Here is a 71014-nt window from a genome sequence, read left to right on the forward strand (position 1 = left end):
ATCCTAAGTCATGTTGAATCACGAACTTGAAGTGATTCAAGCAAGGGTGACCATGGCAGGATCTGAAGGTGCAGGTTACAGATACAGCCTGCTCTGCTGCCAAAAATACCAGCAGTCTTAGATTCTACCTGTATTTGTCTGTAAGAGCTTCACTAGTTTCTCAGGCCTTGATTTCTTTGTGGTAACAGTTGAGAATACATATGCCAATAAAGTGCAAAGCTAAAGCCCACAGTATGCCCATGGAAGGAAGGCTTTCTGGAACCAACCAATTGCCTCAGTGCCAGCATTAGAAACACTCATTATCCACTTACATGTTCCTAAAACACCTGGCTGAGCAGACAAATGTACATGTCTATCCAGCCTCTGGGCTTGGGAACACTGAGATGTGTCATCACATAAACTATGTCCCCTCTAGTCTTGTATTCATGTTAAACAAGAGAAGGGAAAAGTTAAAGCTCTGTGTAATCTTGGAGATCCCTGTGTTCAAGAAGGAAGAACAATTGCTCAACAGCACCTGCTGAAACCGCTGAATAAACCAGAGCCTAACTGGGTCTCTCCCCTCCATCACCCTTTCACACACAGAGCCAGCACTCCCTGCTCGGTGATGGCTTCATTACACCTTCGCCTGTCTCAGAGGAACTGAATTTTCCTGGAATGGCATAAGAATGAACTGAGGCCTTTAACGTGACAATACCAAACATATCAATAGGGCTTACCAATAAATTAACCACCAGTTTTTTTGAAAACTAAAAAAAACCATTGAGATCATGGATCTGCAGGCCCAACACATGTATCACTCGCACCATCTATCACTGTTCCTTCCCCCAAACCCCTTCGCTGACGCAGTCTGAAGGTCTCCCGGACAGACCGTGGTCCTTCCACGAGCGCACTCTGACCTGGCCAAAGAGCTCTGCGCTCCCTGGACCGCTCCACGCCCCCGGGCAGGCGTCGCCGGTGCTGGCCGCGGAGATGTTCCCAGCGCGGCACCCCCGCCCTGCCCAGGCCCGCGGCGATAACGCCGCGCTCCCCGCCCGGCCCCGAGGGCGGCGGTGGCGGGGTGGGGGTGAGGGTGAGGCAGGGCCGCTCTCGCCCTTCCCGGGGCAGGGCCGGGGGTCCCGCCGGGGTCGGGCTGTGACGGCCCGTGCTGCCCGTGCCGGGGTCCCGCGGGCCGGGAGCGCTCTGCCCCGTCCCTGTCCCCCTCCTCGCCCTGCCCGGGGCCCGCGGGGTCCCGCCCGCGCGGCCTCTCCCGGAGCGCAGGGAGGGCGGGGAACTCAATCCCCTTCTCGCTCTGCAGAGGGCTCAGAGCGGGTCCGCAGAGCCGCGGGGGGCACTCACTTGATCCTGGATCCCATGGTCTCCGGGGGGCCGCATAGACCCGCGCGGAGCGAGGCAGGGGCGGGGGCCGCGGGCCGCGCTCTGTCCGCCGCTCGCCCCTCACTCCATCCCGGCCCGCGCCGCGGCGCCCCGGCCGAGTCACGGCGCGGGGGCTGCCGGGAGCTGTAGTGCTGAGGGAGCGCCCGCGCGGGCTCCGCTCGCCGTGCCGGGCGGCAGGAAAACCGCAGCGGGCAGAAATTCGGGGCACGGCCAGTCCCGCCCGAAGGGGGGGAAGAACCTCTTCCCTGCGCGAGTGACCGCGCTGGAACAGATTGCACAGAGCGGGTGCGGAGTCTGCCTCGCTGGGGATGTTCCAGAACCGCCTGGACACAGCCCCGTGCCACGTGCGCCGATGTGGCCCTGCTGGGGCAGGGAGTGGGACCAGAGAGCCGCTGTGTGCCCTTCCAGCCTGACCATCCAGGGGCTCTGTGGGCGGGAGCGCCGGGGATGGCAGCGCTGGGCGCTCCCGCCCTGCCCGGGGCCGCGCTCCCCTCAGGGACGTTTAGGCGGGAGCCCCGATCACCTCAGGGAGGTTTAGGCGGGAGCCCCGATCACCTCAGGGAGGTTTAGGCGGGACGGGCCCCGCTCCCCTCAGGGCTCCTCAGGGCGGCCCGGGGTGACCGGGACCGAGTCGTGAGAGACCCGCGGACAGGCCCTGCCAGCGTATCCCGGGCCCGGGAGATCCCCTGACATCCCGGCAGATGGGCAGCGGGGCTGCCGTCTGGAAAGCCCCGTGCTGAGGGAGCCGTCCCCACGGGCACAGCACGGCCCCGGGCGGGAGCAGGGCTGCGGGGCCGAGGGATGCAGGAGCCAGAGGAGAAAGGCAGAGGCAGGAGCGGTGAGCGCTGCCCTCGCAGGGCTGCGACAGAACATTGTGCACTGCTGGGCACAGAGACCAGGACAGACCTAGAGAGGATCACCAGCCCAAGAAAGGTCATAAGGGGGACTGGAGACTGCTCAAAAAGTGCAGGAGAGATGGAATGCAGTCTGCTGGAAACACGGCTTGTGCTGACTCAAAAACTGCAGACAGACAGCTTTCGAGATGTGTCGTGTTGGAGTTGGCCAGCAAGAGCAAACAGGTACCCAATGATTTTATTAAATAGGTTTTACAGGAAGTTTTCAGTTTTACGGGAAGGTTTGGAGAATTTCTAACACAATTTAGAAATTTCTGACTTTTTAGAGCTGGGGATGAGCTGCAGTGAGGAATGAAAGACTTGAACATTTGGCTTAAGAAGGCCCCTAAACTGCAAATCACTGTGGGAGCCAAGTGCTTGGCTAGGAGTCTGGTCAGCTAGAAAGATGGGAGGGAGAGAGGATATCCCATTTGAGATACTTTAATATCCCACTTGCTCCCCAGAGAGGCTGGGTAGGAGAAATCATACCACCCTCATTCCAGTAATAAATATAAAACATGTGAAACATTTATGCACAAAGTCCTGGAGGATTTGTTCACAGTTGCAGTAAGTCGAAGAGATGTTTGGGCAGATGAGGAGGAGTGTTTCTAGCACTCATCTGAGTGCTTGGGATGAGGTGCTTCCACCCACAGACTCTGCCACAGGAGCTGTGTGTGAGTTCAGCCCTCAGCGCTCAGTCCTGCCGGGAGCTGCGGGGTGGCTGTCCCTGTGCCCAGCCCTGAATCACTGTTTGATCTGTGCTGGTGCTCCCCGTCTCACACAGAAACACCCATTTCCATGTCAAGTAGCTTTGTAGCTGAAATGACCGTGTTCAGACATGAGTATTCTAACTCTGAACCAATCAGTGCACTAGGGGTTATACCTGTCATGGTCAAATGAAGGTAAGTTTATAAAAATATTGTTAAAATTCTTTACAAAAACCAACAAAAAAACCCCATGGTCAGTAATGAGGAAAAAAATCAGGAAGCTGGTATATACAATGCTGATGCAGTGTAAAATGACAATGTGGAAAAAACCCAACATTGTGGGAGTGGCTAAGAGAGTTTCTTAAATTTCATCACCCTTTTTGGGAAAGGGATTGACATTATATTTAAGACTCACAGTTTTAGTTTTGCTCTGTTCTGTTTAGTGTGTGTTTTAAGGATTTGGTAGATTTATTAATGTGAACAGATCTAGTGAATATTTGATGTGGATGATGTAATGTGCAAGAGTAGTAGACTGGTTTATATTTGATGGTTTTTAGACTGGACATGCTAAGGAGTAAAGTGCTGGGTGATTCAAATGAGCAATTTAAATCCTCTCACAGAGTAAATGAGTGCTCAACAAGTATGCATTTGCCACAGCATGGGGGAAAATAGGGTATAAAAACTGGATTTTGAGAACTGGACTGGATAGCGGAGGTGGTGGATGAACTGATAGTGGCTGATAACTAACAAATGCCAGGAAAAATGGCTGCAAAATTAGTGTTTGGTAACTTCACTGAAATATGTCTCGGTGAAATATCTCTTTTGTGGATCTTGTGCAGGTGTATGCCTTTTTGTAACTTCTGAGCAGGAAATGTTGCAGGCACGTAGGTTATGTGATAAGCATAAGATTATCAGTCTGAAAACAAAATGATTGTGTGTTTCAAGAAGAGGATGACCTACCTCAAGCTCACAGTTAATAAAGAGGAGTTTGATTACTAAAAATAAATGGGAATGTGTATGGAAATCAGAAGGTTCTGTCCTTGCTGCGGAAGGCACACTAATGAGTCTGGCAACATGAGCATTGCAAATTCATTCTGTGGAAACTCCAGTTTAAAAGAGTGCCTCATAAAACAGGTGTGAGCTTGTAAATCTGGTAATGCAAAGTCAGAGGAAAGCAGAAAGGTGACGAGAGGATGTGTCCAGAATTTCTTCTAGTTATAGGATAAAGCAGACTCTCAATATGGACTTTGTATGGTGCACTCCACTTTATTTTGTGTCTATGAAACAAGCAGTCAGGTATGTTCCAGAGTTCAGAACACAGAACATGGCTTGTACTCTCCGAATGTCAGTGATAAAATAGGATTCATTCAAAATTTCAACTAAATAGATGCTGAATATTTAAATATTTATTCAAATTTTGAAAACTGTATCTTCTGTGCAAAAGACAGTGGGAAAACAAAAATGTTAAACACGATGTAGATGTTCCTGTTCAAGGGAGTTTTTCCCTCTCTCTGCCTAATTTGTGTTCCAAGCTGTGGGATGGGTTTTTCCCCTGCTTTACCTGGTGTACTTATGTAAACAAGCAGCTCCTGAGGTCCCCCAGGCCCCGTTTTCTACCAGTGTGCTGCTGGTGCCCCTGTGTGCAGGTGGCCCCGTGTCAGGGTAATTGTGTCCCTGTGACAGGGCAGCGGGGACAGCGAAGCCCCCGAGGACAGCCGAGGGTTCCAGCAGTGCCTGCTGGCCTGGCCTGGGCTGCACTGGCTCAGAATAGATGAGCTGATTAACTCTGAGTCACCCTCCCAGAAGAGATGAAGCATTAATAGCAAACAAAAGGGAAGCAGAAGGGAAACTTCAGCCAGAAGAAAATAATCCAGGAATTAAAAGCTTGGTGAAAGCCTTAGGATGCTTCCAGATTGACCTGAAAGTCTTAGTTCAATACCACAGAAATAGAGGTCTGGCACTGTGCACTCCAGGAAGGATTTGGTGAGTGTGGCTGAGCCTGTATTTTAATATGCAGCACACCCACAGCAGCAAATCTACATGAGAACACAGTTACTGTTTCCTCTCCTGGTGACAACCCTTCTGGAGCGTCCTGTAACCTGAGTGTACTGGGGAAGTTCTCTCTGCTACATCCCAGCCAATGGGGATGGCAAGGGGAAAATGCTGACTTCAGAGATCAATAGTAAAGCTTCATCTGAAAGGTTATGCCTTGAAAGAGAATATCCTGCTACCTGACTAATATTGATTATAATGTTCGTGTGCGTTTTTCCTAGTTTCTCACTGGGTGAATATTAGGAAAATCTCTACCAATGTTTATAAACTGGTGGAAAGCTTATTAAAGAGATTTCTTAGATGTGAAGCAGAATTTATTCCATCAGCCTCAAGTTTGTAATTCTTGTAGTTATCAAACAATAAGCCTCATGAGTTATGGATCAGGTCATTTTCCCCACTCTTCCTTTCGGTGATGTACCTATAGAAGCTTTTCTTGTTGCCCTCAATGTCTCTGGCCAGATTTAATTCTCTCAGGGCTTTAGGTTTCCTAACCTCATCCCTGGCTTTTCAGACAATTTCTCTGCATTCCTCTCAGGCTACCTGTCCTTGCTTCCAGCCTCTGTAGGCTTCCTTTAAAAAGCTAAGTAAGCAGTAAAATACCTTCCCTTTCAAGTGTTTGAAGTACCATACACTGAATGACCTTTTCATTTTCCATTCACAAAGAAATAAGAAATAACTATTCTTATTTCTGATACCTGTGATTATACCAATAGCTATAACTCAGGTCCATGAAATCCTTTAATATAATGAGCCATGCTGGAGAGTCATTCCCCTAAAGAAAAGAGCCCTGGATGATTGACCTGAAATGACCTCTTCATTTTTTAGTGAAAGGAGATCTAAATATGGCAAACATTTCCCTTTGCTACTGTCTCTCCACAGATGACATCCTCCCCATCAGAATATCTTATGATTAATAAGAATTGGTTATTTAATTTCATGGGGAAACCAGCAAGGTGGCCATGACAACTACTTGTTCTTTGTCTTTAACTGTGCAGTGATTCTTCTGTCAGGTTTTGTTCCTCTTTACTTATTTCCATTGTTTGCATAGGAGAGAGGTAGCCAGTTCAGCATCAAGGAGTCGGTGCTTCTGGAGTGTTACAGTAAAAGACTGGGCACCCTTTGTTGGTTGTCACATGTTTGGTGCCTGCAGGCACAATTTTCATACTGTCTCCTGCCAGCATCTTCCCCATAATCCCTTTTATTCTCACCTGCTCTATCTTGTTTGCCTGTATCATGTAATCTTTTATCATTTCAGAAATTCTTCCTGGTATAAATGTCTTCAGCTTTTAGCTTTGCCTCAGAGCACTCTCCAGCCCAGAACGGCAGTTTCTGTCTTGAAAGCCAATATTTCAGTATTGCCTTCAGCATAGCAACTTCAAATTTTCTTCATAAAGGGACAATTACTTACCAAAGTAAAATTAAATTAGAACTGTATATGGTAATGCTTTTTGTAAGTGTATTTTTAAATGGAATATGTTTTCTTTAACCATATTTTATCTGACATTTTCAAAATTTACACTCGAAGTTTTGAAGATTTCTATAGGTTGTCAAGTTCTTTTCTTACAGACAATTACTATAATATATCTGAAAATGTTTCTTACACTCTGTTTTAGCAGAAATGCATCCCTATTTCTAGCAATGCACATTTGTCTTATATAGTTTGCATGTCTCCAAGGATCAATGTCCATCACTATTCAGCTGAGGCTGCTGGAAAAAAACAGGTTTTTATGAAGTGATTCTTATCAATACACAAAAACATAAATATGAATATTGGTAGCAACTAGTGAGGGCTACTGCGTGTCCTTGGACACAGTCCATGACTGGCTGCAAAGAAACCCTGTTTTGGTAGCACATTTTCTCTGTACATCATGTGTCATGTTCAGGTCAGACCTTCCATGCCCCATATTCTTCACAGGTCTCCTCCAATTTGCTGAAGGTGATGCAGATCTAGGTTTAAAGTCAGAAGCACTCTGTAGAGCTTTCTGTATGAACTGCAGAACTGAGGGACTAAACCCCAGAGCACCTGGACCATGAACACACCCGTGTGTCCCTGAAGGTACCAGGAGGGGGACCAAAGAAAGGACACAGAGGAGGAGGTGAGGAGAGCTGTAGGGGAGCACTCCAGTCTTCTGGAAAGCAAGAAATGCCCATCTTTCCAAGGCACAGCCAAGGTTCTGCAGCACTGGTCCAGACTGGTTTTAATACAGTTCTAAATGGAATTGTCTTTGCAGGTTTATCCTCCTCTTCCTGCAGTCTGCCAGAGTTAACAGAACTCCCGCATTTTTGCTACCTGATAATGTCCCACACATATTTCATTCTCCAGATTTTCACCCAAGCAGCTTTCAGTTAGCTTTAGGTGGGTAATACCAGTGGGTTACCCTCTCAGTGGTTTGCTCTGCTCTGTGGTTTATGTGTCCCTCCTTGAATCCAGCAAAAATCCTCTGGCTGTGGCTTCTCTGAATGGCACAGCCTTCCTAGCACAAACACACTGCCTGGCTGGTTCTTGCTCTGAAGCTGTTGAAGACGCTATTTCATCTGCCAATAATAAAGAAGCAACTGACCTAAGTTCCTCTTCTCTGTTCACCTTGCTGTGATGGCAGAGTGCTGACTGTACCGTTATTGCTCTATAAAGCAGAGTCAGATTTGTGAGGCAAAATCTATGATGGTGTGATTCCAGCCAGACAAAAAAAAAGCCCAGTATGAAAATAGTTATTCATATCTGCGATAGCCTTTGTCACAGAAAAGATAACCCTCCTGAGCTGAAAGGAATAAGATCACTGATGTAAATCAGACTGCTACATTCAAGTCCCTCTAAGTTACTAATGAGCCTGGAAGAACAAGGATACTTAGGAGAAATCCAGAACAGCAAGACGTAAGTTGTTGGAGCAGAGGGAAGTACTTACTTCAGATGAGACTAAACTCTTGTACAGCAGTGCCTGGCTTAAGCTGGGGAACTCAGAGAGCATGAAAGGAAGGGAAGGAAAAAGAAAGAGATAACAAAAGAAGTAAGAAAGGAAGGCGTGAACAAATGAACAAGGAATGTGTAAAACACAGCATTTCTGACTTGCTAATGTTCATTATTTGAAACATGATTTTATATTGTTACACTCTTTCTAAAACTAAAAATACTAAAATCTTGTATCAAATGTTGGTGTAAGCTGTTATTTTCCCTGGGTTTTCTGTGTCTCACAGAGTTGATGGGATCCCAATTGAGGTTCGTCCTTCTTGAGTTTTCAGTAGCAATTACAACAACTTTTTTATATAAAATTAGAGCATGTTTTGAGCCAGGCTTCAAATATAATCACTACAATCACCAGAAATCAAAAGACCACTAGCAGTGTCAGCTTCACTGCCCTTCTAAGGGGGAATCTGCTTATCCTTTCTGCCATAGGATGGGGGAACATGATAAGTATTGATGGCCCACTACTTATTAAGTTGTCATCAGACAACATGTTGTCATAAGCTATTATTTTTAAATTGTTATTAGGAAAACATCAAATAGCACTTCTATGATGTAAGGTGGTTGTTTTAACAATGAGAAACTATGTGTTGATATCAAAATTGAACTACGTAATGTTAAAATCAAGATTTAATTCATATGGCTATGTGACAAACTGATCAAATATGCAAATTATTACAGTCTTCAAGGGCATAACCGTGATTAAATAGTAGGGACCTGAGTCTTATGTAGTTTATACTCATTTTATGTGAGTGTAATTCCATACGATTGCTGAAGCCTGACATTCCAACTTACCTTTGTGGCCAGAGCTGGTTGTGGGCAGCCAGTAGCTGTTCTGAGCTTCCATACAGCAAATGGAGCTGATGACCCACCATTCCTGTCACTGATTTCCCTGCACTGATGTTCAGAAGGCATCAGCAATGTTGCCCTGATTGATACAAGGGGGAGTAAGTTCCAGATCTGTCCACTGCTGTTTGTGCTCCCCTTTTGTCCAAGAAGTTCAGATAAGATGTGCCTCCTGTCCAGGACCTGGGGAGGGAGAGCCCTGCTCATTTTACTGAGAATTCAGGGGTTCCTCACCAACTCGGGGATTGTCTGTTTATTGGCATTTATTAGTGTCTGTTGTTTACTTAATTTTGTAAAGCATGTAGCAATATTCCTGACAGACTGCAGGTTCACAGTACAGGAGAGCTTTCTTCTGGAACCATAGCTATTGTTTCAGAAAAATAAGATTGGTACTTTATTTTTAGATGTTACTTTAATTAGATCTTTGATGCTAATGACTCCATTCCATATTGGGGGGGAAAAAAACCCCAAACACAAACCAAAGTGCACTTCCTTAAACACTGTCAGTCATTTTATACTTCACAAAAAGCCAATTTTATTTATGTAATTACTGCAACTATATGAGATCAAGATATAATGAGGTGATATCATGAACTAGGAAATGCCAACTATTCTGAATTCAGTGGAGACACTTTTAATAGTAAACTGCAGCAGGCAGGATTGCAAGCCAACAAATACATTTCCTTTCTCTAAAATGGGGGGAAGGTCCTGCTGGAAATGCTCTTTTGAATCTGGTTCTGACACTTTTGTGGTATAATTTAAAATTATAAGGTGGGGATACCAGAGCGCTCCTGTCCTGCTGCCTGTAAATGGAGCCGTCGTTAAAGGGTTTGATTTGTTCTAGTCCCACAGTTAATGAAGAGTGGGTGGCATTTCACCAGGGTTAATGCTCTTGGTCCTTGCTGTTAATTCCCCTGCAAGCACTTGCCTTTCCTCGACTTCCCAGTTAGTTCTGCTGGGATGTTAAACATGTTTTGATACATATGTTAGTTGTTTTAATCGCAGAGCTATAAAGAACTAAGTCAAGAAAAGCCTCTCAAGTAATACACAGGAGTTAGTTTATAAAGTAAGTAAAGTTGAACCACTAAGTAATAGTGACCACAATATAATTAACTTCAACATCCTCAGGGGAGAGATTGTACAAAAAATGAGGAAGCTAGTTAAAAAGACCCTAAAGTCAGAAGTGAGGAAATTAAAATCCTTAGACTCAGCATGGAGGCTACTTGAGCAACCATAACAGTGTAACAGAAGGCAGCATAATCCCAAACAAAAGAGGAAGCTGACAAGCAAAAATGAGCCACAGGGCTACGGGAAGGTTCAACAAGTTTGTGGAGTCAAAAATGGATTTTTTGAAGGTAGAATTTTAACTTGTGAAGTCAAGGAGGATAAAATCCAGTGGCTAAGATACCCAGTGGAGATTAGAAGGATGACAGAGGATTTGAGGAGCAGATAGCCTGACATGAAAACAAGATTTTCTCAAGTATTAAGAAGCAGCAAGTCTGCAAGAGATTTTATAAGTCCAGTGGGCTATTTGGCAGAAAAGTAAGAAAGCTAATGAGAATACAGAGGCACTGAAATGAAGGTAAATGACTTGTTGGCATTAGCATTTCCACATAGAGTTTAGGGCAAAATAGATACACCAAATTTCCTCCTGTTATGTAATATGGAGGAGGTTTTGTCAAACGCAGGAATTAAAAGGTGTGCTGGAACAAATTCATAAATTAAATAAAAACAGGCTCCTAGGACTGGAAAGTAAATAAATAAATTCTAAAGGGATTTCAGAAGAAACTTCTGAACTACCACCAAGAATAGACAATCTGATTAAAACCACTACCTGTAGTAAAGTAGAGAGCATTTATTCTCTAAAAGGTGTGAAGGGTAGTTCTGGAAATGTCAGCACTGAGGTCCATATAGATAAACAATAAAAACAGTTCATACCGTTGCCCATCCCCTAGGTTAGGATGATGTGATCAGAATTAGGAGACCTATCCTGAAAGAACCTGCTCTCCAGCCCCCCAGGATAATGACTTCCAACATATCTGCAAAGATATTTAAATGTTTTAAAATGTACTTGTTTCCAGCTAAAAATGGCCTCAGAGTGAGCAAGTAGGAGAACAAAAAATAACTTAAAGGCCTGTGTATAATGTGTGTGGGGGTTGGTCTGGCCTGAGCTGAGGGGTGCACTGGGACAGACCCAGAGCAGTCTGGGCTCACCAACCTGCCTTTGTGTTAGTAGTGAGAGCACACCACCCCCAGGGCCTGGGTTCTCCCCCCACAGCTGGGGCAGTCAGCCTGCTCTGAATGCCTTTTCCTCTCCTGGGACTGGGAGCTTACATGGCTTGGGTATATGTAGTTATAGGATACTGCCACTGACTGCTGCCCATGTGAGGAGGAGTGGGCCACCTCACTCCTGGAGCTCGGAAGGGTTCCCCTGGAGAGTGCCCTGGGGGTTCAGCTGGGACTCATCCTTGCTGGGACCAGGCTGCAGGGGTAGATGTGCTCCTGATACAGTGTGCCAGTTAATGTTCTGGGTTGCTGCAGGAGACACTGCTTTCCACAGTTACACTGCACTTTGGACGTTAGACAGTGCTGTCCTAGAGTGAAATGTTTACAGAACCAGCAAAGGAGGTGGCAAAGTTCTGGGGTTTGTAAAGTGAACCTTAGGGACTGATGTTTTTGCATCAGTGGTGATCTATAAGATAATCAAGAACTGTTGGAAAGAAACCTAAGGATGGTAGAAGGTGACGAGCAAAAGACATGAATTTTCCCACCTTTGTGTTCTCTATTGCACTCTTGGTCATAGGCCACAAAGCTCCTGAAGGACTTTACCACCTTTGGGTTTTGTCTGAGGGGAGGACTGTCTGTTTTGCAGTGTCAAAACTTGACATTGCTAGCTTAAATTTTAATTCTTTGAGCAAAGTGAAATCTGTTACAGGAAATTTTAGTAACTGTTAGAAAGTGGTAATGGAAAAAGCAGTAATAAATCCAGCAGTTTATTGAAATAAAGCATAGCGAATTCTGAAAAACATTTGGGGAGAGGGAACGTGCAGCATTTCTTGGGAAAGCACATGTTGGTCCACTTTGTGTAATTAACGTTCCATAACTGAGAGGTCCCGGCACTCCAATGAATTCTGTGCCTTTGTCAAGACTCTGAGCTGTCACACTGTTACACTCAACGTTACATTCTGGCACAGCTGACTTTGTTTCTGTTTCCGAAGAATCTCCCTGCTTTGCTGCCCTCACTGCCTGCTGTCAGCGGTGGGGAGGGGTTACAAACCCAGCACTGACTTTCATACCCACACAGAGACCATCGCTCCAGTGGTGAGCACCTGCGTTAGTCTGATCGTGCACAGCCCACACCTCTCTGGCACAGCTGACAACTACCATTCCAGTCTCATCTGCCTTTACATTTCCTTATTCACAATTGTTGACTCAGTTCTAGGTTTTGACATCTTGTCCTCTTGATTTCCCTGACCCTGTCTTTTCATGGTTCTGCTGCATCTCTAATAATTTCTTCGTTTATCCTTCATCCTGACATCACATTTCCAGCTCTCTGAAGGTATTTAGCGCAGTTATATTTTTGCTGCCTTCTCCCCCTTCCAATCCAGTCTTATTTTGGTGTAATCTCATAGTCAAACACAGATTCACTATCATCCCTATGTTGCCAACTGTCAGATCCACTTATTTATTCCAAACCTGTCTTCTATTTGAACTGAAATCTAACTTTGTCTTCTTGAAATGTCTTCGTAGATACCTCACCATCATCTGCTGCTCAGAATGGGACTAAAGACAATTCCTTCCGTCTTTCCTGCTCTGCAGGCTTTCCCTATTCATCCCTTAATCACTGTGTACACACTGCATGTCATTCAGGTTCCTCACTGTGGATGGTCAGTGCTTCTGGTTTGAAAACGCATTTTACTTGAAGAATGTTCAACACACTTTACATAAAAACAAAACTAAACAAAACAAAGCCACCAACAAAAGATAGTACCAACAAAGGTAGTACCCTGAGAAGCCCGAATGCTGCAGCACCCTGGCTACAGAAAAGATGAAGGCTGGGTGAAGGAAAAGAGACCTTCTCCTGCACTGGCACCCCCAGGCAGCACAGGGACTTCACTTGGCAGGGTTCAGTCCTGAGCTCCTCTGCAAAGGCTCCCGACATGGGCTCCAATTAGTGCCACTTGTACTGGGGGAGATGCTTTAGAGACCTGCTGAAAGCCACTGCAATAAGATTCCCAGATTAACTCTGCACAGGCCACTCCACAGCTCCAGAGCCCTCCATGGTTTCCATTCAGGGCAGATTTTCACTGCAGTCAGTAGGAGTTTCTGACTAATGAAGGATCAGCTCCATCCTTTGGGTAATTTTTTATCATTACCTGGTTCCTATTCTGCCAACCACTTTTCAGTCTGTATTTTTATTGCCTTTTCTAGAAATTAGTAATAGTAATATTTACTACTTCTGTTAAGTGCTTATAGTTATATCAGTAAAAAATAGGTAATATTTAATTTCTGGAATTACCCACCTGCTACTGAACTAACAAAGCCCATATAAATCATTCCAAATGAGCGCCTTGAGAGACGTCAGGTCCCAAGTTAAGCATTATAAATGCTGGAAAGATGCAGAATAGAAACTAAATGTAAGGTCCACCAGCTAGACTTTTTATTTAAAAGGTTATTATTCACAGATATCAAATCTCACTAGCATGAAAAAGGCAGAGGGGAAAAGATTTGTTCAGTAGTCATCCAGCCCTGAATTTGGGCTGTGAAACCTTGTTGTCCCCTGATCATTGTCTTTTGGTATGGCCCAAATATGAACTATACCCAGAGAAAGAAAGAAGAAAACTGAGCTGAAATTAGCCTTCTACTGTTTCTTACCCAAAGATAATAAAAAATAAACTTAAAATTATGTGTAAGTCCCTGAGGTACTCAAGCTTGAGCATATTAATTGTTAAACTATCCCTATATGATTTCTAGTGACCACTGTTCAAAAAGCAGTAGAAAGCATTAGCATTGTGAAATGTTAATTGGTTGTGCTGTGATTCCAGGAGCAGGGCAGGCATCCTTCGTGCTGATCAGCATGTTAAGCTGAATTATATCACTTAAGTAAATGCTTTAGACAAAGGACAGTAAGATTTGTAAATAAGCGAAATTACTGATAAAATACAGGGAGGGAAAACATAAAAATACAAACCGGTATCTTCCATTTAGGAACTGATAACTGCTCAGGAAAATAACGATCTGGTTCGGAGTGACTGAAGCCAAGGCCACTGCCTGTGTGTTCTGCCTGCGCTCGGTGCTGGCTCAGGTCACACAAAAGCGCAGCACACAAAACTATTTTAAGAGAAATTGCTCCTTGCCATGTAAATTCCTGCTCACCAATGATTTCTCCCAAATACTCCACTGGGGAAACTGAAATCATTAAGTAAACGATTTAAAAGCTGAAGTAGGACGTGTTGATTGCTCTAGCTCAGCTCACCAGCCTGCTCAGACACAGGACTCCTTGCCAGGGTACCAACATATTTGGAAATAGCTGGAGTGCCCATTTCGGGCCCTGTAATGAGGTGGGAAGGCCAGAAGTGGTAACTGGTGAAGGACAATGAGTCCATGAACAGCTTCTGTTGCTAATCCAGGCATTGTCCCTGCCCCGTGGGGATGGCACAGGGCTGTAATCAGCATCTTGGACTGGTGCAAAGCATATCATTTAGCATATACTATTTAACACAGTGCCAGCTTCATTGATCTGCTGTGAAACTAGTAGTTCTAGTAAGTTTTAAACCCAAGTGCTTCCTCTCTCTGAGTTCCTGGGTTTCCTTGCCCTTTCCCCCCCGTTTCCACTCTCTGAGCTGCCGGTGCTGAACGAAACAAAGGGTGTTTGGTGTCCCTGGCGCGGTGCTCCCCACAGTTCCTGCAGACCTGTCCTGGCATCCTGGCCCCACCACGGGGCCCTGTGTGGGCGCCCTGAGCCTGTCCCAGGTCCCCTGGTGTCCCTGCTGTCCCCTCGGAGCCAGGAGTGCGGGGCTGCCCGCGGGACCCGAGCGGGCCGGGCTGGATTTAATGAGCGCGTCTTCACTGACAGATTCATTATTTGTGTTCGGTCGCTTCAAGTCAAAACTGATTAGTTACACTTACTGCAGCAAAGATTTAATGATTTTATTGTTTATCTTCAATTTATTTTGATTAACATCTCCGTTCTTTTCATTGCAAGTGCAATTAGGTGTAATATAACAGCGACTACTTTAATTTTGCTGAAATTAAGATGAATAAGTGACGGATTATGGCACTTTGTTTAACAAATAAATCATAGTTAAGAGGACTGTATTAGTAATAAATGAAAAAACAGACAATCTAATTAAAATGCATGGAGCTGATTGTTCGAGTTTCCAGAAATGTAATGAATTTTCATTTTAGAAATCAACTAGATTTAGGTGTAGTACTTATTTATTGACAGTAAGATGACAGAAAGCCACATTATTTTGTAAATCATCTCAATTTCTTTTATTGTGTTGGTAGAACGAAGTACAAGCAATGAAATGAAGACACACATTTAAAATTTTAGGAGCTAAGATCATTTTGTCAGAAAACACTGCAATTAAGGTATGGCTAAAAAAGAGACTGAGGGACTGGAATGAGGGGAAAACTCATTAGTTCAATTCTCACATGTTCAGACTTCAGCATTTTCTGCAACAGATGAATATTCTCCAGGTCCCAGCCACAATTTTCTTTTAAGTTCATAAGATTCGATTCACTGCCACACAGCAAAAACCTCAAGACATATGAGATGTAAGAAAGAACTAACATGAAGAAAACTGAACTCAACAAACAGTGAGCAAATCGAGATTGCTCCATACAAGCACCCCCAAATCAAGAGGCAAGGAGCAGGGCAGTAATCCCAGAGCCAGCTTACTGTGGGGGTCGGGTGGGCTTAACTTCTGACAGAGGAAAACCGAGAGGAAAACGAACCCTTCAGAGTCAGAAACTTTCTCCCTCTGATGTTTAAAAGACCTTGTATTTGACAGGACAGCTTTGAAGATAAAGCCTGAGCACTCTCCAGCTCCTGGCTGTGGAGCACCCCACACTGCTGCCTGCACTCCACTTCCCTGGGGCTCAGCTCCCTCCGGCAGGCAGGAGACAAGGACACGTTGCTGAGCACACTGTGCTGCGTTTCTGACGCTGCTGTGTCTCGCCCAAGCTCTCCTTGCAGAGCCTGGGAGAGCCAGCTCCGTCCTGCCCGTGTCCATCGCCCTCCCTGCCACCCCAGGCACGCTGGCCACTTGCTGCAAGGTGGCCAACACCTACAGCTGGCATCCAAACGTGCTCTGCCCTCTCTGCTGCAGGACAGGAGAGCTCTGAGCCAAGAGCTTGGCACTGGAGCTGGGCGAGGATGAGGAGGGACCGCTCCCTTCTCCTTGATGTGCAACATTCTGGGTTTTTCTTTGGCTGCAGGAGGATTTTATTCCAGGGATTAAGGTTAGAAAGGACTAAGACAGAGCAAGGCATGCTCTGTTAAGACCTCATTTTGATTTTTTACCCTTTGTATTAGGGATTGGTGGGGGGGGTGGCAGAGAGGAGGAAACAGAGAATGCAATTCCTAAGATCACAAAACCTGTAAGAGTACTTTGTTCTTCCTAAACTTTAAACACTCTTCTTATATTACTATTTCTCTCTTTAACTGCTTAAAAACATTTTTCAGATATTTGGCATAAAACCAGTATTGAAAGAAGTACTTACTAGGATCTAGTAGCAATTCTGTGTTGAAAAGTCAAGAATTTCAGTAGCAATGTAAATTAGTTCCAGCTAAGGATCTGCCTCATAGCTTCAAAATGGACCTAAAACTGTATTTTAACCAATGTCTGCAGGAAAAGATAATTGAAAAACAATTCCCCTCTTATGGGTGTAGTGGGAGAAAAATCACTGAAGGCAGTTTTATTAGTGTAAAATAAAGGGAAGGAGGAGGTGCAGTGAGCATCTTGTAGGGCCTCCTTTCTTTGTCCCTGATTATATTGATCACATCGCCTCATTACAGGAGAACAGGTAGCTCTTCCTAATGTATAAAACCAACCAAATGAATAAATCTGGGCCCTTTTAGGAAGGCAGATACCGACGTATTTACAAGTGTTGCTGCCTGTCACAGTCCCCCTTCTACTATTAGTTTTCAGTATTTAATAAATAGATGGTAGGTAAAGGCAGAGCAAGAGGGAGACGGAGAAGGAACGCTGCTAATGACCAAGGGAAGCTGTGAAAAGCAGCCCTGCCCTGAGAGGAGCCCCCGTGATCAGCTGAGTGTCATGCAGCAGAGCCGGGGAGGCTGGGCAGGCCTGGGGAGCTGCAGACTGGCAGCACCATTGGTTTGAAGGGGCCGTGATTGATTTGTCACCAGAGGCCCATTTGACTGGGCGAAAAGCCCTTCTGATCTCAGTCTCTCCCTGCCTCCCTCCCTGGGCTGTCCCTGTCCCCGCTCCCCGTGTGGAGCTGGCACAGCAGCTGGGCAAGGGGCTCAAGGTGGGGCTCACACACAGCAAAGGGGTTGAAGGTCACGGCTGCCGAAACTCTGTAAGGACTGGCAGGGGAGATCCAGCTCATCCTACTGCTCACTTTCTGTCTTGCCTTTAGAACTCCAGAGGTTTGCAAAGCCCCCAGTGCACATCCACACGAATCCACCAGCACACCATTCCCCAAGCAGAGACACAACCAAAGCCTCTCTCTGCGCTCTCCTTCCCTCTGCCTCCGTCTCTCTCGCACACACTCACGCACACACTCACGCACACACACGCGCTCTCTCCCCACCCCTTCCACCTTCCTCTTATCTGTGCCTGGGAGAAACCTCTAGATCTACCAATATTAATTACAAAGGACAACGAAAGGTAAGAAGGCGTCAATTATCCCAAGGTGTCGTGATGTTATTTCCAGTCAATTGCAAATGTGTGAGGGGGAAGATTTCGCCCCAGTGATTCCCGTCTGCCTGGCTGATGGGGACCGGAGCCGCTTCCCTCCCAGAACTGCTGCAGCTATGCCTTAAACCACACACTTTCCAGCAGGAGCCATCAGCATGGGCCTTTCTGAATTCTCTTTTTATTTCATTCATTAAGGGCATTAGGCAAGTTGGAATTTGTATGAAAAGGATCCTATGGGAATACTGTCTCCAGGGTAGGTATTTTCATGACTTTCCACATCCTGGGGCTCTCTCTGTATCTCTTCTCTTTCTCTCTCTCTTCTGGTAGATGGAGCTTTAAAGGAGGCTGCCCTCATCTTCCACCTAATCTGGGGAAAGGAAATATTCTGAGCTGCATATATTGAGTGGCAAAATATTTTATTTATTTTATAAAGTGGCAGTTACTAAGAAATTGTGCGACCTTTCCTGCTTAATTTTGCTAATGGGCTTTGTTATTATCATTATTATTTCTATTCCTGTTTCCAGGTTTTTCTCACACAAGAGTTTTTAATGGCAATTGCCTTCGTTATCCAAAGAGAAAGAGATAGCAGACTGGACAACAGCAAAATAATATTAATCAAACAAAGACAGAGTTTAAATTAAAAGGGCTGTTGTATTCTCATAAAAGCAGGACAATCTCAATACTCCAGCTCATTTCACTTGGCAAAAGAACGTGGCATCAGTTTTTTAACTTTAAAATAGTTTAATGAACACGAATGGAGAAATAATTTTTCTGTGTATTTAGCAGTCTATAAAGAAGAGAGAATGCTTTAACTTTGATCGCCACAATTAGTTCCCTGGGTATCTAGAGGGGAACAGGGCAGCCCTGGGAGCCTCAGTTCTTTAGATACAAAAGCATTTAGATCGCTTTAGAGCAGTTAATCCTGAGACTGGCTGGGGTCCCTTTTGTTTTCTAACTCCATTGTGGGTTTTGTGCAGTTTTTTCTATTCGCATGATTGACTGCCCAATGGATGCTAATTATCCAAATGTCGCTTCTGTCCTTTGAGTGACTTTCTATGTATTATGGGCAACTGTCATGCATTCTGTCATTCTATATCATATTACATGTATTATCATATGAAAATGGTACTCTGCATAAAGGAAGGTGTCTGAACCAGCAGATGCTGCAGATATTTAGAGGACTTGCCTAATTTGAATGGATTTTCTATAGAAAAATTGGTCAGAAAGCATATAGGGGAGAGTCAGAAATTGAAAGTTTATCAGGTAATTATTTTTGTCCTTTTGCTGTTTACATGATAATGTACAAAGCATTAACTGTCTCTGCTCCTGAAATCTGCAGCCACCTTCCTCCTCCCGAACCAGGCAACCCGTCTGTATTTATTAGAGTATGACAGCTTAAGCTAATTAAACTGATATCTGTCTAAAATAATAAGCCCAGAAAGTTAGAATAAACATTATGATTATAAGCAGAAAAGGCAGCTATACAAATGTAGCATCAGTGTTATATTTTAATGATAAACTGAAATTCCTATATGAATAACACTGGATGTGGAATTATGAATGATAATAAAGCTCTGCAAAGACATTTTTCACTGTAGATATTTTTTGCTTAGATCTTTATCTCTTTCCACGGTATTAATGAGGCAGAGAACTAACACAGCCGTGAACTCGAATATTTTTTTCTTTTGTACATATGTGAACATGTATTTGAAAGGATATCAAGGGAAAGGTTTTTACTGCAATTTTCTCACTAAGATAAACTTAACACACCTCAGTGTAACGTGCATGCCAGCACTTAACAGGAATGCAAGATTTATAACGATAGGGCTTTTTAAATTTGCACTCTGGGGTCCTTTGAATCCATAGGCACATCCAGAGTTCGCTATCCTAAAATGTTAGGATGGTGGTTTATGTTTGCCATAGCTATGAAATACTGGGGGTGTATAACCCTGCAATTCATGATCTCGAGCCTCATCAAATGTACGAGCAGGAAGTTTCCATTGATGGTAGAGCTAAATCATGGCAAAGATGTGCTCCAGGAAACAGCACAAAGCTGCCATGGCAAGACTTGCTGGGCTGTCTCAAGGTGCTTTGAAATTTTACATGATCAAATATACATGATCAAGCTGTGCTTGTTAGGGTACGAGGGCTCCGAACGGTCAATGGCTATTGATCAGCCGGTTAAGTATTTGTGCACCATCCTTATATCCCAAAAGGGTCAGGGAAATGAACAGTGAAAAATTGCAGCGGAGCCCACCTTTGTTTGAGATTGATGGATCAAAACAGAGTATTCATTTGCCAAAGCTATTGGAAAAAATGTGGAGTAAATTGTGACATAGGGACTCCGAGTACAGAGATTAGTATTTCCCTTTTTCTAATTACCTTTGTAAAATTGTAAGTGCTAATTAAAAATGTAAAGACGGAGTCTTTGTAGAACATGAATAGTGAATTATTGATAAGAGCAGATTTACACAGCAAAAACAGAGATACAATCATAGCTTGTCAGTTGACCTTTATATTTTTACTTATATTTCGCTCATGCCAAAAATTTTTTAACTAAAGTTGTAGGAACAGTGATGCAGAAGAGTCCATGGGGTGGAAATGAAAATTTCTCTTGTTCTTACAAAATAGCAAATTTTACTGGAATCAGTTAGTATCTTTCAGTAACTGAACACACATTATTCCTCATGAAGAGTTCAAATTAAATGTGATGGGGTTTTAAATTATAATATCAGTTGGCAAATATCTCAAATTATTTTAATACTAATTTTTTCTTCTTTCTTAAGATTTCTACAGTGTCTATTTCTACAAGTCCATAATATATATTATTTATTATTTTAAAACTATCTATAAAGTTGTTTCCATAATTCAAAATATTACACGTGTTGAAAGAGAGTGCTAATGTATAATTCTTGCAAAATCATACAAGGCATACTTTATTTGATTTCATTATGCTGTACATTACATTCACAAGATCTTTCCTGAACGCAGAAGTCTCTGAAGAGAAACTTACCCCACACTCAAAAAACCACTGAACACAAAGAATTATTTCTGCAGATATTTGCCTCTAAGAAATGATAACATATGTCTGTGTCTGAATCTGCAAATAGAGGGATGGATACACACACATATGTTCATCCACACACACAGAGCCTCATACTGTGATATATCTTATACATATTTATATAAACAAATTTACATACTGCATCTTTTGTAAATCCTCAAACCAGCAATACGTATCTCGCCTCTCATCCTCAGATGGCAATTCCCTTAAAACGACTTAATATTTCCCCAAATGAGGATCCCAGTGGAAGCACTCGGCCACGACGAGATAGAAAAGTTTGCAGAGTGTGAGCTGTGCGGTGTCCCGGATGGGTGGGAAGTGCCCTCTCCCCCCCGGTGTCTGACCCGCCACTCGGGGGATGTGCTGGCAGGGGCAGCGAGGGGCGCACGGGAGAGCCCCGGCCCTGGGAACCGCAGAGCGCACCCGGCTCTGCCAGAAAATCCCGCTCCGGGGCTGCAGCCCGCGCTTCATCCCCCGCTCCCTGCGCGCCCCGGCCGGTCCCGCTGCCAGCCCCGCGCCCCCTGCCCACCCCCTGCCCGGCCCACCCCGCCGAGATCGCGGCTGGTCCTACCTGGGGCCGGCCCTGCTGCCGCTCAGCCAGGCGCGGGGCATTCAGGTAGTCCAGAGAAGGGCTCGCAGTGACAAAATATTGACTGCATTTGGTATTCACTTATGGAGGATGACGTTAGTGCCACAAAAATCCCTGTGATGTACAGGGAATAGTTAATTAATTAAAGGACCTGCTAATTGCTACTTGAGGTACTGTGCAGAGCTGATGAAGAGTGCTTGGTACAAGGTTAGGTTCTCAGTTTGGAGTGAACATTTTCATTTAAAAGATTTCTTTAAAGTACATCCTAATTTTTTAAATGTTTTTTCAGGTTACTGTATCTAGTTCAGACTCAAGTGTTCAATTGAGCTTCAATTAATTATAATATATAGTCGGGGTTCTTTAGCTGGGATAGATTGATGGAGAAGCTTTGTTTCATTTGGTGCAGGTGGCACTGTTTAATAAGCACAGGAGAGAGTGAATAATGTAGTGTTTGCAAAGAGAAATAAATGCAAAAGAGAGAGGTGCAATTAGATCAGCTCAGAGAAATAAAGGATAAATATTAAATGGTCAGGTATCTTGCAAATATCAAGTAAAATAGTAATAAGTATCTCATTGAAAACTGCCATTTTAATTTATGAATATCTAAAAGCACTGCTTTAAAATAAATCTAGTCAGCAAGTCTTCTGCCTTCGTTAGGCAGGCACGTTTCAGTGGCTGGAAAATACCACACTGCTAATTTTCAAACTGTCCACATTATTTTTCTGATACTGAAGTATAAATAGGATACTAAATTTAAAATATAAACCCAAGGACTTCAAAAATGAATTTCTAAATTGTATTATAAGATACATTAACTTTTGGCATTCTCTTCTATAATTGGAGCTGTGTTGTGTTGGAGAAAAATTACCCCATGGAAAATTAATCTGGGAAAACTTGTAAATCATTATCGATAAGGTACCAGCCAATGAGAAGCTTCTCTGCTTACACTAAAGATAAAATAAAGTTGCAGAAGATTACTGAAAAGAACAACCAAATTGTAGATGAAAAAAGTAAAAAACCTCATGAAAATGAAAATCTTCTAATTGTACACAAAAAAACCCAAACAAGTATAAACTGCTGAAAATAACAAATAAGGGAGGGAAAGGAGGAATGTTATTTGATTTTAAAGAAAAAAAAAGGGGGAGGGTTTGGGTATCTGGTAGCTAAGAGGATAGTCCTGTAAGCTACTTAACAAAAGAATGTGAACGTATTAGACATTTCAGCAACACTTCTGCATCTAAAAATTTCAACTGTAGACAGATTTTCCACAGACGATTCCCCCCTACTGCTAACCTCTTAAATATACCTATAAAATACAAAACGTTCCCAATCACCTCCAATAAAGGAAGCTTCCTTACATTAAATGCATTGAATATTTGTGTTAGAAATCTGAAGTGCTTTCTGATGTGGTTAAATTCACAAAGAAATGTGGTTATGGAACAGAAAAGGAATGTATTGAGCACATCACTCTGAATATTTGCAGATGGATGCAGGGTTGGGGGAGTTTACTTATAAAATATGGAATTAATCATATTCTCAGGCTCTGAATATTCAAAGGAGGCAATGCCATTGGAGCCCTTCCTCTCCAAACCTTGTTTTTGTTGTGTAGCCGTGTTTACCAAATCCCTGGGACACCCAATCAGGGCAGGCTCGCAGCCCTCGCCGATTGGTGGAGGTGGAACTTGTAAAATGTTTATGAGGGAGTGTTTGTGGTGCTGCAGCCCGGGGTGCCCTGCTGGCAGTGCCGGGGCTGCTGCGCACACGGGCTGCAGGGAGGGGCACGGGGCAGCCCCAGCTTCCTCAGCCCAGCTCCTAATGCCCCACAAAGAATGCCTTCCCCAGTTTGTTTTTTTAAAAAAATAAATTTAAAAATCTGTTCATTTGCATGAAAAACATCTTCCTACAAAGGACCTTATCACACTAACTTGAGCTGTAACTATAGGACAAAAAGATTAGTGTGTAGTAAACAGATAAAAAAACATTATTAAGAAGCAGCGACAGTACTAGATCCAAAAAGAGCCATTTTTGCAATCTTTGCTGTATTCTGTGAGTGAGATTTATCAAATTTCTGGTGATTACTGCCCTGTGTTTTGTAAACATTATTTTATTCTATTCAGACTATTTACTGCGGTAGGTGCCTGTCAGGCAACCAGATCTAAGCACACCACCAAAAAAGTGTATTCCCCAAAATAAAACTCCACAGTTATCTTAAATGCACAGCTACTGACCTTCAGAATCGTATTTGCTTTACCAATTCACTGTAATAAAAATGAACATTTTGTCATCACTTTGGAAAACTGTGCCAAACACCTTAAAACACATGTCACATGCCAACTTTACTTCATTTTTCTCCTCAGGGAATAGATACATCTGGAATCATAATCACAGATAAAAACCTTGACAAAATTGCACATGAGCCCAGCCCTTCTCCCCAACACCTACCTCTTCATAACATTTAATACAATATTAATATCGGTTACTAAAAAGGCTTCCAACCTTTACATTTCTGACATAACATGTTCAAACCCATATTTCACACTTCTTGTTCTGTTTTAAGTTCAGTGGATTTAACAGGACTCTGGAGAGAAGATCATGTGGTTGAAGATTTCCCTCCCTCTTTGACACCCGTAGAGGCAGTTTTGGAATTGTTTAAATAGCTGTGGCTATATAAACTGGAATATGTGAGACATTGGACATCCTATTTTCCCTCACATCTATACATACATGCTTGTGTTTTCCTCCAAAATCGGTTGCTTGTACCAGTGACAAACAATTTCAGCACAACATCTGGGCAAAACCTTTGCAATATTTTCCCTCTGAACTGTATTATTCTCCTTTCCTACGCTTTCCTGGTTTACCAGACAAATACAATTAGCTAGTATTATATAATAATATTATTTGGTCTTTTCTATCTGTGATTGACAGCTTTTCAAATCAAAATAAAACACATTCTTAGTCGATCATCTTCTTGAGAGCGCGCTCCTGTTTTAAGCTCGGTTTGCTTCGGAGACAGCCAGAGATCTTATTCCAGCAGGGGTAGATGGTGGAATTATAGATCCAACAGATCCCATGCTCTCTGCAAAATACTTGGCTTAATATTTAATAGCTAATTCCTGGACAGATGTTTTTCCTGCACACCTTTATCAGACACTCATCAGCTGGCATTGCAGAGAAATGGAATTGGAGAACTTTGCAAATCTCCATTTATGATTGTGTTTGTAATTAGTGCCACGCTGGAAGTACCTTGGGCACCTCACTGTATGGCTTTGTTCACGTCAGAATGGGTAGAGCAACCTCTTTTTGTTACATATTTAACAGCTTTGAAAGACATTTTTTTAAACAGTGAATGTACCAGACAGCTTTAAAGCAGAGGACATTAAATAGGGGGCCAATTATTCATTCAGCAGCTCCACGTGCATCAAAAACACGCATACCACCGAATCTTCCTGAGACAAACCACTTCCATTTCCCATGACTCAGACACCATCTCTGCAATCACTAGATAAGGATAGCAATCGTTTCAAAACAGAAACGGATACAAAATATTTCTTGCCCTGGAATATGGGAAAAAATCCTTAAAAAGATGTTCATTTACAATTAAGGGACAGCAATGGCGACAAGGTACTTTTAAACAGAACAATGCTTCTTGTTAAGATAACTTCATTATTCTCTTTCACTGTAAAATGACCCAACGTGTCTAACTCAGTCTGTAGAAGTGCAGAAAGTGATCCATGAACGGAGCCATAATTCCCGGGGACCATTTCAGGCCAGTCCATGGAGCAGCTGACTCTGAAGCTGCTGGTCTGTCTGCAGCGACTCGGGCAGAGCAAGAGCTGAGCTGAGCTCCACTTGCTGATGAGAAGCAAACTGTCTCACATTTTAGGAGAACAACATCATTGCCTATAAAAATGAGGAAGACACAAAATAAATAAAACCAGTTAATGTTGTAGTTAACTTGCAAATCAAGTAAATCTGTTGGTGCAGTATTTTAGAAATAAACGATAACAGCATCACACCAAACACACATTTCTGAACATATACGCGCTCTGATTTTGATTTAATGGTATCTCAGCGTCAACTATTGCTTCCTTTGCTGGTACACACTTCCTGATGCCTACTGTGAAGGGTGCCCATATTTACAACTGAGTAAGATGATTAATTACACCTTGTCAATCACGGTGCATGAAGACATAACACCACAGCAGACAATGAAGAAGATGCCTGAAGCTACAATTACATTTTAATTCATAGTTTATTGTATGTTCCCATATATTGCAGTCTAATAACCGTAGGGGCATCGAAAACATATGAGATATCAATCACTCTGCCCCCTGGTCTTTCATGTTTATATTATTCCACAGCCTTTAAATTACCATAAGTAGTTACTTATTTTCTAAGCTTTCTTCTCTTCTTTCTTACCTTTTGCTTCCATTTATCTTTTATTCTTAGTACCGTTATCCAACAGCTATAAGTATTTGATAGAAGTTTGTAGCTCACTTAAAATCTGTAACAGACAACCTGAAACCCAGCAATTAGCAAAGACAGCTTAGACTTGTGTTCCTTTGTTGAAGGAGGCGTTGAATCTTTTGTTCTGATTTAGTCACGGTAGCTGGGTGGAAGCTGGTACCTCATTATGTGGTTGGTCTGTTTGTCTGGTAGGTAGCAGATGGTACTGGAGATGACGTTACCAAGAGAGGCAGGGTAGAGAAACTCAAGACCTGTGATTTGTTCACCTGTCACCTATAACAAAATACAGGTTAAAAGACTTTATTATTAGCTGCACCATTTTTCTAATGAAAAAACTCTCGTTTCAAATGAGCCCGCGTCTCATTCTGAAGACGATTTTGCTCCAGCAATTTCTCTGTTGCTCATTATTCAAGAATATCCTGGATTTCATTCTGAACAATGTAAATGTCATTCAAGTGTCAGTGTGTACATTAGCAGCTTTATGTTTACATTCTGTTACTCTCCTTGTGTTTTGGTGGCAAGGGTTGGATGTCTTCTTATGTTTGTATATCCATTAGGAAGGGAATCAGAGATAGCCTGTGAACTGGAGGTCACGCCATACTCTTTCCATGTACTCTTGGTATTACTGGTTCCATCCACTGAGGCAATTCTATAACATAAAATACTGTATTTTGATGCCGTTAAATATCTAAAATCTTTTTGATAATTAGCAGTGTCAGATAGAGTGTACAAATCCATGACCTTCCTTAACTGCAAAAAGTACGTAATCAATTCCGTGATGGGGAATTAATCTGGTATTAAAACATCTAAGGACAGTGCGCTGCAGAGCCGTGGGTGAGGATATGTACAGCAAATTGCTTGAGTGAGGATAACCCAGCAGTGTCCCACGGTGGTACGTGGTGTCCGGTGGGCAATGTCCCACCCCGTTCCTGGAGCCAAATCTCCCAGCACAGATAGGGCTGGGAAATGTCTCACAACTTTATAGAGAAAGGGAAGGAGTATTTTATCAAGATAAATACCATACAGTGCCTCTAATTGTGCTGCAGAATTCTAATCTGAATTCAAACATGAACTTCCATTGTTTCCGAGGTCTGATTTTAGGACAGTCTTTGGATAGTTCCCACAGATGCCAAATTAGCTTGCGTTCTGTATGATTTCCTGAGGGGTCTTGTGGCTATTTCATATGCATTTCTACAAGAGACACCTTGTTCTCCTCTGTGACATGCAAGTGTCTTTAACTACTCACAGCAATCTCAACAGAAAGATGATAAAAAGCCTCGATTGTTGTAAGAACAGAACACATAAACACAGGAGAGTTTGACTATAAACAGAGTCATTGCAGTTTTAGCAAGGATAGCCCTGACCATGCTACACCTGTAAGAGGCAAATGGCTCTGCCAGAACACACCACCTGAGTGATGTAAGAGTCACAGCCACGATGAGGCAGCGAGTCTCATGATCTCACCGTGCATTCACATTCACCTTCCATTGTGCTACCTTTGTAACGTCATTAGAGGTGTGATATTTGACATCTTTAATACTAATTAGTCCTTCCTCACTACCCACCTCCTGGATAAATATTTAGACATCGTGAACAGTCTCCCTGCTTACTCTTTGTCTTTTCTGGAGACTTCCTGAAGCTTCTCCTCAAGTTCGGAGACCTTCTTGGCCTGGTTTTCTTATAGTCTACTTGGAAACGTGAGGCCCAGGTTTGTGGAAGGCTCCACGAACTGGGATGACTCAAATTATGATGTTCTAACATCGAGTATTCGTCATGAGGGGGTTGTTGGGTGCATTCAGCTGGTCGCGGATGTTTGGGGCACCGTGATCTCAGAGTGGTGCAAACTTCTGACCGCTCCTCGTCCCTCGCCGCGTTCTGCCCCACGCGCTCTCTGTCACGCCACGGTGCCGCACGTCGCCGAGGGTCAGGAGGTGACCAAGGCCAGCCCGGGCGCGGGGCCCGAGGCCGCGGGGCGCGGCAGTGCCGGGTGCGGGGACAGCGCGGGGACAACGCGCGGGGCCAGCCCCGGCCCCGAGCACATGCGGCGGGCCCGGGCGGGCGCAGCCAATGGCGGCGGGGCAGGACATGATGTCAGCGGGGCTGTAGAAAAGGCGCGGAGCCCCGCGCGGTGCCCGCGCCGCAGACGCGCCGCTCCAGCCCCGCCGCTCCGGCCCCGCCGCTCCGGCCACGGCCGCGCTCCCGCCCGGGCCCCGCGGGCCGCGCCGCTTTAAGGAGAGAGGGGGGCCGCGAGTGCCCGTCCCATCTGGTGCCCGTCCAACTCTCCCTCCTTCCCCTTGGCTTTTTCTTTTCCCAATGAGCTCCACCGGGCTGGGGGAGGAGCGGGGGAAGGAGCAAACTTTGCCCCTGAGCTGCCGCCGCTGCCAGCCCTCTGGACTGTGAGTGCGTACGGTGGGCACCCGCCCCAGCCTCCCTGCAGCACCAGCCCGCTCTCCGCCTGCTGCAGCCTCCCTCTCCCTCGCTTTCCTCCTCTAAATTTCGCACAGTACGATGTAGGGGGCTTGTCGTTATTTCTTTTTTCAATTATTATTTATTTTTCACCGAAGATGGTTTAATTTTTTTTTATATTCCTATTATTTATTAATCCCTCCCAACCGTAAACCTGCCCAACCTTCTGCCAGCTTGGCCAGAGCATAAAGCCTGGGACTGCACCTGGGGCAATGAGCCCTGCACTGAAGAAGCCTCCTAGAGGGATGTGCCGGGGCCGCGCAACAGACTAGATCCAAGCCCCGAAGCTCACACCACCAGTTATCCCTTCTCCCTCAGCCCCTGCGCCCGCCTTTTCTGCGCCCCATCCCCCTGAAAGCTCGGACCAGTGCTTGCGTCGCGCTCCGGAGAGCTCTGCCGGGGGAACAGCCCGGTGCCCGAGGACAGACGGGGCGGCCGTGCTAGATGCATGGGGGAGGGCTCCGGTTAATGCAAGTTCTGGGCTCCTGCAGGGACCCCGACAACTGTCAGCAGCAGCAGCAATTCGGGCCCTCCTCCTCTGCTTCCTCAGCGATGCTTTTCCACAGTCTTTCCGGCTCGGAGATGCACGGGGTCATCGACGAGATGGATCGGAGAACCAAAAGCGAAGCACCGGCCATCAGCTCGGCTATAGACAGGGGAGAGACGGAAACGGTAGGAGCCGAAGGAATGGGAGAGTCAGGCACCCCCCTAAACGTACCAAACCCCTCACTGATGCAGCTTTTCCCCTAAAATAACAGATCGGGGGAAAACGTATGCAAAATGCTAAATCAGAAGAGAATTGAGCATAAAGGCACCCCAAAAGATTAAATGAAACCGTGGGGAAAGGCATGAAACTGTTAATTATTAATAATATGCATAGTAATAGTAACGCTTGGGTGAAATGAACGGTACTGCTCTTGCGAGGAAACAGAAGGATAGACCAGCCTTTTGGTAGCGTCCAAGAACTCCTTCCCTTCCCCCAGCCTGTCCGGCCTTCCAAAGTTTTTAGGAAGAGGCAAAGTATGGCTTTATAGCGATAACGTTTTTGCACAGCGAATTTTTTGTCTGCAGAATGGAAACACAGACAGCAAAGAATCCAGTTCTGTGTTATTTTTCAGGTAGGATGTCTGCAGTGAGGGAGTCTTTATGGCATTTATTTAAAAAAAAACCAAAGCAAAACAAACCCGAGTGCCTTTAAGTTATGGTTTTTAAAAAATAATTTTAATATGTGGGTTTGTAAACATGGCACACAGAACTGGAAGATATGTTTCAGGGAGATGGATGGATGCGATTTTTTATAACTTTACCACTTTTTACCTTCTGTCTGCTGATGCATAGTGCTTGTATATTAATACGTTTAGATAATAAAAGGATACATCCATTTAACTGGTGTGAAGCTGGCAGAGTGGGAGAGATTTCCGAAGTGTCTTAACTGATTCAACAATTCTTGTGTGCTTTTTTTGTGTGTGTGTGGAGTGAAACGATCTCGTACGTTGGTTAAATGCTGTCTTGTAAGCTGATACGGGCATATGCAAGGAAGATCTGTTCTCGGGTTTTCAAACTCCATCAGTATGTGTTCTTTCTCTTAATGCTATGTGGAAATTTGCTTAAAGGTGACAGTGAGACTTGAATCCTGAAATACTGACCGGAAAACAGCCTTTGTGCTATAAGGGTGGGACGTGATTTCTAATTTAAACGGCTTTGGTTTTCTTTGAAAAAGTTAATATTTCTCCGTTCAATTAAACAGCATCGAATGATCTTTGTTGGAATAAATATTGTGACATGATAGCTTTATCTAATTATATATAATGTATATGCATACACGTGTGTACATAACAAACAGTGGGATGGAGTACTCGATCCTTGAATGCCATTTCTGGATCTCAGAATATTTTTGTGACTAGAAAAGCAAGGTAGAAAAAATCGTTATTTCATTTAAAGTGGTTTTACAAGAAACGACTTTGGTTATAAAATGATCCCTACTCGGAGTTCGGTTAATGCCTTAAAGAAACAAGCTCCCGGTGGGCTCCCGTGACTAACACCGGTGGAGTGCCAGGGTTTTATTTGTGTGGAGTTCTTGCTAGTGGGAACGGTGCGGTGCAAACGGGAGCGCTCGCAGCGACGGGGTTTTGTGATCCCCGCAAGCAGGGGATGAAAGTAGCGGGTCCGGCACAAGCTGCAAACCCAGCCCCGGTCCCTTGCCATTCCCCCGGTAGCTGCCTTTGCTTTTTGCTTTGCGCGAGGATTTAAGGCTCTAGAGGAGGTAAAAGCAAACAAACAACTTCTCCCCCGCCCCGAACCAAAACAAACTGCGTGTTGGGCACAGCTGTAAGGAAATGTTTCGGGTTCTCTTGCACAAGAACGAATCTACCGTGGGCTTTTGTGCAAAGCGGGTGAGAGTAAGTCGGGACCGAAGTGGAAAGCAGCGTATGGCGAGGTCTGCCCCAAACCCTGCTCCACCGAGCCTCCTCTCCCGATCGCGGTTTTAAGGTGCCTGCTAAAATAAATAAGCGTGCTCAAGCGGTTCCGATATTTCTCTGTCTTTCTTTTTCGCTAGAAGTCGACAGGATATGAATGAATTTGGGGTTTTTTTTGAGAGTTTCGATTGGATTGAGATTTGACACTAAACTATTAAATTATATAGGGCTTACATTTAGTTTTATTGCTTCCAAGTTTATCCCAGCATAATCTAAAGTGCTCTATTTTTTTTTTCCCACTTTCTTTCCAACACGTTTCCCACTATTTCGTTTTCCTGTTAAAATATTCTGCACCTCGGATTTAGTAATGCTCGTCTCCTCCGCAGCTTTGTTTACTGATCCCTTTAGTACTTTGGGTCACAGCAGATCGCGATCCGTGTTGTTTGGGACCAGCTTGCAGAGAGCTGTGTCTGCAGCACTGTGACTACTGGGGGTTTGATCGTAATTCATTCGGAATTTTATAGCTAGGAAAATACACACACAGACACGCTCCACATACACGCACTCACAGAGCATTAGCTATGCAGACACTCTCAGTATATCCATAATAATAAATTTTAAAATTAACTATCTGCGATTTGCCCTACTCTGTGATTATTGCGCCCGTTTATTGTACGGTATCTTTTCTTGTTTTGGGACTGGAAAATCCACCAGGAAAAAAAAAAATGAATAAAAAAGTTGTGTGTCTGGTCCGGATGCCTCCCCTAAAACCCAGGGTGGTTTTCTGTTTGTCTCGCCCGCTTCCCCGCCTCCTCCGGGAAGGTGGGATGCGGCGGGACCCTGGGGATCGGGCACGGGGCCTGTCGGGGCGGCAGGCGCGGAGCCCCCGCTCCTCTGGCAGCCCCTGCGAGGGAGAGCAGCGGCCGGCCGGGCAGGGGGAGGGGGAGCCCAGCAGCGCTCAAGAGTTTCTCCCTGTCGCTAACGGTCTGTAATTGTTTTCCCCCAGCAGACCATGCCTTCCATCAGCAGTGACAGGGCTGCCCTGTGTGCCGGCTGCGGGGGGAAAATCTCCGACCGTTATTACCTCCTGGCTGTGGATAAACAGTGGCACATGCGCTGCCTGAAGTGCTGTGAATGTAAACTCAACCTGGAGTCCGAGCTCACCTGCTTCAGCAAGGACGGCAGCATCTACTGCAAGGAGGACTACTACAGGTACAGCTCACCCTCGGCCACCAGCCGGGGAGGGGGCACTGCCCGCCGACCCCCCAGCACACCCCGTCCTGAGGAGACTGAGGAGGGGATCCGTGGGCACACCTGGGGCAGGCTGTGGGCTCCTAAAACCTCCCCCTGCAGAGGGACGCTCGTGGGGAGGATGAGTGCCACATTCCAGGAGGGGGGCACGGCCCGGGCACAGCTCCCCCAGCCTGGCTGTGGGTACTGGGGCCTGCTGTGCGGGGTGTGGGGCAGCAGGGCCGCTCCCCACCTGCCCGCGGTGCCTCCTCCGGCCTGGGACTGCGGGATGTTCGCAGGGCGGGGGTCAGTGCGTCTTCCTGGTGGGATCTGGTGGGGCAGGAGCTGCCTTGTGAGGTGCAAACGGGACGGGGCGTCCCCACGCTCCTGTCCCACGGGGCCGCCTGGCCGGGCTCTGCAAACCGGCTTTGTGCCACTGCCCAGGCCAGGCAGCCCCCAGGCCTCACAGCCCTCGGCCGCCCTCCAGGCAGACCCAACCGAGGACACGGGGTGGGGGCAACGTAACTCTCACCATCTCCTCTGGCCTTTCTGTTTTGCAGGAGGTTTTCGGTTCAGAGATGTGCGAGGTGTCACCTGGGGATTTCTGCCTCCGAGATGGTCATGAGGGCCAGGGATTTGGTATATCACTTAAATTGCTTCACTTGCACCACTTGCAACAAGATGCTGACCACTGGCGATCACTTTGGCATGAAGGACAATCTGGTGTACTGCCGCCTCCATTTCGAGACTCTCATCCAGGGGGAGTACCAGGTGCATTTCAATCACTCGGATGTAGCCGCTGGGAAGGGCCCGGCTTTGGGAGCGGGCTCTGCCAACACTTTGGGACTGCCTTATTACAACGGCGTGGGGACTGTCCAGAAGGGGAGACCCAGGAAAAGGAAAAGCCCAGGGCCTGGAGCAGATCTGGCAGCCTACAATGCAGGTAAGAGACCCCCACCTTCTTCCGGAACAGTTCAAATGGTTTGTTTCTGTTCATTTCCAAAGGGGGATTTCCGTTTATTTTAGCTTAAACCGTTAATAATAGTTTTGCTGCAGCATAATTATTGAGATCAAGTGCTGTCAAACTGCAATTACAGAAGCTAATATGTTAGCATTTTTCACTTCAGCTGGAAATAAAATGTTTTGAAGCAAGGTCATCTGGTTAAGGGGGAGGAGGGGGGAGAAGGGGGAATGTAGCCTGAAATAAAATCTGGAAACCAGAGATTTTAAGTTAGCACTTTGGAGAGCCGTGAATTTTCTTTAGTGGTTACACTTAAAGGCTGCTGACGGGTGAATTATTCTACCCTGTCCTGAGCTCTTGCACCCCAAAGTTTTGGAAGGAGAGAGACAGAGAGAGAGGAAGCAGCCGTTTCCCAAGGGCCCGCGGTGGGAGGTGGCTGTGGTGCAGGGCTGAGGGTGCCCAGGCAGGGGCTGTGGGCTGCAGGTGTCTGGGGGCAGCACGGGGCAAGCTCGGCTGCAGTTTTGTTCTTCAGACGTGACTCGGAGAAGAGTCGGGAGACTCGCAGCATCCCTTTTCCGTCCCCTCGCTGCCCCTGAGCCGAGCCCAGCAGCGGGAGGACCGGGAGCGGATCTGGCAGCAGCCGGAGCTCTGTGTATCCAGCTGCAAACTTTCCGATGTGTTTCCTTGTTTAACCTCCCGGCCGCCACAGCACTGTTAATTTTGCAGGCAAAGGAATTCGAGCAGTCTCCTACCCCTCCCCATCCCCGCTCCCCCCTTCCCCTCGCTCTGCTCCTCCGTGTAACTGCCCACCAGAACTGCCCTCGCCGGGGCTTCCCGCGCTGCTCCTTGGATGCAACCGGAAAAAATGCTCGGACAAAACAAAATTCTAAGTTGTTGGTTTTAGGAGAGGACTCGGAGGCGGGGGTGGGTTTCCCCCCAGCGCGGCGCTCCCCGCGCCGGTCGCTCGGCCGTCCCGCCGGACCGCGGGCACCCAACTCGTTTCCTCCCGCCGTTCGGTGCCTCGGTGTCCTCTGCGCTTCTCCGCTCCTACCAGCCTGTTTTCTTTTTAATCTGCCGCGTTCAGACGTGTCCCGTAGGGAGCAGATTTGCCTCTAACGTGTTTCTTTTTCCCGGAGAAGGCGTTCGGTAGAGGCCAAGCCCGCTGCCGCTGGTTTGGGGCCGCAGCTCTGAGCGCCCCGACAGCCGCGGGCTGCGCCGGGCGGCGGCCGCTCCGCCCGGGGGAGGAGGAGGAGGAGCGGGGGGAGGAAGGTGCGTGCGGGGCACCGAGAGGTGCAGGGGTGAGGGGGACCCGGCCCGGGATGGGGAGGCCGCCGGTGTTTTGTGTCCAAGGGGAGTAACAACAGCGACGGAATGGGCTGTTTTGCGCTGAAAATGGCAGGGAGAAAAGGCGCATCTCTAACCGGCAAACGCACCTCAGGAACGAAATTGCCAGCTATTATTGGTTTAACTAATTGCTGAATAATTTGGAAATAGTGCAAAAAGCAGTAGTAGTCCCAGTGGTGAAGGTTGATGAAAGGTGGATGTAGTGTTCTCGCGGGTAACAGTTCAGCTTTAAAACGTGCATCAAATATGCATCCTTCCCGTTTAAAAAGTCTCCTTTTCGAAGGGATTAGCTTTTAATTGTCCTTCCGCTGTCTCCCTGTTCAGGGCAGATGTTCAGATTCAAAGGACCTGTAAACCGAACCAGCGGCATCTGTCCTGGATGGGAGCAGAGCTTGAGAAAGTATTTCTGCTCCCTGACTTCCTAAATAAACCGCCTTTAACTGCATTTTGAAAAATTCGTTTACAAAATAATTGCCCTCCGATTTTTTGGTCTTTTAATCTTTGTTTAAAGCCTGCAACTGAAACTTAAGAGGTCTTCCTTGAGTAACCTTTGGCTTCTTTGCTTAAGCTATTTATCTGCTTAACTATTTACTAGACCAATAATCGACTAATTTATGCAGTAATAAGTGCCATTGATCTTGGAAATCAGACCAGGTTGCCCACCGATGTAAAATTTCACAAACAAGTAGATTATTGCAAAGCCTTCGATTTTGTACCTTTGAAAGAGAAACCGTTTAAAAATGTGATAGTTTCTCTTTTTGTTTTTAATGGAACTTGTCACTTCCTTTTCAGAAATGCACTAGAAATGCACAGTGTTTTCCTCTGAGGGGATCTGCTCCTGGTAATTTGTGTAGAATACTTTGTGTAAATAAATCTACACCCAGAGGTGGTGGGAAAAGGGGGACCCGTAAACTTGGCAGAGTCGAGCCTGAAATTATCTCGTAAATTGCAGTAAATATTCGTCTGCAACACGAATTGCACTGACTTGCCCCCCCACACACACTTAAACAAGACTCCGTTTGCAGGGGGTTGATGGGTTTAGATGTGGATAGAGCCTGACAAGTGGAAAATAGCTTAGAAGGATGCTGGAACTTCAAAAAGATATCTTTTTCTTTCTTTCCTCCTCCTTTTTTTTTTTTTTTTTTAAGTGTGTTCCTGTGATCATAATTTCTTCCTTCACTTGTTGGAATGGAGTTTGATGGGTTTTTTAGGTCAGTAAATCAATGGCTGAAAGCTTGCTGAACACAGAAGCACCTGTAAAGAATTCTGAATACTCCCTTTGTGAATTAGACCCCAAACCTCCCACAGCCTCCTGTTTTATTCATTTGTATCTAGTCCGGCTTTAAGATACTAAAATATCCTGGAAAACGACAGCTGTATTGCACAAAGTTGGGTCACGAGGAGCTGATAAAATCCCCATAATCGATACAAACGGCCAAGACGCTCCTCTGCTGGCAGGAAGATGCAGGAGGATGCTCAGGGGTGCCCGAACAGCCCGGCCGGTGGAGCCCTCGGCCGGTGCGCACCGGCGCTGCCGGCGGCTTTTGGCCCCTCGCTGCGGAGGCGCCGACCCCGCTCCCGGCGGGGCTCGGGGAGCCCCCGGGCCCCCTGGAGCTGACCCTCCCACCGGGCTGTGTCACCAGTGGCTTTGGGGTTTTTTCCCTGACAAAAATGCGGAAAGCCTGGAAAGTTTTGAAGAGCGAATCTCTCCCTCTCGTTTCCCTTGGGACTAAAAGCTCAGAAGAAGCTTCCCTGTGACTCCAGGGGCAGAGCGAGCAGACGCCAGTCGCAGCCTAAAAAAGGATGTCTTGCAGAGATTTCCTAGGAAAAATAAGAATTTCCCCCTTTCCCTCTTCCTCTTTGCTTCTCCCCCTTCTGTCCCTCCCCCCGCCCCGCCGTGGTCACCTTTCGGGTCCCCGGGCGCATCTGGCCCCTCCCCGGGGGGCTGTGGCTGGGGTCGGGGCTGGGGCAGGCGCAGGGGTTGGGGTCGGGCTGGGGTCGGGCTGGGGTAGGGCGCCGGCCCCGCTCGCTGCCCGAGGGGCTGCCGGGAGCGCTCCCGCTGCCCGGGCGGGTGCGGGGCCGGGGCCGCGGGGCAGGGCCGGGGAGCGGAGCCGCTGCCCCTTCCCCCGGCGGGGCGGGCAGGAGGAGCGCGGCTCGGCCGGGGCTGCCCGGGTTAATCGCGGCGCTCAGGGACTGACCGCGCACTCGCACCGGCCATTCAGCGCCATTCAATTGGCTTAATTGAGGGGAAAAACCCTGGCGGCGGCTCCTCCCGCGGGGCCCGGGCCCGGCCGCCCCTCGCCGGCCCCTTTGTTCTCCCGCCCCGCAGCCCCGGCCCGGCCGCGCTCTCCCCGGGGGGCTCCGCGAACGGGGGGGCCCGGCCCTCCGGCAGCCCCGGGGGGCAGCGGGACGGGCAGCCCCTTTGTCCGAGGCGGCCAGGGAAGGCCGGAGGAAGGGGCTTCTAATCCTAGCTCTCCCTCCCGGCCTTGTGATGCTCAGCCTGGGTAATAGTTGCTCCTTAAGACAGGCTTTATATCCCCAGAAGCACTTCTGGAAATGTCAGGGCTGAGGCAGCGCTGTCGTGTCTGTTGCTCCATGGCTTGGCACAGGCACCCTCCTTTGAGCGCTGCCAGGTGCCTTGGGAGCAGCCACAGGTACCTTGCCTGCTTCCCCCCTGTGCATCCCTGTGGGGAAGAGATCAGGTGTCTGCCTTCTCCAGGAATCTTCTCCTTCCTCCAAGGGGAACGACTACCTCTGCTCCTGTCCCAAGCACCACTCCGAGGGCTCTGTCTCACTTCTGTCCCTTTGAGGATATGGGTAACACAAAGTCCTCTACACACTCCGACCAACAACAAATCTGGCTGCACCCCTGCCTGCTCTGGTTAATCACAAGTTCCCTCTCCAGGCAGCAGGAGGTTAAAACACCCCCTTGACTCCAATTACAGAAGGAAAGGGGTGTATGTTCCTGAGCCACTGAATATTGAGAGCTGATGCACACACCAAATGTGTCTCTTGTTTAATCATTCTTTCAGAATCAGGATTAGTTTGCTTTCTTTTGGTGTAATCTAACATGTCAAACACAAGTTCCTAAGAACAAAAGTTCCCCCGAAGGAAATTCCTCTTTCCCAGCTTCCTCATGGGCTACATCCTCAGCGACCTACTAACTACTGAGCACATGCTTTGAATCCCAAGGCACACGGGGCTCTGGCCATCTGAGGGTGGAGAGTACTCCCAAGTTCTCCTCCTCACACAGGCTTTGTTACAAAGGGACCAGCACATCCTGCTCTATGTTCCTGTTGCTTGGTTTAGAGAGATGTTACACATTATTCTGCAGAGGGTATTTTGGTCACCAATATCAAAATAAAATGTTTTCATCTCAGTCTGTGGACATCACCATCCTGTGACCAGGTGGCCCTGGGGCACTAAGGGAGGCTGTAAGTGCTTCCACTGCTGCACCAGCCGAGGGTGGGAGGGCCATGGCCTGGGTGTGGGGTCTGGGGAGAAGCCCAGGGGTCTTAGAAATGTTCTAGGGTCAAAAAAGAGACTTGGCACCGACTCAGAATTAGTTTTATCACAAAATAGAAATGAAACCTTAGTTAATTTAAGGCTCCTCTATTGAGCTGGAATTCTACCAATTGTATTTCTGAAATCCCAGCAGGAGCCTGAGATACTGCAATGGAATGGAAATGTTACATACAGATAGTTCAGCAATTCCTTTGGGAGATGCACAGGGACACCACAAAGGAACAGGGAAGATAGTGCCTGAAAACAGAGGGTTGCGTGAGGAGCATGTACAGTGTTAGTTTTACACCCTGGTGCCTTTTGCAGAAACTCCTGAGCTCTTCAAATCTCCTCTTACCCCCTTGGCCCGCTGTGTGTGTCTGTGCCTGCACCGCCCGTGGGCACTGCGGGCTGGGGAGGGACACAGGCGACACTGGACCACGTACAACAGACCTCTGGGGATGGTGCCAGGCCCCACAGCCGAATCCTGGCGGGGATTGGCACCAGCCAGGACTATTTCTGTCATGTTGGATGATGCCTGCAAGTAAAACCGCTTGCACAAGACAAGGAACAGCTCACGCCCTCTCACACTTCCAAAATGTGTTCTGTAACTTCCATCAGAGACAGGACATTTCACTAGCCCCAAATGGTACATGGTTACTGTCATTTTAGTATTATTTGTACTGAGTAAATGAGGAGGTAAAATGATGAGAAATTCCAAGAGTAAATTGTTCATTGTCCTGTTGGGGCTTGATGAAAAGCTGACACCCTCATTCCATTCAGGGAGGGTTTAGAATCACTTTTATACCCTTGGATTCTGAATGCATCTCATTCTGTATGGAACATGTTAAAATCCAAATCCTCTCAGCCCTAGGGTTTGTTTTGTTGCATATCAACAGGAACAGACCTCAGTACTGCAGACAGATATTTTGATGCATTTCCTCCTTGTCTCTGCCTTGTTATTTCTGGGAGGGTTTGAAAACCTTTAAGATGACACAAAAAGGTCTTTTCCATTACTAGTACCTAAAATTCTTTGAGTACATTTTAAAAACAAGCATGATTTGGTTTTACATTTCCCTAACAGAATTTTCAATGGGCATTATTATGTTATTCATCCTAGTACTCTTTATATCAGGAATTGTAACTACAAAGGAGACTGGACAACATAGGATAACTCCAGCTGGGCAACTGGATCTCAGTTGTTAAACCAGTAAAGATTTTGCTGCATCCCACCCAGCTCCATTACTGCTCCCTTGTTGCCATCTCCTTTAAGCACCCTACACCTTTTAACTCAGGTGCTTCCAGTCTTTCCATGCCGCAGGAGAACAAGCAGAAATGCTTCTTGTTGCCAGAATTTGGCACAAGATGCCGAGGTCTGGAAAGGATTTATACAAATGTATGCACATGCACGCACACACACACCCAGACACACATTTCTATAGGCAGGGCCATTCGCTTCAGCTGCTTTTTAAATTATAGGAGTACAGAAACACCCAGAAAAGTTGGAGCCTTCGGCCACTTTGGGCGTATCTGTTAAACAAACGTGCTTTGGGGCTTGGAGTGGATTTTTGCAGGCCTTGCTCTGTACTGTGCCATATCTTTTGGGCAGGTTTGGAAAGGCTGAGGTTTGGAAAGCAGCTACTGTAGCTGCTGCAAACCTGCTGTTTAGGGAATCCATATGCCTCCTGACCTAGGAATGCGTGCATTTTATGTGTGTTTTTCAGAACTGGTTTTAATGCGTGCCTTTCAGAATATGGGTATTTTTAATAGGGCTGAGTCCCACTGATGGACAGCAGGAATTCAAGAAACACTGTAAAGACATGTCCATGAGATGTACTCAGTTGTAATGAAGCAGCAATAAATAATGGACGATTGAAAACAAACCTGTTCAAGTGTTTAAGAAACTCACCAACAATTCACGTTTTAAAAGATTTTTTTCTCATTTTTTGCATGTTGTGTAGAGCAGAAGTAGTAGTGATTTTTTGTTACTTCTAACATAAAACTTGTAGGAAATAAGGAGAGACCTGTAGATTTTGGAACAGGAAAAGCTAATTAATGCAGATTGTCAGGGCTAATTTTCAGTTATATCCCTGATTTTTTTATTGGATTTAAGCTCAGTTCTTAATGTTATTTTAAGTGGTTTTCTATGGTTTACTGTATGCACAAATAAATGAGAAACTACTTTTAGTCTACGAGATTATTTTGCTTGGCATTCAACATCTAACACTCCTTGACAATTTTACGGTGTTCCTTGCTCGCAGACCTTCTTCACAGGCTGGATGGTTGATTTCTGCAAGTGTGCCCGTCAGTGTCATTCCCTGATTCCGAAGGGTGGGACAGAAATGATTGCTCGAACTCCTATTTGCAACAACTTTTTTTTTTTTTTTTTTTTAAGTGGAAATAAAAACACATAAATAATTAAGAGATATTTTTCATTTGGCATGCCAGGGAATATGTTGTATTAACAGCTTTATTTCTTTAGCTAGTCAGATTATAGTCATAACTTGCTGTCTGGTAGCCACAAACTTTATTTCTTTTATAGTGTTTCATTTAATAGTCTCTCTTGTACTCTACAGGGTTTAGTTTGATGGAGGAAATAATTATGATTTTAACTAGTCTGTTCCATCGAGATTTGAGTGGACTGTATTGCACAGCTCCCTTTGTGTGTTACAGTGCAATTTATGGTGAGCCCAAGTCCATGAAACCCCTTTACGGAGTGGGGGACAGCTCCTGTCTCCCACAGAAAGGGAGGAAAGGCTCTGTGGGGTGGGAGGGAAAGGGAAGCACACCTGACATTTTCAAAGCCCCAGAGGGACAGGGCAGAGTCCTGTCAGGCTGGTTACTGTGAGCATGAGAAATGGGCTGCAGAGGTGGCCACAGGCCTGGGCAATGCCCGTGCCCTGGGCAGGGCTGAGGCACCTCCAGCGCTGGGGGCAGTTCTGAGCCCCTCAGATAAGAGACACACGGAGGGGCTGGAGCGTGTGCAGGGAGGGGAACGGAACTGGGAAGGCGCTGGAGCAGCAGGAGCGGCTGAGGGAGCTGGGGGGGCTCAGCCTGAAGAAAAGGAGGCTCAGGGGGGACCCTCTCACCTCTCGGGTGGGGGTCGGGCTCTGCTCCCAGGGAACAAGGGACAGGACAAGAGGGAACGGCCTCCAGCTGTGCCAGGGGAGGGTCAGGTTGGATATCAGGAAAAATCTCTCCCCAGAAGGCTTGTCCAGCCCTGGCACAGCTGCCCAGAGCACTGGTGGAGTCCCTGTCCCTGGAGGGATTTGAAAGCTCTGGGGACATGGGTCAGTGGTGGTCTTGGCAGCACTGGAGGAACAGCTGGACACAATGACCTCAGGGGGCTTTTCCCACCTAAACTGTGCCATGAATGTGTGAGGTGGAGGGAAGGCCAGTAGGGCCGTGCCAGCACGTGCCACGGTGCGTTATCGCCACTGCTGCCCTCAGACAAATTGCAAACAGCGTTGGTGGAGCAGGAGACTTACAGACCTTTTCCTCTGGTTGCCCTAAGCTTTGAGCTGCAATGAGAACGACGGGGACCACCTGGACAGGGACCAGCAGTACCCCAGCAACCAGAAAACCAAGCGCATGAGGACGTCCTTCAAACACCACCAGCTGCGGACAATGAAGTCATACTTTGCTATCAACCACAATCCCGACGCCAAGGACTTGAAACAGCTGGCTCAGAAGACTGGCCTCACCAAAAGAGTTCTTCAGGTAAGGACAGCAGTCTTTTATCTTGAGAAGTGATCAAAATATCAATTTTACCTTTAAATGCCATGATTTTGCTGATTTTCAAGCTTTTCTTAGTTGTCCGTCCCTTCTGTGGGACTGCAGTTGAGTCCTAGAAAGTACCAGAAGAGTTAATTCTTAGGAGTTTCCCTAAAGCAGGTCATTTGGGTTCTAATTTTTAATGAGAGTTGTGAAGCTTTGGGGCCCTGTTTGTTCTCCCAGGATTACTTAATTCTGGTGCATGTTGTAGCTTTCAGTCTGCTGTAAGAAAAAGTGACTTATTTCCAATAGTGTGTTCCCTGTAAACAGAGACCTCTCAGTTCAGAAATTACTGTCAGTGTTTACCTTTGTAAGAAATTATTCAACAGTTTGAATTTATTTTATCAAGACAGGGAGGGAAGCTTTTCTTTCTTAACTGAAGTGGACATAGATTTAATTTTTCAAAAATTAATTTTCTATTCATGGTTGATAACTTAGAATGAAAGGAGACTGCATTTTAAAAGTACTGTTTCTCTAAAAGCTGGGTTTTAATTCCTTCATGGATACACACTCCATTTGAGTTATTTTGGGAAGGAAAGAGGGGAATATTAGTTGGTTCAGCTGCATTTTAATTTATAGTTCTGATTCAATAAGTCAATTTTAATGACCACTTATCCAAGTACCTATACATAAATTTGGGTGTACAGGAGCCATGACATTCCAAGACCTGTTGCTGAAAGTTTTAAGTGGGTCTTAATTGTAGAAAAAAAGATCTGTGATCTTCCCAGAGGCCGGCAGGGCTGAGCCCCCTCCTGGGACGGCTTGGGCAGCGTGTGAGGGGAGGGCACTAAACTGCTGGGGCAAACTGAGCTCCCTGGGGGATCCTGGACCCTGCAGCGTCAGCAGCCAGCAGAGGGAGGAATCCAGGCTCTGTGGGCCCCCAGTAAATCAGCACTGACAAACTGATCCCTTCTCTTGGGTCCGTCCCCGAGCTGCAGTCTGTGCTGCTGTCTCTGAGGCTGCTTTGTGGTGCAGGAACAGAGTCCTGGGACAGGAGCAGGGCACACCCAGCCCCGGTGCAGTGTCACTCACAGCAGCTGTCCTTCATCCCACACACGGGTGGAACAACTGACTGCATTTGTCTGTCCTTAGCTTGACCCTTCTCCTTTGTTTTACCCTCACAATTTAGACACTCCACTCTTTCCGTGCACTCACACCCGAATTACCTGCAAAGTTTCTCGGAGTGTGTTAAGACATCAGTGTCTAGAAAGTGTCCTTCTCTTGTATCATCTTTCTGTTCCTTCTCCTCGCTCCACACCAACATAGACTTCCCCCTCTCTCTTCTCTTTTCACTTAATGGATCTTTCCTTCCATCTGTTTTTCCAAGTTATCTTCTCTGCTTCTTCTTTTCCAGAATGCATTTCCTAGTCTCCAGAATTGGACTCCACCCCCATCACACTTCCATTCCTCTTTGTGTTTCTTCATTGCTTCTGTTTCCATCTCAATCCCGTTACATTTTGCCGTTTTAAGGTGCTTTGTGGTTCTTCTTTTCTTATGTGTTTCGTAGCAGACCTTTACAATTCCACCAAACTTCAGTTGTCATTTCGGTATTTGGTCGTTTCACTTCTTTCATGTCCCAGTTAAATTCTCCTGTGTGTCTGGGCTCCTGTAGCTGCAGAGTGGAGGGAGGTAATGGTTGTTGGTGAGAATCGCACCCTGAGGATGGTGCTGTGGGAGGCAATTCCAGAAAATGGCTTGGAGTGATCCTTGGTCTGGTATCGTTTGAGTTTTCCTGACTGTTATGAGCACTCTCTACTCACAGATGTTTTGTTTGAAAATGAATTTGGGCCATGATAAAACAAAGTTGTATTTCATGTTTTAGAACCTTTGTGCCCAGTCGGTTCATCTCTACCTGGGAGAGGCAATTTTTCAAACACTGAAGTTCACCTCCATGAGTTTCAGGGTTGCTCTTTGCTGGGGAAAACTCACCATGGTCACCGAGACAGTGCCACTTGTTCATTCTTCTGAGCCAGAGAGGCTTTATATACAATATTTCACCCCTTTGAGTCACTAATTACAGCAGAGTAATCACAGTGTGTGCAGTGAGCGAGCACAGTCTGCTTTGAGGGGACACATCCTCTAGATTTTGTGTCTCCACTTACTAGGTAGTGAAATTCAGGGAACAGGAATGTCTCCAGGTACTGTGGGAACCAGCAAAATAGTGTTTAAAAAATTGTTTCTAGCAGAGGCTGCTCATGGAGCTAACATGTAACAGAGGCAGCAGTGGAGGTGTTACAAACCAGAAAATAAAGTCATCTGAGGTGATGATCTCATTCACTGCAGTGGCCAATTCCCTTACAACACTTCGTGGGCCTATTTTCAATACTTCCCTATCAAATGGAGATGTTGTTTTGTTGCTGTTTGACAAAGAATTGGCTGCACAGATGGCTGAGGAGACAGTGCAGTATTTTGCCCTCAGTAAATACACTTGTGCCCAAGCAGTGAGTGCCCAGCTCCAGGCCCAGCCCTGCTCACCCAAGTGTGACTGGGGCTTTGCAGCTGCCTTTGTCTTTCAGGGGGAGTTTGGGTCCGTATTTTCCCGTTTGATTTGAAACAGCTCAGCCTTGTACTGATACAGTTGGACAGAAAACCACGAAATACTTCCCAGTGACTTTGTTTATTCCTCAGTCCCGAAGAGCAGATTCCTAATTGTGCAATTGGTGTGAGATAGGTCCTTCTGGAAGGATTCTTTCAGTTCAGTGTTTGGGTTGTTCTGTCTGTAATGCCCTCCCAGGTGCAGGGCCCTGCACTGCTGTGTCCAGCTGGAATAAAGGCCCAGGGCAGCAGGAGCAGCCCCACAGCCCAGGGAATAAGAGTTTCCATCTTTCACCATTCTCTAACATGAAATCTTTGCTGAATGGTGTCATATCTTAAGCACATACCAGAATGTCAGTATGGTGGTAATGATGTTATCCTTTTCTGTCATAAGACAAGGTATTTTCAGAATTTAAATTAACAAATAATTAGTTGTATTTTCAGTAATAATATGGATACTTATTGTTAGGCAATTTTGAAGAGCCTTATGACCATTAGCTGATTAACCCTGACAATATCTCAGTGAGGAAGGGAGTGAAAGCAGTCATATAATCTCTATATTGGAATAATACTTACAAGATCAGTGGTATGTTCTATGTCTAGCAGGAATTGCCACTATTAAAGAGACAGTGGCCCCTGTCTCACGTGGGGCTGCTGAAGGCTGCTCATTGGCAAGGGCAGCTGAGCTCCAGTTCTTGTATTTAATGGGAGATGAGGGGAACACAAACACCGAGGATCTCGGTCAGTTTACACACTGCATGTGTCCAATCACAAACACAAAAGGTACCATAGAGCCTGTGGCCCTGCTGGGGTTGAGGAGCAGTTGGACATTTAGGAACAGTGTAAATACACAAAACAGTTCTGGTGCCTTCGACCGCTTTACACACTTTAAACAAGACAATTGCTTTGTGAACAGGAATGAAAATGTTGCCTGTATTTGGCACTACTGCACACAAAATATGGGTGTTTTTAGTGCACATAGGTGTGTAATTGCCACAAGTAAGTGCACGTGCCACCAGCCCTGTGGTTTGCCTGGAGCAGGCCCACGGCAGGGCCTTCAGCGCCAGGGCCCGGCCCCCGTGCAGGGCTGTGTGCTCAGGAGCCCTCACACTGTGTCCTCAGGAGCCCACACTGTGTCCTCAGGAGCCCACACACTGTCCTCAGGAGCCCACACACTCACACTCCCTGTGCAGGACACAGAGGAGGAGCCCCGTGGAGGGAACGCAGTGGAGATCCTGTCCAGCTGTGCAGATCCTCACCCAGCCCGGCCCGTCTCCGAGGGGTGCAGAGGTGATGAGGCCCCTGGCATTTGGGATGGAAAGGAGCAGTCCCACCCCAGAGCAGGTCAGCGTGAGGACAGTGGGATCAGCACCGAGTCCATGGCAAAGAACATAACAACGAGAGGCCCGGGATAGATCAGCACAGTGACATTGCACCCGGTTTGTAGCAGGAACATCACCTGGTGTCAACAAATGCCATGTGGAACACAGGGTAGTTAATGACACTTTCAGATTTAGTCGCAGTCCTATGCTGTGCCTTGGTTTCAGCAAGTGTCACGGTTTTATTTTATCTGTTTTCAAAAAGGTCAGAAATATTTTCTCTTTAAGAACTCCTGCAGACAGTGGAAAGCATTATTGGACCTAAACACTGGAGCTTAACTGAGAAAGATGAAGTCGTAGCTTTGTCCTTCCCTCAGATAATAATCAAAGAATGCAAGAAATAGAAACCTTGGAAAAAGAATCTGTGTGTGGATGTAATTCCTACTGTAATGACAGTTTCTGATGCAGTGTGGGTCTTTGATACCCTTCAAGCCTCTTTTCCCAACATTATTCCGGTACTGAAAACATTTGAGAAGGTAAACCAGCCCAGGCAAAGGGAGCTGCAGCATTTGAGAAAGAAGAGTAAGAGAAGAGTGAGGAAGAGGGCCAGTCCTCTTAGGAAAGGGGGTGACAGCAGACACTGAGGCACGAGGAAGCTCCTGGGAGAGCAGGAGGGCAGAGCCATGGGATGAGCCACCGGTGCTCACGGTGGGAGATGGACGTGAGATGCGAGGGGGCCCAAGCTCGTGGGTTGATACCCATCGGGTGCTTGTTGTCTCCTCACCCACACAGATGGGACTGAGGGCCAGCAGGGCTCCTGCAGGCTGCCACGTTTCTGAACATCGCTTTACACAGCCAGCACAGACTCCCTCCCTCTGTGCTCAGCCCCTCCTGCCCCAGGCAGACGGTTTCCAGGGATGGCAGGAGAAGGAAGCAGGAATCCTTTGCAGGCAGAGGCCGCTTCTCATGACCAGGGCTACTCTTCTAACATGTTACCAGTAAAAACATCTTTCCCAATTCCAGCACTGATGAATTTGTGAATGTGCTTTTGCTTGTCGAAACTCTGCAGCTCTTTAAATGCTACCCTGTTATATTGAACTGTTCCAGGTTTGGTTTCAAAATGCTCGAGCCAAATTCAGACGGAACCTCTTACGTCAAGAAAACACAGGGGTGGATAAGACTTCAGACTCCACACTGCAAGCAGGGACCCCGTCAGGCCCTGCCTCAGAAATATCCAATGCCTCCATGAGTCCATCCAGCACTCCCACGACTTTAACGGACTTGACTAACCCCACCATGCCTACTGTGACGTCTGTCCTGACATCAGTGCCCGGGAGCCTTGAGGTTCATGAATCTCGAAGTCCTTCACAGACAACTCTTACAAATCTTTTCTGATGACTCTTTCTTAATAATTTCTTTAAAAAAGAAATTATTCTTAGCTGAAATTCCAAGTGTATTTTAATAGAGGCTTTGAGCAACTGACTAACCACAATTAGGATCTCTCCTAAAACAACAGAAGGAAATGTAGTGTTCTGGTATTATGGAGTACGGACCGAGGAATAACTTGGAAGATCTATTGCAACACAACATTTGTGTAACTGTACAGTTTTGTGGACTGAGCAAGGGAAACAGCAATTAATTTAAGTTGGCTAAAGCTTCTGTATTTTCAAAGACTGCCATGTGCCTTATATACTGTTTTATCTACATTCTTTGGATTCCATGTCCACTTCTCTCTTTTTCTCTCTGTATATTTATGACCAGGGCAAAAATGTTAAAGAGTTTGTTACTTTGGGTAGTCCTAAGCCTTTCATTGTTGCTTTGTTGTTTTAGAATTTTAAGGTCGAAGTCTGTTCGAATACCAGAATTTGTAAAATCTAATCAGTAATAAAACCACTTATGGAAACTACTTGGTAACGGCTGCAGTTACATTTAACATTAGTGTCACAGTCGAGGTAGGCTGAGTGGGTGTAAAAGGGTTAGAAAACTGCACTTCAAACACAGTATCTGCCTAGGAAAAACCCTAAATATGATGTACACATTCCTCCCGTTCCTGAAGTATGTATGGCGAGAACTCCAGCTTGTGCAACAGTCTAGGTATCCTCATTGTAGAGAAATAAATGTTAGTTGCAGGTAGAAGTTATCAGATAATGTTAAAATTCAAACAGAAAACTGTCCTTGATTTTGCTGTGTGGAACAAGCCTGGCTTCAGCCAGTGTGAGAAAGCAGCCTGGGGCTTGTCCCGTGGGCACTGCGAAATGCTTTCCCTGGGAAAGGGGCAGAAGTATTTCAGGTCGATTTACAACATCGGTGGGCAAAGTCGAGGCAAAATTATGTTCTATGAAGTCACTGCCTTACATTTTTTGTAATGCTTTGAAGGAATAAAAAGCCAAGGAAGAACATTGACACTGATAAAAGTGGTTATTCCTTTAATCATTATGGACCTTTCAGTACGATTCAATTCCTTCTCCCCAAAAATCTCTGCAGAATATAACTCATATTTTGAGTTTTTTCCCTCTTGTTTCTGAAGATGCTTTTCTGTAATTAAAGAAATACCTCAGCAAAGTTAAACGTGTATAAGAACGAGTCTACACTGCGCTGTTTGCCCAGTAGGTTTGGAGGTTTGGAGTGGTACATAAGATGCAGATGGCTGTTCCTTTTCAAACCTGTTCCAATCAGTTATTTCAGTCAGATGCTGGGTTATGTGTGGCCAGCTCTCTAAAACTAATCCCTCGTTCCCATTGGATCAGAATTACTGAAAGATTATTCCGAATAAACAGCAAGAGGGGTGCCAAGATTCGTGTTCTTTGCCCTTCTCAGGGCATTGAAGATGATTTTGCAGGCTGGACTCTCTGCTAACAATGTTTTGGTTTTAAAAGCGCCACATTTATTCCACTTTCTGAGCTGAAAATTTGCCATTCTTGTGCAAGCCAAATTCCTGTCGAGATCAGGGAGAGATTTCAGAGCATAAGGACTGTGGGATAGAATCGCTGACATAATTAGGTCATTTATTAACCTTTTTTACACTTCAGCTTAAAAAACCCCACAGGTGAGCTATGGGAAAAGCAAGGTAGTCCTCAAAAGATGAAAACTAGCTGAGATCTGTGAGAGGGATTAAGGTCTGGTCACCAAACCCAAGGGGCTGGCAGAGCCCTTTGAGTTTGTGCACAGGGATCAGACACTAAAAACGATAATTTGGGCTGAATTAATAACTGTTACAGGTTTGTCCAGGACATTTTCCCTCGTAATCCAAGTGTCTAACAAGGACATTGTGCTGGTTGCTGGACGGTAACAGAGCACAGATCTGCCTTTCAAAGCTGTTCTGGCACGGAGATTCTGCTCTTTGTAACGTTTTGCTCATTGTCACTCACCTTGGAGGTTGTATTTTTCTTTTTACGTGCTTAGCTGGATCTTTTCTTGATTTAAAAGGCAATTTTGGTCTGCTGTTAAATGGTTACAGCCCGTAATTAAACCCCTGTGTATTAACCTGTAAACAGTTTGACAAAGCTGACTCCTGAATTCTGAAGTGTGACGGCAAATGTAGCGGAAAACAACTCCAGTGGTTCTTTCCACCTGTACTGCTGTTGTTTGTGGTCTTGTGTTCAGCTACCTGACTCCACGTGGATGGAAGTTCCTTTCAGATCAGTTCTCACTATTGCCTTTTCAGATACCTGGCGCCCATGGAGGGGAATATTCTTGTGTTAATCTTACCTGCAACCTATACGAGACAATTAGAGAAATTGTCTGGTTTAATCAAATCAGGGATTTTGCATATAAATAAGAGACAATATTCTATGTAGGGTCTTTATGTAGGTGCATTAGGATTCACTCTGGCTCCGATGGCCTATGTTGTCCCCATGATTGTTTCAATCCTGTGGTATTGTTTGGTTGTTTAGAGCTTGTTGGTTTTGAATGCTGTACATTTTTTTACTACTGCAATCCTGATGTTTCTTCACATTCTTGTACAGTTCCACATTTGATGTATTAGTCTGGAATTCTGTTAAAAACATGAACAAAAATGGAAATGATATTTCTTTGGAAGTGTATTTTTACTGTATATCTAATTTGAACTAGTTGAACATACTTCTTTACATTTTGCATGATAGGTGTGTAGTTCATTTTTTAAATATGAAAGAGGCTTAAGAGTAACTTAGAACGAGAATATAATGAAACTATACAAATATGGAAATACATACAATGATTTGCTACTTTTTGACTCAAGAAACTTTTTGAAATACATTTTACCTAGTTTATTTAAGATAATGCAGATATTTTGTCTTTGAGTTCATACATAACACAGAATATGAAAGGGGATTACACACTAGAAAGACTTTCAAGTCACCTTGGCAGCCACCACCACACTGGATTATTCTTGTCAAAGAGAGAGAAAGGACATTTGAATTTAAGAACACTGAATAAACATATTTTGATCTACAACAGAGAGGGATGGGATTGCTGCAAGTGATATGTAACCACAGCTTAAAATCTATTGACACTGTTAATGGCTACATTTCATAACACTTATTTCTTATTCAAATTACCTAAGTTTGGGGAGAGAAGACCAAGGATTTTTATACTAATGAAGAAGCTGAATGGGTGCCCTGGAAGCAGAAGTCAATCTATTACAGATACTATGGATGCAGAAAGTGCCTCCAAGATGTTTTGGTTCCCAAACTATCTTTTCCTCCTGTCTGTTAAAAACCCCCACGTAACTGGGCCACTTTCCTAGAGCTGTTTGCTATTTTTTGTCTGTTGGAAGGAAGCTTAGGCACCTCTGAGAACAATCTTCATCTAAAGGAGAAGGAGAAAGAAACAGGAATCAGAATAAGAATGGGGCTCAGGGACACCCAGGTACTGGGAGGAGTGCTGTGGGTACTGCTTGTGCTCCTCACTCAGTGGTGCTTGGAAGGAGGGATTTTAAATGGAAGTAGGTGAATTATGGGGGGTTTGTTTCTAACTTCAGCAAGCCAGAGCTAATGACACTGCTCTGTTGCTGTTCTTTAAAATGAAATTTGACACAAGTTACCATTAGGAAGGGTCATCACACCAAAGACAGTGAGGAGAGAAGCCCAGACTTTTGAAGAAGGACTTTTTCCCCCTTTCCTTGTCTTTCCATCTTTTGCCCCTGGTTCTCCTACATCCCCTTGCTGCCCCAGCTCATGTCCTGGTTGGTGGGGAGCTCCCAGTCCCCAGCTGGGGCTCAGATGAGCCTGGAACTGGCCCAGGTTTGCCTGGGAATGACCCTGCAGCAGGAGCAGACCCTCCCCAGCAGTTCCTACCAGCACAGGAGCTGTTTGTGCTGGGGAGGGAGAATCAGCCCCCCAAATGATCTCCACTGATGCAGGGAGTGCAGACAGGCCCCGCAGACAGAAATGCACACTCACTGCTGCCATTCTGCTGTGCTCTGCCCCCAGCCTTCCCAGGAATTCAACACCTGCTGCTCTCCCCACTCCACCAGTAAAGCCAGGGCTGAGCTGCACAGGGGCCATGAGTGGCATTTATCAGTTTGACAATTCCTTTAATCAAGGACCAGATAAAAAGGTACACTGGGCACGTAATGGGCTTCTGGTCAGATTAGGATGATGTTGGCAGCTCTTTCTGGCCTAACAACTGGATTTCTGTAGCAACTAAGGTCAGTAAATATTTTGGGTGTTTTGTTTTGAGCAAAGCACAGTACTTAAAATATGCAACCTGCTGTCAGTAAATTCAGACCCTGCAGTATCACTAATGTACTAATGCAGAACACTGTGCAAATTATCATTATTTCCAGAGAATGTCACTGCTGTGGAAGTTCTTCTTTTGATAAAAAAAGTCCCGGTAAAGGCACGGCCCTGCCTATGTATTTACACAGCTTGTTTACATGCCTCTATGTCAATTTATTACATTGTAAAATCCAACACTTAACAGGAAGTTACATTTTTGCAACAACCTTTAGGAAAAAAGAGAAATAATTAAGCTTCATTAAAGAGAGAAACCTATTCTATCCCTGCATAGTTCAGCCCAGTAGCTACAGAAAAAAGAAAAAGAAATAACAGCCAAACCAAGAGGGACACAAATATTTGGGAAGTGCAATGTAACTCCATGGTGACCCGGTTTAATTGATAAATCTCAGTGGTACAGATCCGGGGTCAGCAGTGCTGGGAAGCCACAACGGATCTGCAGCGCTGCAAACACAGAAATAGCCACGGATTTTTCATGCAGTGACACAAAACTACCCAGGCTGTTCTCCATCCGTGGCTCAGGAATTACTGGGAATTTAATGTTCCTTTGTTCCTGCTCAGAAACAGGGTTTTTTTCCCCTAGAAGAGGGGTTTGATTTTCCAAGGGCACAGGGTGCAATACAGAGCAGCAATGGCAAGGAGCTCTCAGCCATGGATTCTGGGTGTTCTCAGAGGCCTGTCCGAGACAGCTGGAGGTGATTCCTTCCTTGCACTGAGCTCAACCCCACACTGTCCCAGTGCTCTGCATGCAGGGTCTGACAGACCTTGCTGCCTGTCCTTGGGGACTGCAGGGAGCAGTCCCAGAGGGCTGTTCTGTTCTCCCAGCTCTGCCTGCTGAGCTCTGGTGGTGAACTGGGGAGTGGCAGGACCCGCAGGGTGGATCAACGTGGCCAGGCAGTGCCCAGCACTCCGGAGCTCCACCTGAGCTGGCCACACCCTCCTGCAGGTTCAGAGCAGGGTCTTGCCCAACTGGCCCCCAGACAGAGCTGTGGCCCATCTGTTAACCCTGGCAGGTGGAAGTGCAGACATGGGATCAGTGTGCACAGGTTTTCTCCAGCCCACAGAAACTACATGTCACCAACTCTTTCTTCTGCACTCCCACAGCCGTCCCATGAGTTTCATCAGTCACTTTTTGTAGTCCTTCTTTGGAAATGAAGACTAACAAAAGAAATACTCTGTAATATGGCTTTGCAGGCTGTGACTGAGCAAGAAACTGATGCCAAGCCTTGCCCAAGTCTGGGAAAGGATTCTGGGAATGTAGGGCAGAGCAATTTCTGAAAGGCCAGTCTCTCACCCACAGACAGATTAAAGGGTGAACAGGCATCACTGCTTGGACCAAGTCCCCAGAGACATCTCATCTCTTGAACCCAGAGCATCTGAGAATTTGTTAATGGTCATATGAAACTTCATCCTTGCTTTTGTAATTATCCCAGATGAGCAGTTCCAGCTTTTTCACACTGTCGGTCCCAGAACACTTTCTACTGGATTTAACCCTGCTGACCACGGACTTGCCTTTGTTAGTTCACATGCACAGATCCCTCAGAAGTAGCTCAAAAGCTTTTACATCCCCTTTTGTTCCTGTCTGATCTGGCCGTTTCTGAGCAGCCTGCAGACAAGTGTGAGCTGCCCATGGACTCGGGAGATGAGATGTTTCATACCAGGAGCTTGCACTGCTCTTTGAACAGTGGCTCTTCCCTCCAGCACTGTCTGCAGTGCTCACTTTCATCTGGGCAGGGCTCTAGGAGAGTCCTTGTAACGGGCTGCTGCCCTGGCCAGCTGCTGATGGCTTTTGGAGCTGATGTTGTGCTTAAAGAAATCAGGCATGGATGTTCCTACTATCCTGTTCAGTCAGTTCCAGTTAATGCAGACCCAGACTTTCTCCATTTCATACCCATTGGCACTGACTCCCAACACCTCACCCAGCACACTGGGTGACAGCACAAGTCACACTGCAGCCACTGCCACTGGTGCTACAGAAACAAGCCCAACCACCCACTCTCTGAGAGGCTTTTTAACGTAATGAAGGCATTTGTGGCCTTCATTTCTCTGTGTGTCTTTTCCAGTTCTGCCCCGTTGTGCCTACAGAATTCAGGAATCCACGTTAGATTAATATAAAAGCTGCACAATGCTCTGTTCTGTGATCCTTTACTCCTCAGCTCCCTGAGTGCAGGCAGTTCCTACTCATGCTTTGTGTTCATAGTCTCTTTCTGTGTCTCTGTTTTGTCCTGGAGATTATAGATTGTGCTCACCAGCACCCACCAGCACTGACAGGATTCTCCGGAGTCCCTTCTGGCTGTTCCTGCACAAAATGAGGAGGCTCAGAAAAGACATTGGCAGCTATTTGTAGAATTACTTTTTCCTCATAAGACAGCTCCAGCTCCTGGGGATCAGTGCTGGGAGTGAAAGGTGTGTCACTGCCTCTCACATGGGGGTCCCATCATTGTCAGCTGCCTCGGAACAGCCCCAGAGCTGGGCTGCTTTCACAGGATCTGCCTAAAATATAATCCACTTTAATTCCAGAATTAAACTGGGGGTGATGCCAGGCATTAAAGGGAAGAATGTGTTTCTGGCAGGACTGCAGGTGTTTGTGTCCTCTCTGGCTGTGCCTGCTGGCTGGAGCAGAGGCCAGGGCAGCACTGCTGCCTCCTGCTGCCACCGCAGCCTCTCCGGTGCAGGGATGGGAGCGCCACTCGGGCAAAGTGCTCCCCAGTTCCTGAGTGCACAGTGCCAAAGTGGAGCAAAATGCACTTCCCACAGGAGGCTGGGAGCAAATGGCAGGGAGTAGGTGGGTGTGAGTGCCTCCAGCCTCTCCTCTGGGTGCTGCCTGACCCAGCCGAGGAACCAGAAACTACTGCACGGCCTTTTAGGGTTTGCAAGATGTGTGAGAACACCCAAATCCATCCCACACAACAGACTGGAGGAATTTAGGGTGGAAGGTACTGAAGGGAGTCTCCATTTTTCTGGGAGGGACACTAGGTCATGTATTTGGTGCCTGCAGATGAGGAGGCACAGGCCTGTGAAGGAGGGGTGTGGGGAACTGAGCACAGCCAGCACAGGCAAGGGGAGAGTGTCAGGGCTGCACCTTCCCTTCCACGCTTGCAAACGTCCTGTCAGGAATCTGAAGGAGACAAACCCCGGCTATTCCATGTGCTGCTCTTTGCTACTGTGAGCTGGCTGCCTTCACCCACTGTCCTTCCTTAGCAGTGGCTCTGTTGTTACGTGTGAATAATTGACAGGGAGAGGTGTCACTGCACGAGCCTGGCTGAGCCCCCAGCCCTACAAAGCCTGGGACAGGAAGCTGTAAGCCAAATCTCTCATTTTACAGACTTTAATTTTGGGTATGTTTCTTATCTTGCTGAGTTACTGAACTGTTGAAAGTGACAAAACCAGATGCCATAAAACGCAAGGAAAATGCAGCTGGACTGAACCTGGAGTATTAACAAAGCCAATTCCCTCGACAGACACTAATCTTATACCTTCAAACCCAGGAAAGATTCAGTTAAACTCACAATCATTTTATAGTCTCTGCAGAACCATAGCAGCTTAGGGATCCTTTGTTATTCCTCCATAAAGAGGCAAGTTATAGTGAACGTGCCCTTCTTAAGTTGGGTGGTTTTAAATACTAACGTTTATTGCTCTGCACTTTCTCTTTATGTGTGCACAGAGAACAAGAAAACGTCTCGCTGCACAGGCCTATTTTTAGAAACAATAAAAGAGCCCTCTGTTAATAACTGGTTACTCTTTTGCATTTGCATAGCTGATCAGTGGTAATGATCCAGGTAATGGGTGCATTAGGGAGGCTGGCAGGCTGGCAGTTCTGGGGATGTGGTGGTGATGCAGGGAGTGCAGTGTGTGTGTGCAGGGCTGTCACAGCTCTGGGGATGCTCCCGTGGTAGGAAACACTCAAACCTGCCCCCTCGGGTCCCACGTGCCAAACCTGCCCTCCCCACTTCATCCACTGCAGAAATGGGCTGATGTGGCCCAGCTGCAGCAGTTGCTTTGGATTAACACTGAGTCTCCAGATTCTCCCACTACTGAACAGAGCCTTTCCCAGAGCTCCTGTTTTGGCCTTACAGAGGCACAGCACCTGGAGTTCAGCTGATGCTCAGCTCTCCTGACAGTTCCTGAGAACTTCTGGATATAGTAAGGGCAAAAAGTAAATACCTAAACAACATCAGAGCCCCTTTGCTTGTTCCCTTTACTGCTTTTGGACACAGGTCAAGACTAAAAGCACTGGTCTCCAACAGCTGATCCTGGGGTTTGTTGGGTGACTCCCTGGTCAGCTCTGTGGAGCAGCCAAAGTGCATCAGCAGGTGATGGCTGACCCAGAAGGTCCCAACCCACAGCCCCAGCCCCAGTGAGAGCCCCCAGCCAGACAGGGCTTGGCCTCGGGCAGAGCAGGTGGAGCTGGCAGGGGAACCCCTGTGTCACCTTGCAGGGCTGCTGCAGCCAGAGCCAGAAAGTTTCCTCACCAGCCTACCCCAGACAGAACCATCCATCCCGGGTTCCAGCCTGCACTAAACTCGACTGCACACAATAGATTTTAAAAAAACCATCTTTGCCTGTGTTTCCCACAAGACCATCTCTGCTACTGATGCAGAGCCATGAGTGAGAAATGAGTTTCTGTGTTCTTGATGTGGCATCTGGACTGTCAAAACACTGCATTAACTTGGCCCCAAGTAAAGGTCTGAACTAGAAAAATAACATAAAAGGATTACCAAGGTATCAGTTGTGTTGTTGCAGAGCTCAGCCACACATCTGCTTGTAGGAAACACAATACTTTTCTTGCAAGCTGAGCCCTGAGCATCTCACAGGACATTAATGCAAAAGTGGGAGAAATCCAATCTTAATCTTCCAGAGAGTGAAACACTGATACAACATGTCATGCCCTGTCATCACCTGTTGCTAAGGGTTGAGATATTCCCAGTGTCAGAAGGAGCCTGTGAATGAGGAGTGCATTTTGATGACTGCCGAGGAGGGGAGACTCTCAGGAGCTGCTGGAAATTCTGCTATTTTATGGTGTATAAAATACACCTGACCTGAGGCAGCGGATCAGCAGAGGCAGCATGAGGTGCACGCACTGAAAACATCTCCTTTTGAGCTGCTGACACATTCAGCAGCTGCCAGTCAAGGAGGAGAGCTGATCCTCTCTCAGCCAGACCTCCTCACAACCTATTGTTGCAAAGGCCTAAAATGTGGCTCCTTCTCCGGCGCTCCCGTGGCCCAGACCGAGCATCTCTTGCAGCCTCGTATTCTCCTTGCACTCCTCTTTTCATCTTTTGTGTGCCTCTGCCTCGCCTCCACCTGCCCCTCCCGGTGCCACCTGCTTGCCTCCGGCTGCTTTGTCCCCGCTCCCCGAGGAGGGAGCGCCACGAGCACATTGTCCCAGGTTCTCCCCCAGGGCTCGCTTGTTATTGCAGGCGCAGCCTTCCCTCCATCCCCGGGGCAGCGGCACCACAAACAAAGCCGGCAGCGGAGGGAGGCCCGGGGAGCAGGGAGCCCCAGCAGGCAGGGAGCCAGCACAGCAGCAAAAACAGGGACATGAGCCCAGGGGGACACGCTGGGCTCCCGGGACAGCCGGGGCCAGGGCACAGCAGCACAAGCCTGGAAGCAGGGGCAGGTCTCTACACCTCCAGAGGGAGAGCTGTGGCAAAGCAGAGGCCAGGGAAGAGCCACAACAGCCTTTTTCATCACCAAACATCCACCTTGCCATGGGGTCCCCTGGCCCCTTTCGGCTCAGGGCCCGCTCCATCAGCTGGGGTGAGGAACAGGACACAGCCCCCTCTGCTCTGCAGGAACCTCCTGGGCGTGGAAATGCCCCCGTTTGTCTGAACAGCCACGCTGGGGTCACCTCCCCCCAGACCACAGCAGCTTTTTCAGCCTCGTGGCACAAGAGAAAAAAGGGAAGTTCAGAGTGTCACAGCAATGGAGAGGCTCCCAGGAGGCTCTGCCAGGTCCACCAGACCTCCTGCAAAACTCCTGCAGTCTCAACTCCCGGTGTCACTGAGCCACACGAAGGTTCAAGGCCAGTGTGGGGTCAGCCTGGACAGGACAAATGGCTGTTCCACAGCCGGGGAGCAGTTGGTGGCATTACCAGTTGGCAGCTGTGGGCACCATTCACTGAAGCTGCAATGCCCACACTGCAGTGCTCTCCTGTGCGGGGATGGAACCCTGTCTGGGTGAGACACTAAAAAGTGGGTTTGACAAGGAAGCAGGACACATTTCTAGCAGGCAGCTCTGCTCTGGGGCTGCAGCATCAAGGGTAGGCCTGAGGATTCCCTGGGCTGGAGAAAGGCAGGAGGTTCCCCTGTCCCCACAGCCATGGTCCTGCACAGAGCGTGGAAACTCTGGACACGAGTTGCACATGCCCCTGTTTGTGGGCACTGAGCAGAGCCCAGAGAACTGAAAGGCTCTGAGAAGTGGGGGCTCAGCAAGTCTCATTTAATTACGAGAGTGGTGCTGGCTCGGCTCAGCCCCACCCACATGCCATTTCACGCCTGATTTCTTCTCTGATTTCTTTGGGGAAAGAGAGGGAACTCGAGTGCATGTAATTTGGGTTAACAAGACGCATTATATGCAGCCTCATTCTTGTAAAAACTTTCACAGGGAAATCACCCAACCCATGGAGAGAAAAAATTCTCTCCTTATTGTAATTTTTCCAAGGCTAATCAAACTCTCACCATTATCCTATTGATCACAGGGAAGTTTTGATTTTCTACCGGTTGCCTAGTTAAGGTACAGTAGCTGTTGCTTGGCTTACTCCATGCTGTGAGTACAACAGAGATCAACCCTCCATTTCTATGCTCCTTTTTGTCCCTTTCCCAGATCCCTTTTCCTTCAAAGCTCACCTGCCTTTTGCTTTTGTGGTGCTCTACCTGCATTTCGCCTTCCCCTATATCCGTGGAGCAACAAAAGGTGAAAAGCTGGGTTTATACAATTAAAATTGTCAGAGTAAGAATGGGAAAAAGCAGAAATCCTGAAAACAGGAGGCAAAGGAAAAGTTAGAGGTGACTATGGCATCCCCCTATGATCTGGACAAGCGGGCTCTGTGTCCTGTCCCCGTGGGTGTGAGGGGCACCCCCTGCCCCAGCCTGGAGCAGCAACGGCAGGGTGGGAGCCCTTGGGGGTGGGCTGTGCCCAGATGGCACTGAACTCACAGGCTCTGGTCCTGCCACTGCTGGCCATGCTTTGTGAGGAAGGGCTGTCCCTGCCAGGTGTGTCCCTGTGTCAGGAAGGGCTCTGTCCCTGTCAGATGTGTCCCTGTCCCCCTGGGGATGGCACAGCCAGAGCCAGGCACGGCTGCTCAGGAGCAGCACTGGGGAAAGGTGCAGGCTTTGCTTTGCCTGCCCGTCTGAAGGTTCTTTGGATGTGTTTTGTGTCCCTTCAAGTCACTCGGGAGTTTAGGAGAGCCAGAGAGAATAGCTTTTTCTGTCATTATTTGATAACCAATACAGTTCCCTTTGACCCTCTCCCCTCTTCCCAAAAAAGAAAGACCAGCTCAGCATTGTGTTATTTTTCAAAGCCTTTACAAATTAAGACAGTAACATGGAAATCCTCGTTGGGTTTCAGTTCATACTTCCTCCCATGCTGGGCTGAAATGGGGATTCTTTTGTGATGGCTGTGCTGCTTATTTTTTTAAAACCTCCTGAATTTGGCACACTGCCCTACTTTATTTTCTTTCCATTCTCCAGTGCTGCTCCCATTGGGAGGCTCATTCGCTTCTAATGCATGGTGTTATCTTTTGCAAGTTGAACTCTAAATCCCTGTGTTGTTTTTCCTTGCTTGTTATTCAGGTGCAGGGAATGTTAATGATGTCTCTTTGGCTGGTGGATGCTCTGGCTATGTGGCTTTAATTATTTTTATTAACGTGTTTTATAAAGTAAATTACAGATAAATGTAGATTTTAACTACAGCTTAGAGGTGGCACATCTGTGAGACTGCACAGGCTTTCATTTAGGGGAAAAGGCTCAGGAACATCTCCCCTAGCAGGAGGATGTTCACAGGTGTGACTGAGAGCAGCTTTACTGAAGCAAAAGCCCCAGAGCTGAAAACTGGCCCCTGATGTGCAGAGAGACAGGGCAGGGGAGAGGGCAAGGAGCAGGACAGGCTGCCTGGCAGCCCCGGGAGGGCAGAGGAGGTGTCTGCAGGGGCAGTGCTGGAGCAGAGGGCTCTGTGGAGGGCTCTGCTTTGCAGGCATCTTTCCAAAGCCCCCAGGGGCTCTGGGCAGCTCTCAGTGCCCGTGCTGAGGTGGGGGTGACCTGCTGTGGTGGTGCCAGGGCAGTTTCCCTGGGGTGCATCCTGGCCCGGGGGCCCAGGGGGAGCTGGGCTGGGTGTGAGGACAGAGCTGCCATCCCAGACAGGGGCCTGGCTGAGAAACGTGCGTTGGCAAGGAGGGGGACTGAATTTCTCTGAGTGCTCTGGACTGAACTTGGATTAGAGGATTTAGTAGAGGAAAATACGTCCCGGTGTCTGTAGTTTGTCTGCTGTTTTATTGAACCAGGAGTCCCCAGTGAGCCATGCAGTGAGCAAGCAGTAAAATCATCCAACAATGCCTTGGAAACAGCTCTGTCTCTGAGCACTGCACCTCTCGGCACTGGCTGTGTTCAGAATGACTTCCTCCATCCCAGGAGCTGGTGTTACCTTGGACAACACTCAGCCATTGTCCAAAATAAATAATGAAAGCTGGGTGGTGCCTGAGTCGTCACTGTATGGAGAAGATGAGGCTGGAAAACAAGCTGAGGGGTTTTACACTGGCAGAATCTGCAGGCTGTTCTCGCCCTCCTGAGCACTTGCCCTTCATTTCTATGCATGAGACATTCTCGGTTTGGGGGATTCTTACCAGGAGCTTGTGAGAGAAATGTTGAAAAGGGATTTTTCCAGGTTGCCTTTCCCGTCTTCCTGCTGCACGAGCTGCAGGTGGTGGAGCTGCTGTTTCGGCATTTCTGCTTCAAAAGCTACATCGCGTAATATCGCTGAGATCACAGGGAGACCAGGAGAAAAATGGCCCTATAGGATTTTTGTTTAAAAAGGATCCATCCATAAAAGATGAAAGGTTAAATTGCTTTTAGAAACACAGCAGCGTTTAAACAGGTGAGGATCCTCGGAAAGGGAGTTTGGATTCAATAAAGTAGCCATGCAGAAGGGCAGGAGAAGGCCTTTCTTTGGAGGGAAATGTCACACTTTAGTGTTAATAAAATGTCTAGTGGTACAATAATAATAATGATAGCAATCAGGAGCCTTTATTTTTCACCTGGCAGGGCTGGTTCATGCGTGTTTTTTCAAAGCTACCTGCAATTCAGGAAAGAACAAAAAAAGAATCAGGCCTGCATTGACTGAAAAATATCAGAGTGGAAGAGAAGAGAGCCAGAGCGGCCCAAGACTCCTGAGTGTTGCTGGGGAGATGAAGAGTGCTGCTCCCAGGTGGCAGGACATTTTCTTCCTCAGCCTCTTAGATGTTGCCTCCTCACAGCTGTGTTGTAAAGACATCGCAGGAGATTTACAGTCCTAAAAGAACATACAATGAAAATGTCAAAAGGAAAAGGCAATTGCAAACAATAGTTTTGCTCTGGACTGGCCCCCTCCACATGCTCCTTAGTGGTGATGTAGCACAAAGGCAATGAGCACACAGCATTAGCTACTCTTGCATCTCTTGTATATTTGTCAGGTTTGATGTGTCAGAAGTTGGTGGAACAAAATTTGTTCCCCACCTGTGTAGATGTCACTTAACAGCTTTGTGTGGGAAGGGAGGAAGAGCAGGAAGCATTGGTCTGTTGGGGCAGACAGTGACACCAGAGAGACTAATATATAACACACTCCAAGGTCTAATTACTGATTGTCTGTACACACACAATTGTAAAAATATCACCTTTCTTGCTCAGCCTCTTTTCCCCACTAACACTTCCAGTGCATGGCTCTGTCACATCCCAGCTGATCTCTGTCTGCACCTTTAGTGTGACTGGAAATACAACTCACCCCAACATAAGCACTCCCAGCCCTGTGTCAGGACAGGGCTTTGGTTTGAGTTGTGACGTGTCCCTGGTAGTGCTGCTGGCTGGGAGTGTTTCAGCCTCCACCTCCCCAAAGGACCTTGTTTGTCTGAGTTACTGTGGAGGGAGGGCAGCAGCCACAGCTCTGGGCTGCAGTGCAGCATCCCTGCTCTCTCAATGGCCTTTTCCCTTCCCAAAAGTACTCCTGTTTGGGATATGAAAATGTGCAATTTTGGCAAAGCTGTTACTTCTGTGTGGATGAGAATTAAACGCAGCATCCACCAAAACTGCAACTTTGTGTTAAATACATAGTGAAAAGCCCTTGATTTCTGTGGGTGCACCCTTCAGCTGAGCAATATTGTCTTTAGTGAAGCTTCTTAACTGGTGTGGAGATTCTAGGGTGTGTCCTGCTAAGCCCACGCCTGACAGAAACACCCGTGGTTGGTGCTATGTGCTGACCCTTTCAGGGCTGGGCAAGGGCTCGGTGGCAGAGCTGGGACTGGCACAGGGACAGTGGCTCCCAGAGGCCGTTCCTGAGGGCAGGAGCCGTGGTGTGCTCCGGCTGTGGCAGGGCCAGTGGGCAGTGTGAGCTGGGCAGTTCACACAGATGCTCCCAGGGCTGTGTGACACGTCTGGCTGGGAGGAGCTGCCAGCCCTGCAGTGTCCAGCTGTGTGGAGCTGATCCAGCACATCTGGAAGGACCAGGCTGCTGCCCCACAGAGAACTAGCGGGCTGCAGGGACTTGGCTGCTACAAACTCTCCTCTTTGCCTCGTGCAGCAGGCGCTGTGCCTGCTGCAGCATTAATATTTGTACATTAATATTAACATCAGCTCGCCCTGGGGATCACACTCCAACCCCGAGAGCCAAGTCTCTTGAACAGTGCCTGCAAGATGCAGCCACAGGCACTCGCTCCAGCGTTTTCTTTCAGAGATTCCTCGACCGTAGATCTGCTGCTCGTGCTGGCCCAGAGCGTGTGTGGATGGGGAAGGTGCCAGCTCCTGTCAGTCACTGGTGTTGTCACGAATTAGCAGGGGCCACACAGGGTACAGCCATACGTGTCAGCCTTGTGAATGAGCGCTGGAGCAGGATGTGAAAATGTGAGGTCCTGCTAAGACAAAGTACCAGAGAGCAAAGGAGCTCCTGTGGCCCAGGGCGGGTCCTGCTCATCCAGCATGTCCGGAGCACGAGCAGCCCTTCCCTGCAGCCCTGGTGCACTGCTGGGCTCAGACCTGCTGACAGCCCTGCTCCTGCCGCAGCTGGGAACAGGGGAGGCGTTCCTGACACACACAGGGCTTGTGTCTGCCGGGACAAACACAATCCAACAACCTGGCCAGCGGGTGTGCCGGGTGCTGGCGGTGAAATTGCCCCGTTTGCCTGCACCATAGAGCTGCTCCTGTCACACAGAGCTCCAGGCTCCGGGGCACGTTTTGGCCGGGTGCCCCAGAACACACGGCCCTTGTTGGGCTTTACAGCCAGTTAAACTCTAAATATGTTTCTGTGACAAGCTGACTCACCAGTCTCCTCCACCCCTCCAGCATGATTCTGTCACGCCGTCGGACAGTTCCTGGTTTTCCTTAAAGCCCAACTGCTGGACTCAAGGCAATGTGTGAGGACTTGTAGATTGAACTTGAGATAGCAGGGGACAAAGATCCCAGCACTTATTCTTACATTTAAGTTGTTGATGTTTAGTGCTCTGAGTTACTCTTTTGGGGCCTAGAGACTAAAAGTGACTGCAAATGCATCAGTTTTAAAGGCACTTATTTATAACAGTAAAAAGATCTCAGAGTTTGGTAGAAGTTGGAAACATTAGGAAAAGTCTAACGAGAACAGAAACCCTCTGCAGCCACCCAGGGAAGTGTGTGCTGCTCATCTTTCAGCAGTTACACCGTTCATGGCACATCCCTGCTGCTGCAGTTTGAGGAGCAGCAGTACATTGTTCACTGTGTGTCTCCAGCACAGCCCGGAGCTGGCTGAGTGCTCCTGCTGTTGATTCATCAGCAGTACACTTGGGAGAGCTCTGGACTTATCTTTTGCCAGGGTAGCGTGTCTTTTTGACTAATTCTGGTCCAGGACTTGGAAAAGAAAAATAACCCTGTGTCTGCCCAGACCTGTACTGTGCTACACATACAGTTATTTGTGTATGTGGGTCACAAATTCCTTTGCTTCCCGGTGTCCTCTGGCAGGCACATGGTGAAGTACGTGGAATAAATTTGCACCCCAAAATCAGAGGCCAGATTACTTTTTAGAACATCAGGCTATTTTCACTCTGAAACTCAGATGGTGTGGATATAAAAGGGAGAAGCAAGTGAAAAGGTGGTCTTGGCTTGGAAATCTCATTGATGGAGATTCGTTATCAAATATCACAACTTTGTTCCACCACAGCCTGGGACAACCAACTTCAGCTCGTGCTGCAAGGCTCTGCTGGGCTTTCCCTTCATCCTGTTTGGAGTGCTTCTGAACCCAGGCAAGGGTCTGTCCCACACAGAGAGGGCATCTTTTCACACCCCGTGGCACCTCCAGCTGGGGCTTAACTAACCCCAGTACCTCACTGCCTTTACAGCCACGGGCAAAGCTCCCTTCTGGCTTCATGTGGAGCTCCCCTGCCTCTTCTCTTCCTCACTCTCACCAGCAGCTTCTCTGGGAACTGGAGAGGCTGAGGCAAATAATAGATACAAATCATGACCAAAGAAGAAATGATTGTCATTGCAAAAATGTATTTATTAATGATCTTCACATAATTCTCTGGCAGTGATATTCTGCAAGACAGAATTGTGATAGATTTTCACCAAATGGGAATATTTCCCTCCAGAAATGTGTAGCATTAAAGGGAGAGAAGAAGCTGAATGTGTTTCCTCCAGTCAGGAAAATGACGGATCAGGGACAAGAGACAATACATTAGTAAACAATATAAAAAATGTACATTTTGTCATTTTGTATTCCTGAGTTATTCTAAATCTGTGAATAAATCGAGAGCTTAAAGTCTCTGGAGCTGTTTTGAAGTCTCTTGCTTTCTATAAATATTGCATTTGCCTCAAGTAAGAATTTCTGACATGTATTAAAAAAATATACATTAGTAAAGCTTATAAAATAGATATTTGGAATGCTGTTATTGTTATTTTTTATTAAAAATACAGTTTAATGGAACAATTGAGATCTACTTCAAAGTGTCAAAATTATTTTTCATGCTTTTCCCCCGTGTTCTTTGAACTTTCTGGTGGAAGCTCTAATTTTCTGCTTTCTGATTCTGTCCCTGTTTGAAACAGTCGTCCCCTGCACAGATATCACTCTCCACTTCCCTTACTGCTCCAGTGGGATCCTCATATTGGGGTCTCGTGGCAGCTGGCCGTGATTAGCTGAGCTTGGAAGGTCAAGTCCGGTGTGGTCTGTGGACAGACGGGCAGTGTCACCTCTCCAGCAGACTCGAGAACATCTTACAGCTGCTCCTGGTGTTCTCACGGGGGATTTCGGGGGGCAAGTACACAGTGGTACCCTTGGTTAACCTCACCAGAGGGTGTAAGGAGGGTCTGTAACACACTCACTGCCAGGACAGTGTGATGGCACAGCAGAAAAGCTCCAGCGTTTCCCGTCTGCGCAGCGTTAGTGCCCAGAGCAGGGGAGCCAGGAGGCTGCAGCAGACAAACCGCTGGGTTCATGAGGGTGTTTCCTGCACTGTATGGCACTGAACCACAGCAGTGATATCAAAGAGCTCCTCATCTTATTCATAATTAGCAGTGGGAATGCTCAGGCTTCGTTTTGTGCTCACAAAGGACCGTGGTCTGCGTCGAAGGGAAGTGCAACTCTAATTAACTGCTTTCTAGAGCTTTCCTTTGTTGAGGTTTGCAGGCTCTGTGCTGCTCGGCTGCTGGAGGGAGCCCTGTCCCTTCCTCAGGACTCGGTGCCAGGACAGCCCTTGGGGCACAGCCCGGTGCTGAGGTTTGCCCAGCGCTGGCAGGAGCTCCTCTGCCTCCCACCACATCCCTGGGGCTCCCACCACATCCCTGGGGCTCCCACCCTCCATCGCCTGTGCCCCCTCCAGCCCCGCCGGCCCCGCGAGGGCAGCGGCTCCTCCACGGCCGCTGAGCCTGCCCACGGCCCTCCCTGGGGAAGGTGCCACGGGGCTCTGGGTGCGGACAGGCGGGTTCTGGCTGGGCACAGGCAGGTCTGGTTCACACAGGCAGGTCCTGTCTCACACAGGCAGGTCCTGTTTCACACAGGCAGGTCCTGGTTCACACAGGCAGGGTCTGTCTCACGCAGGCAGGTTCTGGCTGGGCACAGGCAGGTCCTGGCTCACACAGGTGGGTTCTGGCTGGGCACAGGCAGGTCCTGGCTCACACAGGAGGGTTCTGGCTGGGCACAGGCAGGTCCTGGCTCACACAGGCAGGTTCTGGTTCACACAGGCAGGTCCTGGCTCACACAGGCAGGTTCTGGCTCACACAGGCAGGGTCTGGCTGGGCACAGGCAGGTTCTGGTTCACACAGGCAGGTTCTGGCTCACACAGGCAGGTCCTGGCTCACACAGGCGGGTCAGCAGCCCCGGGGCAGGGGCCGTTCCCCGCCCAGGCTCCCACAGTGGCTGCGCAGCCGCCCCTTTGGCGCCATTTCTGAGGGGCCGCCGGGTGCACGAGGCCGCCATGTTCTGAGAGGCAGCGTTCCACAGAGTCTGGGGACCTGAGGGGCTACCAGGAGGAAGCCGGGGCATTCCTCAGGTGCAAGGTGCTTTCAGTGAGCTGGTGGCCTCTGCCAAGGGAGTATTTTATCCTCAGAAATGGAGGAAATCCCAGAATTTGCTTGAGCACAGCGAGGCCAGGCCTGGGCGCTAATGGCGGGAACCTCCCTGAGGCACCAGCCCTGTGCTGTGTGTGCCCTGAGGGGAACGCCCATCCCCATGGAAGGAAGGGCAGGTGGCCATGGCAGGAACCTCCCCAAGGAACTGACTGCCCTGAGATGAGCACCCATCCCCATGGAGGGAAGGGTGGGCAGAGATGGCGGGAACCTCCCTGAGGCGCCGGTGTGCCCTGAGGCGAATGCCCATCACCGTGGAGGGAAGGGCAGACAGTGCTGTGGGGACTCTGTGGAGCACCAGGACTCCTGTGGGCACCACGTGAGGAAACATCACCCAGAAGACAACACCAGGTAAGGCTGAAGGGCAGACTGGCCGGAGGTGGGGGGTGCTTGTTGATCAGAGCCGTTTCCCCTCAGGAGGGGGCTCAGGTGGAGCCATGGGGGCCTGGCTGGGGCAGCCCAGGCTCCTGGAACACAGGCTGGCAGGGACGTGACCCTTTATTGACCGGGACAGTGGGGTTTGATGTGTGTCACACCTGACCATGGAGATCTGTGGTGCCAGAGAGGCAGCAGGAGCAGGGCTGTGGGCAGGGAGGGCTTTTACATGCAACAGAGTTCAGCTGTACTCCAGTGCTGATGAAACAAAGTGTTGTGAACATCCTGTGTCAGTGACTGCTCTGCCTTTCATGGCAAGGTGCTGGAGCTGCTTATTTCCCTCCTGCCTGGTGCTGTGAGGGGCTGGTGGTCCTGGAAGGGGCACGGAGGGGGAACAGGGCTGTCGGGAACAGCTGTGCCAGGAGCAGAGGAACCCTGTGTCAAAACAGCTGGGCAGAGCCAGCATACAATAAAACCCGCGTGGAGGTTTTCTTTCTCCTTTTCAAATGCCAGAGCAGCCTGGTGTGGGGCAGGGCTGGAGCCAGGCCCAGCAGGGTCAGCGGTGCTCAGGTGTTGGGGGAGAGCAGGTTAAAGAAAGCATTATTAATGTGCCACTCCCCTGAAATCAGGAGAGCTGGACAGCTTGTCAGGAGACTCAGTAAACCTCATTTTGATCAGGGGACTCCAGCATGCCGAATAGCCACTTAATTTCTGATGCTTTGACACAACAAATCTGCACCAGAACATTGGCCAGGGGGAAGTTAGGTGCAGAGATGCTTTCTTCATGCATTTATGTGAATTGCATCATTATATTTTACTTAGTTTTTATCCACTGCCCGCTTGAATTAGTGACAAAGGATTTCAATGCTGGGCATGCAAATTAAAGCAAGAGCTGCTATTGTTTTTTCAGATACCTGTCAGCTCCTCTTACTCAACCCAACAAGGACTGAATTTGAAAGCAGAGGAGCCAGGGCTGGGGTATTCCTGGCAGAATGATAGCTGACAGGCTCCTCACAGGCTCCAGAATCAGAGTCATGTCTGACACAGAGGAACATGTGTTGGCAACCTTGCTTGAGCCACGTTTCCAGAGCTGTAAAGAAACTGGAGCATTTCCAGGGGATGACAGAAAAGCCGCTGTTTCAGGGGAGAGCCAGAGGCCATGTCATTGTCATTCTTCTCCTCTGTTTGGCAATCTGCTCAGACTCCTTGGAAGAGCACCTGAGAGCATTTATGGGACAGGAGAAGTAATAAAAGTTAAAGTGATGGCCCAGTACTAGAAAGAAACTTATTAATGCAACATTTATGGCTACAAAGGAGCTCATGCCCAGCATGGGCTTGTTGCCATTGTTTTTGGGGGCAGAGTAGTGCTGCTGGGGCACAGTCTGCGTGATGAAACACCACAGCGTGCAAGGAAAGATAACTTATTTATTTGTTCTTTGAGAATCTGGCTCTGGTGAACACTGGTGTCCCCTCCATGAGGTGCTTGTCATCCTGTGTGTACTGTGAGTGCATGGTGAGTGCTGCCAGTGGTACTGTGACAGATGGAAAAATCCTGCTTAGTACCAGTGATTCACAATGCTTTGCTTTGCTCAAGATGCATCTGGAAAGCTTCCCAGATTATACATCTGCCCCTTTGACACTGAAGCAGCAGTGCAAGTTGGAGGCCAGGAGGAACAGAAAACAGATTTAGTCCGGGCTGTTCTTTGGGACAGGGATTGTCTGTCTCCATGCTTGGAAAGCAACTGGAGAGCTGCCCCAGCCCAGAACAATTCCTAGAGCAATTGCAGGAGAGCTGGGTGCCAACAAATTGCAAGTGGGATTGGGGTATTGGAAAAAGCAAGAAGTTCCAGTACTGTAACTGAAGTTGTGGCTGTCCCGTCCCTGCAAGTGCTGGACGGGACTTGGAGCAACCTGGCCTAGTGGAAGGTGTGCCTGCTCATGGCAGGGGGTGGAATGAGATGGTTTTTAAGGTCCCTTCCAACCCAAACCATTCTGGATTACTGTTATTATTTCATTTGTTTTGTTGCGGTACCATTGATAGGAATATGAATTTATTTTTAAAGCCAGTACAGCACAGGAGTAAGGGCCTTGCCTGAGCCTTGCTTCTTAGGAAGGTGAGACCACAAAAGTTCCTTATTCTTCATTGTCCAGAGTTTTGACACAGAGCAACCTGCCCCATATTAACTTTTGCATTTCTCATCAAGATGCAACAGACTTTAAATAGCATGTGCATGACTGACTCTTTTTTTTTTTTCTCCTATGGAGGCTGATATACAAAGTACCTCAAGTGGCAGCTGTCACCCGTGAGGTGGCATTTTTCTTCACTGAGGCTGACAGCAGCTGTCCAGGAGAAGTATGAATGGAATGAGAATGACATCATGTTTATTCAGGAATGACATTCCCAGCCATGGATCAGTGTCAGCAATATTTTGATAAGTTTTAGAATGAGAAAACATTTCTTGAAATGTTCCCTGATTTATCCTTTGTAAAATACACAACACAAAAAATAATTGAAGAGATTGCAGCAAGACAAAGCAGGGCTTGCCTACTGTATGTTTGCACACAGTGTTTTATTGGTGCTGGAGACAGTCCACAGTCACCAGCACTCCCAGCAGCTTTAACTCTTGCCAGCCCAGCTGGTTCCAGATGCTTTTCCCTGTGCTGCTCCTGGCCCAGTCTGGAACTGAGCACAGTGGATTTCAAAGATGTCAAATACAACGAGCAGCCATAAAGGAAGTCAGTCAGTGAGAGCAAAGGAGGTCGGCACTAACTTTTAGGATTAGCTTTTAGGATACTGGGACAGAAATAAGAACAATTTGGCTTGGTTCCTTAGAGTGCAACTAATGGGACTGGTATCTTAAACATATAGAGATTGTTCAATCAGGGTTATCATGTGATGACTGATGAGGCTTTTTGTGGCTGACTGACTTGGATGAAATCTGGTCTGCTGCTAGATGATGCTCATCCTGAAGCCTGATGAAAAGTTTTATGCACTAAGGACACAACCCACTGGATTTGAACACCTGAGTCCCAAAGGTCTGAGGATCTGGTTGTTAGCTTTATTATGTTACTTCTTGTGAACTTTCTTAGCTGAATGCTACAGCTTTCCTCCCTCACTCCTATGGTCACACTTTCTGGTCTTTTTTTCTCTTTAATACCTGGGCTCCTTAATTACATTTTTGCTAACATTGAATTCTGGTCCTTTGTCAGGTCCAGCCACCCAGGCCACTCTCCCCATCCAGATTTCAAGCAGTGTTTGAAATCTGGCTGGCAGGGCCATCCACATCAGGAGAGAGCCCAAAACAGTCCCCTGGCTGGAATTGCAGCACTAGCTGCTGCAGGCTTTGTTGTTGATCTGTGACATTAGCTAAGAGCTGATTGTTATTGTTGTCAGTAGAGTCCAAAATTAGTCCTGAGGTACCCCCCTCTGCAGAGGTTCTGACTTGCCCTCTCATGCCTCTGACAGTCGGGCACTGCTGTAAGTGCTGACAGGTCAAGGAGACAAATGTTTGTCTGAATTTTCATTCTGTCTGTAAAATTTGAAGATTTGTGTGTGTCTGCCTAGCAAGAGACATGAAGCAGAGGGATATGTGAGGATGACCCCACTGCAACTAATACTACAGTTGAGCCGAAAAGAAACAGCCAGTGTGTGCCAGAGTCAGATGTGCAGCCATGTGTTAACTTTGTATTCGTTCAGTTGTGATCTCCTCCTCATTCTCTCTCTCACCTCCAGCCCTGGTTCTCTCATGGTATCAGATTCAACAGGGCTATATTTAATCTGAGTTCAACAGAAGGGCTTACTTAAATATAAACTTTGGGAGTGACAGTGCATTGGCTCAATATGCCAGCAGATGAGTGCTTGGAAGTGGCTGGTGTCTGGAGAGGGGCGGGAGGAGGTCACCGCGTGCCCTGCGAGCAGCCGGTGCAGACAGCAGATGGGCACCTCGCCCCCACCACAGCCTGCCCTCTGAGCCAGTGGTGGCTGCAGCCAACCTGCAGACAGCTGCTCTAGATGATGGCAAATGTTGAAGTTCAGCACAGCTTTCACCCAGGCAAGAACTCGTGCGGTGCCTCAGACCTCGGCAGGCCGGCAGGGTGATCCCCTGAATGCTGGTGTGGAGCTGAGCCAGCCCCTCTGCGAGCTGCTCCCGCAGGATGGGGCTGTGGCAGCAACCCCTGTGACCGTGGAGCTGCTCCCCAGCTCCCGCAGTGCCTTGTGCTGGTGGCTTGCTAAGAGATGCCTGAAGGTTTGTGTCTCTGAGGGAGCTGCTTTCCCCCTGCCTCCGATTCTTTGCAGGGTGTCAGTGCTGCAGTCAGGCTAGAGAGCAAGCCATAAATAACCTACACAGGAGGAAACCTCTCAGGCAAACGTTCCCCTGCAGCCTGACAAGGCTTATCAACCAACTGAACTGATTTTGTCTTCTGTTTTGTGTGGTGTTTCACACTAGCTTTTTAAATCTCATAATTTTTTTTTCTAAAAGGAGAAACTTTTTCATGCATTGTCATTTATATTCACATATGAAATGCCTTTTTCTGACCCAAACCACATCACTATCATGAACTTGTTTTTAGTTTTGATGAAAGGTGTTGTAATGCAGAATATTTTGGATCCATGAATTGATGATTGATTGTCAGAAATTCCTGTGTTACACATACACATGTTCTTTTTCCCATAGGAGAAAAAAGAACTAGAAAGAAATATGCAATGTTCATCTAATTTACATTTCTAGATACACAGGTTGGGGAGGTGTTGGGAAAGAGCAAA

At 47.2% G+C, this 71014-nt stretch overlaps 2 protein-coding genes across 9 annotated transcripts in view; one reads left to right on the forward strand and one right to left on the reverse strand.

Moving 5' to 3' along the window:
• Nucleotides 1-1458, reverse strand: part of DENND1A (DENN domain containing 1A) — a 144879-nt gene extending 143421 nt beyond the window's left edge. For all 4 annotated transcript variants that reach the window (XM_050319891.1, XM_050319888.1, XM_050319889.1 and 1 more), the window contains exon 1: nucleotides 1336-1458. In XM_050319891.1, the coding sequence (XP_050175848.1) occupies nucleotides 1336-1352 (17 nt within the window). In that variant the 5' untranslated portion in view covers nucleotides 1353-1458. The remainder of the gene's footprint in view (nucleotides 1-1335) is intronic.
• Nucleotides 1459-17436: 15978 nt separating this feature from the next.
• Nucleotides 17437-49414, forward strand: LHX2 (LIM homeobox 2). 5 transcript variants are annotated; one of them, XM_050320093.1, is made up of 5 exons: nucleotides 17437-17692; nucleotides 31732-31937; nucleotides 32516-32898; nucleotides 41276-41481; nucleotides 46497-49414. In XM_050320093.1, exons 2-5 carry the CDS (start codon nucleotides 31738-31740, stop codon nucleotides 46782-46784), a joined length of 1077 nt encoding a protein of 358 aa, XP_050176050.1. In that variant the 5' UTR covers nucleotides 17437-17692; nucleotides 31732-31737; the 3' UTR covers nucleotides 46785-49414. The 5 variants fall into 5 exon arrangements, with proteins under 5 accessions (XP_050176050.1, XP_050176051.1, XP_050176048.1 ...); XM_050320094.1 differs by having other exon boundaries at nucleotides 31735-31937; XM_050320091.1 differs by lacking the exon at nucleotides 17437-17692 and adding an exon at nucleotides 28132-28980.
• The last annotated feature ends 21600 nt before the right edge of the window (nucleotides 49415-71014 follow it).

The sequence above is a fragment of the Myiozetetes cayanensis genome, unplaced genomic scaffold, assembly GCF_022539395.1.
Source record: "Myiozetetes cayanensis isolate MyiCay16 unplaced genomic scaffold, myiCay2020 scf23, whole genome shotgun sequence".
NCBI lineage: Eukaryota > Metazoa > Chordata > Aves > Passeriformes > Tyrannidae > Myiozetetes > Myiozetetes cayanensis.

Coding starts and splice junctions, on each gene's coding strand:
- LHX2 (XM_050320091.1), top strand. CDS start 28,753: ATGCATGGGGGAGGGCTCCGGTTAATGCAAGTTCTGGGCTCCTGCAGG. Junction 28,981..31,731: donor ACAGGGGAGAGACGGAAACG/GTAGGAGCCGAA, acceptor GTTTTCCCCCAG/CAGACCATGCCTTCCATCAG. Junction 41,482..46,496: donor TCACCAAAAGAGTTCTTCAG/GTAAGGACAGCA, acceptor GAACTGTTCCAG/GTTTGGTTTCAAAATGCTCG.